This window comes from Gopherus evgoodei, chromosome 2, assembly GCF_007399415.2.
Source record: "Gopherus evgoodei ecotype Sinaloan lineage chromosome 2, rGopEvg1_v1.p, whole genome shotgun sequence".
NCBI lineage: Eukaryota > Metazoa > Chordata > Testudines > Testudinidae > Gopherus > Gopherus evgoodei.
In genome coordinates, this window is record NC_044323.1 from 135,216,599 (window position 1) to 135,277,546 (window position 60,948).

General features: G+C 43.5%; 1 long non-coding RNA gene across 1 annotated transcript; it reads left to right on the forward strand.

Moving 5' to 3' along the window:
• Positions 1–39,578: 39,578 nt before the first annotated feature.
• Positions 39,579–60,736, forward strand: LOC115646168. The gene is made up of 3 exons (XR_003998956.1): positions 39,579–39,657; positions 45,005–45,010; positions 60,726–60,736. It is a non-coding gene; the product is annotated as an uncharacterized LOC115646168 (long non-coding RNA).
• The last annotated feature ends 212 nt before the right edge of the window (positions 60,737–60,948 follow it).

Genomic DNA, 60,948 nt, shown 5'->3' on the forward strand with positions numbered 1-60,948 from the left:
CTCACCCACTGGGAAGCTAATTCCCAAGACTGGAGTTCCATACTATGTGTCCAGCCTCCAGTTCACAAGTGGTTAAACCTGGGAACCATTTTCCAGAATTTCCAAGCCAATCTGAAATGATAATTTATAGTGCATAAAAATACCTTGACCAGGATATTCTTACTTCTGATTTACTCCAGTGTAAGTGACTCCTTTTAAGTGAATGGAATTCCAGAGGTGTAAGTTAGAGGGAAATCAGGACCATTGAATTACATTCAGAAAAAAACACAAGTAAGATTGTAACAGGGTGGTCCTTCCTATTCAAGGGCCAGAAGCCAGTCAGCCCTGTTGCGATATCAGATCCAGCTTGGAAGGGGTCAGATGATCTCCACAGAGAGCTCAGTTGGAGGGAGCTTGGCTCCTATGACTGGCCCTGAAGCAAAGAGAGATGGTGCAGGTTGAAAGGCCTCTAGGGCCCTGCAGCCCATGTTAGTCAGAGGAATAACTGTATTTTGTGTTTCTTTGCAAGCATTTTGTTTGAATTAATGACACATTTGTTACCTGATAATATTCTGTTGGCAGCTTCTCTCTGAATTCATTACTCATGAGCTAATGCCTCTCCTGTGTATTTGGAGTTGGTCTAATGTTGTTGGAGGCTCCAGGACTAAGTTCCACCCTTCTGTTCAGGGTACCGGAAGAGTTCTTCCACAGCTGTAGACACACTCCAGCAACAAATTATCAGCATTAAGACAACTTGACATAATGTCCTAAATTAGCCTTCAGACAATAAATGTCCAAGCCCCCCTTTAATTAATTTTTTCAATGTATATTCTTATTATTCACGAGGCTACCCGTGTGGGTTGAATTCAGAAAGACAATACTAACAGAGAGACAGATATCAGCTAAGAAATTTCTCATTCTGTTACACAGCTTCTCTGCTCATTCATAGGAAGTAGTGAGCGGTGAACCCCAGAAAAGTAGGGAGGGAAAGGATAAGCAGAGCTGAATGTTATAGCAGAATAATAGGAAGGAATGAAAGTTCCCCCCATATAAAGAAAGCTTTATGAACTAAGGAGTTATGTGGAACCAACACAGGAGCACCTTCCTACCAATGGATGCCTGTGCAGAGGAACAGAAGCTTACTTTGCAAATCTCCCTCAGATGAGGCCCATATGCTTTTTCCCCAGTGCATCTAGGGACCTCTATGAATAATTTACCAGATGCCTCCCATGCCAACTGGTGTAAGATTTTTACATCTTGTCTATAGCAACCTTGAGGCTGTAAGGCCTTGGCATTTTGGATAGAATGAGATGAGCAGGTGTATGTATTCTACCTGCTTGAGATACATCTTAAGAGCTCTAGGAATGGTCATTTATGCCACATCTTTCCAATGATGGGCGAGGGCGTGGACTCTTTCCCAGGAACTTACCATGGTGAGAATGGGTTCTGGAACTATCAGAGTAACTTTTTTCTCATAACAAAGGCAGTGTGGTTCTTGTCTGGATACAGGAACTAATTCCAAAACTTGCTGTTCAGAAGTAATAGAGACTAGAAAGTACAACCACAGGCATGCCTAATTTGTCTGGCCAGTCCTTGCTTACGGACAGCACCCAAACCTGAAGCAAATACTCACCAGCAACCACACACCACAGAACAAAAACACTAACCCAGGAACCAATCCTTGCAACAAACTCCACTGCCAACTCTGTCCACATATCTATTCAGGGTATACCAGCATAGGATCTAATTACATCAGCCACACCATCAGGGGCTCATTCACCTGCACATCTACCAATGTGATATATGCCATCATGTGCCAGCACTGCCTCACTGCCATGTACATTGGCCAAACCAGACAGTTTCTACATAAAAGAATAAATGGACACAAATCAGACGTCAAGAATTATAACATTCAAAAACCAGCTGGAGAAAACTTCAGTCTCCCTGGCCACTCGATTACAGACCTAAAAGTTTATTACAACAAAAAAGCTTCAAAAACAGACTCCAACGAGAGACTGCTGAATTGGAATTAATTTGCCAATTGGACACCATCAAATTAGGCTTGAATAAAGACTGGGAGCGGATGGGCTATTACACAAAGTAAAACTATTTCCCCATGCTTATTTCCGCCCCCCCTACAGTTCCTCACATCTCCTTGTCAATTGCTGGAAATGGGCCATTTTCATTATTATTACAAACAGTTCTTTTTCTGTCTTGCTGATAATAGCTCATCTTAACTGATCACTCTCCTTAGAGTGTGTATGGTAACACCCATTGTTTCATGTTCTCTGTGTGTGTGTGTATATATATATATATATATATATATATATATATATATATATCTTCCTACTGCATTTTCCACTACATGCATCCAATGAAGTGGGCTGTAGCCCACGAAAGCTTATGCTCAAATAAATTTGTTAGTGTCTAAGGTGTCACAAGTACTCATGTTCTTTTAATTTGTCAGTGCAATTAAACTTGGCACCTGATACTCAAATGAAGAATCCAATATGCCTCGCTACAAAATGCTGCATACAGCTGGTATCCATAGTTCTGTGGTGCTTGGTTGTAATACCACAGCCAAACTTTTTGGAAAAACTCTAGATGTAGCTGAGATCATCAGACCTTTTGGATTATTTTAATATTTCTTTATGATAGCATTGCAAGGTCAGGGCCTCACTGTGCTGGACACTGCACACAGAGGCAGTCCCTGCCCCAAAGATCTTTCTGTTTCCTCCCATACCACAAATATACATTTGACCAGATCAATGACTGAAATATCCTAATTGAGTTCTGTCTGGATACCCAACTCTGTCAGAGGATAATGGAGAATCCATGCTGAATTACACTTCTCTTTCAGTACCCGGGGTGTTACTGTAGGTGTTCCTGATCTGAATGAAGGAGTCCCTGCTTCAAGAGGTCCAGTGTTTCCTGCAGATACAATGTGGGTACTTGGCTATCTATCAGGTCCAAAGTGCCTTCTGGGCCAATGGAGGACTAGGAGGAGGACTTCAGCTCTTCCTTTTCCTCTTTACTGTAGCCTTCATTTGAACTATCTTGAATTGCTGCAAATTCTTCTCAACCCAGGACATTATTTCCATTGCTTTAGGAAAGCTTTGACCTCTGGTTACTCCCCGATTTCAGAAGGGATATCAACATTCATATCTCAATCATAAGCCAACCCCCAGTGGAAAGTAGGAGAAAACTTCCTCTGCAAGTACCACAATTGCCCTCTGTGTGATTTCTTGCACGGTCCACTGATACAGCTGGTATTGGTCACCATCAAAAACAGGATACTGCGCTCGATGGATCACTGGTCCAGTCCCAGCAGACCAGTGTCAGGGATCAGGGCCTGCAGCAGAATCAGTCTCCTGGCAACCCAACAAGAGCAGCTGGCCTGCAGCAGGCTGCCTGATTGGCTTCACCGCCTGACTGGTCAGGGAGGGTAGCTGGCTGGTTTTTAGCCCAGTAACAGCAACATCCTGACTCCCCAATGCATTCATACATGCAGCTGTGATCCTCCTCTACCTGCTGCTCCTTGCCTTGCTCCTGTCCTGCTCCAGTCCTGCTCCTATCTGAGAAAGATATCTAAGTTTGCATTGCATAAGTGTATGGTTATATGTCCTCAGAAGGAATTTCAGTAGGTGCATTTTGAGAAACCCACTCCAAGGATGAAGCTGATGCATGGCACCAGCAATCCTAACAATTAGAAATAAATAGCTACTGATGGTAGCTACCCTCAGGAAATGATTGCTGAATGAAGTTTTGGATCTTTGCAACTCTTTACCGTTATGGTAAAATTACAGAGAACATGTCTGTTTCAATCTCCGGGTGCGCAATTCTCTGCATTGGGATCAAAAACTCTTCTTGATTAGTGGCTATGAATTCTCTCCAGCAGCACTTCATTTATGAATGTGCCCATTTCTCTGGATAGGGTACTGATTGCATGTTGTCTATCCACAGGTATAGGGGCATAGCATGCAACCTCTGCCTTGCTATGACTACCACCAGCCACTTATGATTCTCAGTTCAGAGAGTGGTTCAGAAGGCAGAGTCTTGCACAGGAATTGTGAGCTCTCATACACAAATGCTCTTTGTCTTTGTTATGCTGAAGATTTTGTTAGTTTGAAGGAAAATTTATCTAGATGACTTTGGAAGCATCTGCTCCTCATTTTCCCTTCTGCCAGGGTAATAGTCCCTTCTTGGATATCCTTGGGGTTTGAAGCCTCCAATGGTTGGCTTTAACAGTGAGGGTTGAGGCCTCTCTTCAATCTCAGCTTGTAATTTCTCTAATGTTTCCACCAATAGCACCTCATCTACAAGTTTTGCATGCACAAGATATCCATTTAATAAACAGTGGATGTTCATGGGTGTAACATGGCTTCCTTATAGCCACCAAGTTGGAATTTGTTGCTTATCAGAAATCATATCAAGGGTTTGATCATGACAGAACTCAAGACATCTCACTACAAGCAGGGATCATACTTCTAGACAATAAGCCACTTGTTTGCCACAGAGTAGGCTTTCATTACTAAATATATGAAAAACCTCTGGTCTGAAAAGCTATAGCAGAGCCTTTGAAATTGCTGTGCGGTGTTTCAGCACTCCTATGGTCTATGTGGTCTTTTGAAAAGGAAGTCCCCTTCTGGAATTGTGATTATGTCTTTCACTGGTGGAACTACTGCTGCGCCAACCTTAGGTTCCCAAAAATTATATTTCTTTGTTTTATATAAACATTTTGGTTTAACATTTTGTGTAATCTGATGTCCTCAAAGGAGGCATCAACAGGAAAGCATGTATCTGATAATACTTGAAGGGGAAGATATTTTATTAATAATAAAGAGTTCCTTGCAAATCTGACTGACAGACACCCTGTCCTGGAAATGTCCTAGAGGACGTGGTGGTTGTTTTGCACATGTGGTACTTTTTCCCCTGACTGTTTATGGGGAGGGAAGTGTAGTACATGATTTATCCTGGTGTGAGGACCACACAACAGGGTTACGGGTACACATACCTCAGTGGTGAAAGTAGCTTGCTAGGTGCCCCTAGGCTGCCTTCTTGCTTCCTCAGACTGCCCAGCACCCATGCAAGTGTTGCAGGAGCAACTTACAACTTGGGGTTTTACTCAGTAAATCAGGATCATTCTGAACATGAAAAGGCATTTCTTATTTACTTCCCTGTAATCCCATGATAATGCAGCTTTGTGAGGAGTGGAATCCTCATGTGTATCTGTTCTGGGTACAGACTTCTTGCAGTGCTCCTAAGGCCTTAACGTGTGACCAGCCTGTGAAGGAGGTGGGGGACCAAGGGAGCAGGGGAAGGTGTTGGAGAGAGAGACCCTTTCCCACCCTTTCTGAGTCTGGAACCAAGCAGGCTCAATTTCTATTAGGCTGCAGACTGAGGCAGGGTTGTGTAGGAGGAATAGGCTTCTCTGCATGCCAAGACATACTGTAGAGTGTGGGAGGAGTGGTGAGCATGATACAGAGCCCTGAGAGAGAGAGAAAGATTTATTCAAAATAAAAAGCCCCAGCAAACACTCCCTCAGAAGGAGACGGCAAAAGTGAAACGACCTCACTTGTTCATTAACAATACTAATCACTGCCTCGCAAAGGACACACTTGCTTTTGCTTTTGGTGGATTTAGGATCTCTGGTATTTGCAGTTCTTACCCCATGTAAGTATCATGAGAATCTCTCAATTCATAGCATGAGGAAAGGGAGCAGTGTAGGAAGCATGCTTCTTTCCCAAGGAGCTGAGAACCCACTTCAGTATCTGGGGATGTGGGGGACTCTGGACCCTTGCCCTCCCCTCCCAGCTCCCCCCCCCCAGCCCATGTGTGTTCTGAAACTTGTGCCCTGAGCTGGCCGGATAGTTTTCTTGTCATCCTTAGAATCTCTCTCCAAACACTCAGAAGTTCCTGAACTGACTTTTCTGTATTGGAGTTGCAGCTCCTTTGGGGCGGGGTAGGAACCCGAGATGCCAGTCTGACTCAGCCTCATGCCCTAGCAGTGCAAGAATCAGCTGACTGCCCTGACTCTGAGCCCAACAATGCAAGGGTTAGCTGGCTGGCAACAGGCTGGGCATTATTTATGCTCTGTACAGCCTGTAAGTGCTACCACACATAGGGAACATTGCTTAGATTTCAGCTAGGTGTTTGCTGGACAGCTCTGCCACACCAGACCTGGGGCAGATGAGTATGGCAGGGAGGCGCTGCAGTTGAAACCACCATAATGCCTTTTACTCAATGCAGGAGGGGGGGGAAGAACATTATAAGTCACAACTTCACAAAAACAAAGAAGAACAAAGGTTATAAAACAAAATGGTTATGAGAAACTGAACTGTCAACTTGTTCCACTGCTGCAGGCAGACAATCTAGTAGCTTGAACTGAAGGGCTGAGCATAGTCCTGGAACCTCCAGCAACAACACTGGAACTCCACCAAATTCCACAGGTGCGGGGCATTGACCAATGACTAATGAATTTGGAGAGAAGCTGCACAACAGAATAAACCTGAGAGAAAGGCCTGAAAGAGACTTGTGTGTGGTGCTGACTTTTTCCTGGACTGGTGAGGGAGCCCATCAGACTACAGTACTCTTTTGGAGCAGAGATGTGCAACTTTTCTTGCCAGGCGTCAATAGCAGCAACAAGGGCTGGATTCAAAATATTTAACCGTCTTTTCTGGCAACTGACTAAAACAAATAGCTCCAGCCTTCACCCAGAGTCTTATTTTATTTCCGCTCTGGGGAAAAAAGTGAAAAAAAACCCTCTCCTTTGTCAGCCTGAGCAGGTGCTTCTTTCCTACTCACAAACACTACTGAATCTATTTTGGAACAGAAAACAAAGAAGTCTTATATTGGGAGAAAAATAACCACAGAAAGGAATTGTGGCTAACTATATGCAAATGAAACTGGCCAGTGCTGACTTTTCCCTTCCTCACCAGAGGGAGCAGAGTTCCAGCCCTTGAAGGCCTCTGATCACGGCACTTGCAAACATAATATACACCATATTCGTGACACAACTGAACAAGGAAGCCTCCATTTTGCACCATATGAATTTTCAAAGTTGTCTTTAAATTGTTCCATGGAGAGACAAATGAGTCCAGTGTGAAGGTAGCAGATGCAGAATTCACTAGGTCTGTATTTCCGAAGCCTCTCCATAACCTCTTTAGCTTGATATATACAGGAAAAGTCACTTAGGTTTACAGCTACTCTCTGAAAAGCTAGGAACCATCAAGAATGCAATGGCCAATCCGATAAATAAATCCCAATAAATAAATACGGGTGTCAGTGGGTGGACATACCCATCCAAGCCCCTTATTTGTCAGGTATTAGGAAAGCAAAGATACAACAACATATGGGTATGATTAAATTAATATGTAGAGCTAGTATAAGCATGCTAATAACAATACAACCCAAAGTATCTCACTGTCTCCAGATGTCTAACATGTATGCTGAACAGAGGAAAGCAGGGAGACAAAAAGTAAAGCTCCAGAATTCCACATGAATATCTGTGGGCAGATGAGCAACTTCCCCATGCTACTCTCCAAGATCTGCCTCAGAACAAAGAGCTATTCAAACACATTTCTATTCTAGCCAAGATCTTCAGATAAGTCAACACTATCATGATCAATGATATCAGAAGTCGCCGATAGATCCACACACCAAAAAATCAGAACGGACTCCTGGGCTTTAGCTGAGGGATACTGTACATTTCTTTGCTATCAGCAGAGGGAGGGCTTCCCTCCTGTTCCTGTCTTGGCTGAATAGCTGTCTCCCACAGCTCTCCTTTCACCTGTGCAGTGAGAAATGTCCATGTTTCAATCCACATTAACTGCTATCTTTGCTAGGAAACCACTAAGAAAGTCAGCACAATCTATCTATCATATCCAGGACTCAAGCAGGATTGACTGAAACCAGAGATGTCTAGAGAAGGCTAGAACTGCTTTGTCATATCCTTTTAATCATTTCCCAAGAGAAGGTTACAGATAAGGCAGTAATAGATTGTCAGCATTAAGAGATAGTTTACTTGGGAAATGGTTCAACAACTGTTCATTTTAATGAGCCCAACATATTTTGCCTTCCCATAGGGAGGCATTGAGAATCTCTGCTAACAATAGTCCCAGTATTATTTACTTGATTCCATTTGCCATGGAGTCACATTGGTCCATCACATGGGTTGTAGACTGCAGTTTTTCAGGCACTTTCAGCAGCTTTGTTTAGTCTCAACTAATTTTTAGTGCAAAAGGCACTGGTCATTAGTAACTGGTTCATGCGCTGGTGGCTACTTAGATATTAATTATGAAGATGATTAGTGAGACACACAGAAACTTTGAGTTTTATTAATATCATGAGAAATATGCAAAATCACATAACAAACCCCCCCCCAAGATAAGTATAACAGCAGAAACTGAATCGTGTGTACTCACAAATCCACCAGGCTGTTGGTTGTCACTACTCTTTTGAGGGTTGAGTTTGATTCCCTTTCATGCACCTATTTCTTACACCTACCTATTTCCAAGACCAGATTTAATTAAGTCTTAGCCACTTAGCCATTTGTCAATCCTGCTATATATTTAGGGGGGGTCCAACAAAAGTCATAAGCATTTGTGCAGTTAGATGGTTCTGTGTACAATGTGATTAAAACAAGTTTGGCTAAATATCGCCTTTGCAGTCTAACTCTATCACATGATACATATTGCTAAATCTTCTGACCCAACGTTACTTACTTATGCTAAACTTAGATTAGGCCAGATAATGGCCTTATGTTAATTATTACTACTACTAGGCCTCTGACCCACTGCAAAGCCCATTTTAAAATAATGGTCACATTTCTTTGCTTTCTCCTACTTGCATTTTAGCTTTAGTTTCATTTGCACTAGGTTAGCAAGTTTCCTGACTCTAAAATATAAATGATTATTTACCTGATCAACAGAGCTCAGGCATGGGTCAAAGATTAACAGTGTAGCCTGCCCAAACACACTCAGGGAAGTTCTCTTTGTAACCCCTTTGCTGCTGGTTATCATCTCCAGCCATTTTGCTGTAGCAGAATAGGGTTGTATTCAATTGACGTTCCACAGAAGTGACAGTTGAACACATTGATGTAGTATTACTGCTTGGTGTATTAGGTGACTGCAGCATCTTGACTTCATAATTTAAGCAAGTTATATTTGTTCAGCATACTTGCCTTTTTTGAATTCCTAATAGTGTAAATGATTTCTACAGGAATAAAAAGGAGTGAAGATGTATGTGGAAGGGAGGAAGTATTGGTACATCGGCTTTTACAGGACTTTTCAGGGCACTATATTTACTGTGGAAAGAAAATCAATCTAGTGGTCACTTACTACATATACAACCAGGGATGTCAGGGCAAATTATGGAGAACTGCTACTACATTCACTTTCTTGTGCTTCATCTTAACTCTACTGAAGCACAAGCTGATCTCTGCCTATCCAGAGGATTTCTAAAAATATTAGTGATACAGAGTCAAACCCAGGGCCATTGTATTTTAACTCTCACTTTGGATCTTATTAACATTTCCTAATCACCTGGGTTTGACTCTATGCATCACTTTTTTGCTTAACCACAGGCCAGAGTTCTGTCTCTTCATGGGTTTTCAGCGAGTTAAGTTGAAGCACAGGAAGGGGAATGTAATATACTTGAAAGTTTTTTATTACACCATGATATTTTATATATATAAATTAATAATGTTCATCAACAGACAGATGTCTTTCCATAGCAGAGATACGCTATGGCAGAGGTACTGATACCCCACCTTCCCATATTTATCTTCAACCCCTTTACCCTCAAATATCTTATATGTTGGTAGGAAGAAGGAAGGCTTTAAAAAAAAACAACCCTGTGTGATTAGCTAACTGCTTTGCCACTGCTTGAGTTACAAGGAACATCAAGCAAGATGCTGGCCTATAGCTGCCAAGTGTACCTGATAAAGGGACATCAAAACGTTCTGTGCCAACAGAACACCAGACCATCAGCTGTAACTCTCCTTGTGCAAGCATCATGTGTGATCTCACATCTGTGCTGCACTCCAACAGCATTTCCCACACTGCTCTTCACTGTGCAAGGATCTACAGGAACAAAGCCTTCATGTATGAGGTGCCTGTTTGACCTAAGGAAAATGAAATTTCTGTTTTGTATTTGATCTTGCACAGCATCAGCATGTTGCACCTAAAAGGGCAAGATAAAAAATTAAGAGGGAATACAGGGGAAACTTTACCCTGCATTACTAGAAGTGCTGTCAGATAGGCTGCATCTTTCTGGTGTGATGTTTAAGACCTACAGGGGTGAATACGCAGACCAGCACCTTGTAAGTGTCATGAGTATCTCAATTAAACCTAGGCCTCTTCAGACATGTCTGTTCTCTGCCTTCAACCTGCCCCTTTTACTACTCTTCCAACTTCACTGTAAAGGAGCAAGTACATATGGGGTTTGAAATTTACTTTTGCTCAATGGGAAAGACAATAGTATAGAAGTACTGGTAATAAACTAGATGTCTCATTCCAAGAGTGAGGGAATACACATATTATGTGACAATGAAAACTAAATCAACACAACTCACATTACAAATTTTGGAATCTCCCCAACTGGCTGCAAACTATCTATGAAGCACAATTATTGGCCAAAAATATTCACTTGATTAATAGTTGTGAACAAAGTCGCAATCTGCTTGCAAACAATCCACAAATGGAAAAGAAGAGAGTTAATCAACTGCATGATTGGTTATAAATTACTTGCTGAGATCTAGACAAAAAGTTCTTCATCCAAAGTTGCAATTATCTAATGGTTCTGGATAGGATGAGATGATGAATTTTACAAAGCAATTCTGTTTTCAAGGACCAATGGAAACAGTGCATGTTATTTGAAGCAAGAAGGCAGCACTGTCTTGTTAACCTTGAATTTATCAGAGTGTTCATGGCCAAATGGATTTTCTTTTCATGACATATTTCTGTCTTTAATGATAATTGTTATGAGAGTTTCCTTTCACTTGTATTTTTTTAACAATTTGCTTTGAGCATTAAAATAATTTGAGAGTTTAATAGAAAGAATCCACTTCCTTCTTTGTAAATTGTTAGTGTTTTTAAAGCATTAGTTGAAAAGAAAGTAACTATAACACTAACATGAAACTATAAAATTTTATTTCATTTCATTTCAGGTATTTCATTAAGCATTTTCTAATTAATCTTGTTGAAGCAAATGAGACAAACTGAACAAAAAAAAATTAGTACTTGGTCAATCCTTACATTGGATTTAAACATCACCATTCTGAAGTTGTGTTTTTTTTCTCTCTTTACGCAAGTGTTGGATAGTACTGCATCCTGGCTGCTGTTTAACTTACTTGAAGAGTTCCTTGAAAGGCTTGTCTTCAAGTACAGTGCTACAGTGACACAGCTGTAGTCCTTTAGCAAAGACACTCTTACACTGAGGGAAGAGTTTTTCCCATTACCATAGTTTATCCACCTCCCCGAGAGGCGGTAGCTATGCCGATGGGAGAAGCCCTCCCATCGACATTGCACTGTCAGACTCTGGGAGGGTAGGTCTGTTTAACTGTGTTGTTTAAACGTGTCCATTCCCACACCTCTGAGCAACGTAGTTATACATTGCAATATAGGTCTGTAGTGTAGAACTGGCCTGTGTGCAAAACACTCCCTACCCCTTTTCCAAAGAGCAAGCAAGTTTCCACGTAGGGATCCACCAGGAGTGGAAGTGTTTGATAAAGAAATATCATCTCTGGAGATGCATTTTCTCTCATGGCAGATGTGAATTACCTGGCTCGGACAATGACCCAAGGTATTTTATGCCCCTATCTCATAGACTTATAGACGTTTAGGTCAGAAGGGACCATTATGATCTCCTCTGTAACTATTATTCTTTTAGAATATAGAAACAAACAGTCTTGCTTGAACTATGGTTTTGATTTAGTGAATATAATATATATTTGGCTGCTGTAAAACAGACCACTACTTTTACTTATACTGTATATCAAGCCCTTCCCTCTTAGAATCAGGTCCAGCTCCAGGCACCAGCCCAGTAAGCAGGTGCTTGGGGTAGCCAAGAGGAAGGGGCGTCATGTTGGGCCTTTTGGCGGCAATTCGGCGGTGGATCTCTCAATCCTCCTTGGAGGGAAGGATCTGCCGCTGAATTGCCACCGAAGAAGAAAATGGCACAGTGGAGCTGCTGCCAATTACGATTGTGGCCTTTCTTTCTTTTTTTCTCCTTGCCACTTGGGGTGGCAAAAGCCCTGAGGGCTGGCCCTGCTTAGAATCACAAATAATTCTCATTACAAGCTTGCTTTGTGGTCTGTATTCCCTTCTCCTTCCTCCCCCCACACACTCATACTGCCCCTCAGAAAGAGAACTTGGGTTTGTTTAACACAGAATGATCTCTTCCTGTGATCCTGACTAACCTTAAGTAAAAATATTCGATGAAAAGAGTGGTTAATTTCTGCTCATCCCTGGTATATATTGCTGGAACCATTATCAGGAAGTCAATACATCTTAATTAACATGTTGACTCTCCTCTACTGTCTGTGAGGCAAACCCAGAGCTGGACCAGGGCTGCTCACTCAGCTACAATGTCTAACCCCTCCAGCAGAGCCTGCAGTCACTTATCTCTGAGGCATACTGCAGCAATACATAATTATGTACAAACTGATAATTTCCATTAGTGTCTAAAAGGGCTTTGGAAGAGATTACTGTCAGTATACCACTATTATGCCTGGTAAAGTACCAGACAATAAAGGTACGTTGCGATGCTACATTTTCCTTTCAATGTAACATCAGTTGAAAATGGTCACATCTTGCTGTCTCAGAGATGCTGCAGTGAAAAACCAGCAGAAAAGTGGAATATTAAGTATTCTTTAATAATCAGGACCACAATATATTTTCTCTGAGAAAGTTTCCCAGGAGTTGGGCAAGGGAGGATGACCAAGTTTCACTCAAAACTTTCAAAAATCATTTGTACATAAACTGAGAACACACCTGCCAAACTTCAGCCCAAAAGCTATGACTGACAAAATTACAAGCAGTTGAAAATGCCTTAGACTGGAAATGATTGTGAAACTTCAACTAAGAGCAGCCACATTGCATCAGACCTGTGACCCACCAAGTTCAATATCTTGCCTTGGACAGTGGCCGTCACAGACACTTCAGAGGAAGATGCAAAAGAACTCCACAGCAATACCTCTGAAGCCACAGAATACCTTCCCATAGGGAAAAACCAATGCTTTCATTAAACTTCAGTACCTGGTAGTATATATAGTTGCCCTGAAGCACAAAGATTCACATTCTAGTCAAGCTTTTTAAAAAAGCCCCCTATCACTCTGGATGTTCTGGCTAGCTATATCCATGTTGAATCCTTTTTTGAGTCCTATTGCTCCTGGCCTCAGTGGTATCTTATGGCAATAAGTTCCTTAGGTTGTGCATAAAATATTTCCCTTTATCCATTTTAAATGTGTTGCCTTTCAGGTTCATTGAAATCACATTTTTCTTGTATTATGTGGGAGGGTCAAGAGAAGTGCTCAATTTATCTACTGTAATACCATTCATTAATTTGTATGTCTAAGTCTCATCCCATTTTATTCACCTCCTCTGTACAATAAGCATCATTCTCATCATGTGGGCACTTTTCAGTGTCTCCAGAGGTGTCATTAAGTGAATTATCTAAAATACTTAAGTAGACAATCCACTAAAATAAAAAAAATTAAGAGTTGCGCATATTCCTAATGCCTACCTTCCCTTTAGCTAATTACAGCAATCAGTTGCTATTCCAGAAACTAACAGTGGCTGAATAACATGTAATACTGATCCTTAGCACTTCTATAGTACTTTTCATCTATAGATCTCAAACCCTTATTATAAGATGGTTATATATATTTCATATACAGAAAAACTAAGACACACAAAAAAAATTCTTGTATAAGGTCAAGCAGAAGAACTCTGAACAGAAACCAGGTTTGTAGAGTCCTACTTGTATGCCATTGACAAGACAGAGTTACGTAGGTGGGAAATAATATTGAAGAGCATCCACAAGTGTATGCTAGTCTGAGGGAATAGTTTATTCAATGATTTGCCCTTTTTGAAGTGTCACTTTTATGACTAAGTAACCTTTCAGGATGAAAGATACAGTTTCATTGTTTGACTTATCTCCTTAGCTGTTGTTATATAGTGTTGGAAGTTACCACTAACTTTTGTCACCACAACACTTACATTAACTCACACTTGGTAAGATTCTGGAACAGTAAAAATTTTAATATGTATATTGTAGTGCTATGTAATGTACTTATTTTTATATAGAAAAAGGTCATTACTGCTCTTCAGGTGCACACACACACACACCTTTTATCCACTGGTAAATAGACAAGCAAGCTTCCAAAAACATTCACGGATGTTATTTATACTGAGCCAGAAAACTTTTGAAGCTTAAGGCCATTAGTAATGGTGCTGATAACGTTTTCAAAAACGAGCACAATTCTAAATCAGAAATTGCTCCTGGGGTTAACTTGTAAAAGCTATTCTGTTCTGAAGTAGCTCATTTGAGACAAGCTACTCAAATAACGCAACCTGGGAATTGAACGGCTCTGGCAACTGGTAATGCAATTTCCATCTCCTTGTCACTAATAAGATACCAGCCCTGGTCCATAAACAAAACTTTTTACTGTAACTCTTCTGCCCATCAGAGTTGGCAGCAACAAGGGCCGGGTTTAGTGTCCAGGGGTTCCATTTCAATAACACAATGCAAAACCGGCTCGAGCCCCACCCAGTGACCTGAGAAATTACATACCACCCCCAGGCGCCTCTAAGAGGCAATACCTCCCCTCTCACAAGCATGGAGTCTGAGTGTAGCAAAATCCTTTCAATAAAGGAGGGAAACAATGCACCATTATGTTGGGGAAACACCACAAACAGGATTCATAACACAAACCATGAGCAAAAAAGTCACCCCGCCCCAGTAAGTTTGGCAGTGTCCTTTTCCCCTCAGGGTCTTAAGTCCAGCAACACAACAGTCACCCCTCCAACAGTTTCTGTCCTTAGTCAGTGCAGCCCCCCAGAGTTCAGAAGTTCATCTGCACAGTTTACCTTCCCCTGGCCTGGGTGGAAGTGAGAGAGGTATGGCCGGGGACATCTTACATGCTCCTCTCCTTGGGTTGACGGCTGATTGCCACACCTCTCCATGGGATTCTGTTGCAGTCTTCACCACCAGTTGCTCCGCTCCACCAGCCACGCCCCTCCACTATCCGCTCCGCCAGCCGCACCTCTCCACTATCCACTCCTCTCTGCTAGCCATCCTGCTAGCCACTCACCAGCTTTTCTTCAGTCCTTGCCCCTCCCTCTCTTCCCCCCCCCCATACACACACTTAACACAGCTCTCAGTGATCTCAGCTCTTCGTTACTTCAGCTCTTTAGTGACTTCAGTTCTCAGTGATTTTAGCTGGTAGTAGGGGAGCTTCAGTGCTGGTGCACCACTAGCCCAAAGTAGGTTGAATGCTTAGACCCAGGTATCTGTGATTTCAGCTCTGTAGCATGTAACAAGATTCCTAATGGAGTCAAAATTAGCTCTGTTGCACAGTGGAGAGAGGAGGGGCAAGAGTGGTATTTAGGGCCTCAGAAGAGGCCCACACTACCAGGTACATATACCTGTCCCCAGCCTCTCTCCATTAACTGGGTTTTGAACCCATGGTTAGAATAGATTGAAAAAGGAGGGGGAGGATTTTGCTGTATGAGCCAAGGCTGCACTGTTGCTGCACATACTGTAGTCATGCTGTGGGTAAATCAGGAGGTTTCAGGATCCAGGCCTGTACCATCTTGGCACCTTTCATAAGATCCTAAAAGTCAGTTTACTCACTGTTAAAGGAGTTTGGCAGGATCCCACCTCTTCTAACATAATCTTGAAAGAATAAAACTGTGTCATAGTGACATCTACCAGGATGCATGCAGATGCATACAGGAAGCAAAGAATCATGAAAGCCCAAGGGTATATAGGCTGAGTCAGTGAGCTGATAGATGGTGACTAGCATGGTGATTTTGAGAGTTAATAGTCACAGGGATGCATTTCTCAGAGGTTTGAAGGTATAGCAGCACAAACTTTGAACGAGAAATGAGAAAGGTCCTGTTGAGGTATAATTGTTTTGCAATTGAGCCTCCTTATAGAAAGGGCCTTGTTAAACAAGGTATTGTAGGAATAGACCCAAAGGATTGACATACCCCATAAGGGCCTCAGAAGGCAAATAGCTAAGACCCATACCCTGGTGGAATGGAGCTTGAAACCTTTGTTGAAATGCACTGGATAAAATGTAGGATGTTCTGAAAGTTATTAAGAGGCAAGGTTCAGTCTGTTTCAGAGAAACCAGTTAGAAAAATCTACAGAGATTTTGGATCAAGTTTAATTGGTTGAGGCTGTCTAGCTGCTTGCCAGGATGACGACAATGTCAGATGAGAAACTTTCTGCTAGGAATCATGACCACACACCCTCCAGGCCATGAGGTTCAGCAAGACTGAGTTGTGGAAGGAAATGAGGCCTAACAATAGCCACGTGGATGGAGAAGGAGGAACCATTTAGAACTGAATGAGTAAATGATTTTTGATATGGTGGTTAAACAAAAAAAAAAGTGGGGGGAAAAAGGTTCATTTTGAACTAAAGCTGATTTTTTCCCCTCACCAAATAAAAAAATGAGATAATTTGATTTGGGTCAAATGAAACATTTCAAATGTAATTTCAAAACAAAATTGTTCATTTTAAAAATCTCAGAACAAATCATTTTTACTTATTTGAAATTTTTCCCCCTCATTTTTTATTCAGCTGAAACTATTAGTGAAATTTAAGCAGAGAACATCAGTAGAAAACTTTGTGTTGCACCTGGAAGCAAAGCAGTCCAGTGAATGTGTGTTCCACTGATGACAGAGGGACATGAAGATATCTTGGAAAAAGAAACATTCCCCTGAAAATCAGGATTGTTGATTCAAGTCAACCCACTGGCTCAGACTGTCTGGTCCTTTGAGGTATAGGGCTCAGAGGAGACCAAATGAGTTTCCACCAAAGAGCAATAGCCCAAATGTTCCAATGGTTGATACAATAAGATCCCAACTCAACAGGCTGGCATCTGAGCTAACTAGAGGGTTACCTTCTTTCCACTAATGGGAAGATTTTGGCACTATCTCTGATAATATCTCAGAGAGTCAGTGTGGCTTTTGTGCAGGAGGCAAAACAAGGGATATGATTTTTGCTGCTCACTCAAATACAGGAAATGTGCCAATAAAAAAAACCCATGACCTCTATATAGTGTTTGTACACCTCACAAAGGCCATCAACACTGTTAGTCATGAGGGTCTTTGGTGGATTTTGCACAAAGTTTGGTATCTGCACAAATTCATCACCATCCTGTGCTCATTCTACAATGGCATGCTGGCTAAAGTGATAGAAAATGGTGTTTCATCAGAGCCTTTCTTTGTCATGAGCGGTGTTCAGCAGGGCTGTGTGCTCATACTAGGGTGACCAGACATCCCGATTTTATCAGGACTATCCTGATATTTGCTTGTTTGTCCCACGTCCCAACCAGACACTGGACAAACAAGTAATTTTGTCCTCCGCTCTGGTGCACAGGTGGAGCCTGGTGGGGATCTTGCCCCACCTCACCCTCCTTCCCCCATTGGCTCCCTCCTCAAATCCTGTCCTTGCCCTGCCCCTAGCCCTGCCCCCTCATTGCCCCATTGGATCTCTTCCCAAATCCCCTCCCTGGCCCCACCTCTTCCCCAAGCACGCGGCATTCCTCCTCCCTCCCAGGTTTGCACATGGGCCATGGCCGGGGTCGGCAGCGCAGCGCAGAGGCTGATCCAGCCCTGCAGCCCGTGGAGCAGTGTGGTGGGGCTGGGAGAAGTGCGGTGGGGCTGGGGGCAGTGCGGAGAGGGCAGGGGGTGGACACAAGCGTGGGGCTGACACGATCCTGCCGGGAAGGGCTGGGTCTGTCTTCCTGGTTCGCCCCCTGCCCAGGTGGGTCCCCGAGCTCCCCGTGGCTGGAGTGGGACTGCGGGGGTGAGTGTCCCAGGCGAGGCAGAGCACAGCAGCCCCAGCTGTGGGGCCGGATTGAGCAACAGAGCCCAGGAGCAGCTGGGCCGGGAGCTGGAGGAGGGGACCAGAGCGTGGCTTGGTTGCAGAGCTCGGAGCCCAGGTTGGGCCAGGGAGTGAGGGGATGGGGGACTATCGGGGGTCGGAGCTGAGAGTTGGGTGGAGACAGGGCTGTGCGGGGGGCTTTTTTTTTTGCTCCAACACACACACCCCCGCCCACGTCCCAATATTTCATCTTTGTCATCTGGTCACCCTAGCTCACACCTATATTATTTACCATTTTCTTTAGTGTTTTGTTGCTAGATTCTTTTAAAGACTGCATCTGGGGTATTTGCATGCAATTCCACGCAGATGGCAGCATCTTCAACCTCCAGCATCTTCATGCTCACTCTAAAATGGTTGACTTGCTCGTCAGGGAGCTCCTCTTTGCTGATGACTGTGCACTTATAGCACATACCACTGAAGGCATTCATTGACTGCTTTTTTAGATCAGCAAAGCTATTTGGACTATCTATCCACCTCAACAAAAGCAAAGTGCTTCACCAGTTTGCTCCAGGAAAAATATCCCTGAAACTTCAGTTGATGACACACTGCTTAATTCAGAAGAAACGTTTTGCTATCTATATCAATAATGCCATGGTTGACTATGAAATCACACTGCACGTTTCTAAAGTCAGTTCTACCTAATATTCACTTTGTCACCACCTGTGGAATATGACAGGCATTCAACTTCAGACCAAGATTGGCATCTATTATGCAATCATGTTAAGTGCTCTTCTCTATTGCTGCGAAACATGAACATTTTATAGCAGATACTTGAAGCAATTAGACTTTTTCACATGCGCTGTCTGCATCTCAGCTGTAACATCAAGTGGTTGGACAGGATACCGAACAACAAAGTCCTGGAGCAGTGCTGCACAACTAGTGTGGAATACCTAATCATACAGGCCCAACTTTGCCAGGCTGGTCACCTCATGTGTATGGATGATATCCAACAACCCAAAGCCATATTTTAAGTACAATTAAAGCCATCAAGCCAAAGAGTATGAGTGAAGAAATCAGGCTGTGGCAAAAACGTGCAACTACATCTGTCTAATGTGTGTTGGCATCTGCGGATCCCTCATCAGTTTACATTCCCACACTGAAACAAACTGGCTCATATGTAGGTAACTCCAACAATGACTTTAACATCTGAATTCCGAAATGGTCATCTGACCACCCTACTGCCTCCCAGAAGAAAAGGTTGTTTATGTACTATTAGTGACCATCCTTGTTCAAGGACTGGTGTAGCTAGTAGAAACCAACTAGCTCTGCTAAGAAAACGCCGTTACTCAGTGTCACTGATTTCATCCTTAGTGGGAAACAGACTTGCAAGACCTCCAAAAGCTGCCGCCACTTGGCAGAGGGGAGATAATAGCTACGATCTTAGAAATGAGACTTTAACAGGAAGTCAAAACTGGCAAATAACTCCCCACACTTAATTTGTGAAGGGTGGGGGGAGTTTTTAACAAGATTAACTACTCCGTGTCCCTCTGACAGCTCAACATGTCTTCCCAATGCCCAAATGTAGTATTTTCTGCAACTATATGATACTGGGTAATCCATTAAAAAAAAAAAAGACATCTATCAATTTCAAGTAATAATACTTTGCCCTAATATAAAACCTTCCTTCTGAGCATTTTAAACACTTTAAAAGAGTTAATTAAGCAAGCCCAAGTGGTAAGGGAATAGTATTCTTATTTTGGATGGGTAAACTGAGACAAAAAGTGATTTGTGCAAAGACACAGTATCAGTGACAAAGCCTTGAATAGACACAAACACTTGATTATCAATCTTGTGCTACAGTCACTTGACCCTTTTATTATGTTAGCATGCAGACACTTTCAGGGAGATAAGCAATTATAATTTGCTTTCTATACCAACATTCATGAAAATATGCCCATTTCTTTTCAAGTACAGTACTTGTGTGATATGTATTATAAAATCAGTGATTATTTGTAACTACAAAGCCTCAATTCATATCCTAATCATAAACCAAGTATGCAAATCTATCTGTGACAGGTAGGTTAAAGGACAAACAGGCACAGCTAGTGAAATGCAGCCAGAATTTGTGGGGTTCATGCCAGTGACAACCAACTAAATTATGTCTCCTTCATCCGATATAATGGGATAAAATAGCAGTCATTCTATGCACCTCCCATAATAACACTCATCTCTTAGAAGAGGTCATGCTGTCTATACATTGCCTTCCTAATGACTGAACTATAGTAGGTACAAATTAATCTGGAGTTTCATTGTATTCGGGTCTGCATGCCTTAACACCACTGCTGAGCAGGCATATTAGATGTTAAGCATCAACAAGTGCCAGAGAGGGAAGAGGAAGCATACAGATACTGTAGCAGAAATGAAACATGAAGTGGTTCACCATGTGAGCAAAGCTCAAGTGATTTCACATGTCAGACGGGTCTTGAAGTTACACATACAGCCTTATCTATTTTTCATGCATTATATTTTATAATTTTAACAGCTATCCAACAATCAACTTTGACACGTGCCGCAGACACAAATAGGATGTTCTGCATGATTACTCTTAGTTAGATTTAGTTTATCAGGGAAACAAATTAGCACAGAAGAAAAGTTGCAGAAAAATATTCTGATTTCAAAACAGCCGTGAACGGCATAATGGTAGGTAAAAGGGACTGGGATATCTCAAGCATTTCAGCCAATTTCTATACAGCTGACTGTTCCATTTATTTTTTAGACTCATTTATTTACATATCACATCATCAGTTTTAATGCAGTAAAGTGTTGTGTTGGATTTTTCTTATGCTCAGGCATATTTACAGTTAGGGATAGCTAATATGTTTTGGCTAATTTTGAACCTGATCCAACACAGTTTCAATAAAGGTTTAAAGAAACACAAGATACAGGCAGAAGGTAACACAACCCACTGACATAGGCAAAAGATGGAGAAGTAGAGGTTTCACTAAAAGCACAAGATTCAATATTTTTATGTTAGTTGTAATAAAGTTGAATACTAAATAGCCTATGTAATCACTTGTCATTTTTCCTTCCCTTTTTCTCTCCTACGGTTTTAACACCCCCTCATTGCATCTTGTTTTAAATTAATTATAAGAACTTTCAAGCAAAGACCAAATCTTACTAACTGTCTGCACAATGCTTAGCACAATGGGGCCTGCTCCCAATGGCTGCCTTTGCACAGTGTACTGTGGTCATATAGAAAGTAAGCCCCAACCTAAAACAAAACACAACCCCACAACAACTTAAAACTTTTAAGCCAAGGTGATCAAAAAAGGGGAGAAGTTTGTGACAATATGACATTTTTTCCAACAAATTTTGTTTAAAAATTGATTCAATTTCACCTAGATTTTTGGGGAGGGGAAATGGACCAATCTGTTAGGAACTCATGTTTTGCCAGTTACTCTTTATTGCTGTCAGCAGCAGCAAGCAGCCTGGGCCATATGCATTTCTAGCTAACCAGAGCAGCCTGCCTTTTATCTAATATAAGGTATTTATGGAGTAGCAGTAATGGGCTAAGACTGAGCCTTGATCTTCAGCCGTACATAGGGAGTGGCATATGGCTTTACTGACCCAGGAGAGTTTTGTTTAACTCACAATTACGCCTTTTCCCCTGAAACAGGGGGTGGGGATGGGAGAGGTAACTTTCTTTATCCATTATAATAGTGCAGCATGTTTCCCCTTTGCACCTGGCCAACAATGCTAGCCAACAGGTAGGGAGGCAAAGGCACAGCTCCGTGCATTCCCCAGTCACTTGCTTGTGGCAGGGGAGTCAAAACATGCAGCTCATGTAGGGTGACCAGATGTCCCAATTTTATAGGGATAGTCCCAATTGTTGGGTCTTTTTCTTATCTAGGCTCCTATTACCCTCCCATCCCCTGTCCCGATTTTTCACATTTCTTGTCTGGTCATCCTTAGCTAGTGCATTTCCTCCAGGCCTCAAAAGTGAAATATAGACAACTAACGTGGAGAGAAGGGGGAGGAGGGAGTCCTTTCTCTTCTTTACACAGCTTTGTGGCTGCTTATGGGGTGGAGCAATCAAGCACTATATAATCTATAGCTTAAGATAGATCAGATGTAGCAAAACCCCCAAACTTTATTCAAAAATGTACTCTGCTCTTGCCATCAGCAGGTTTGCTAGCTTTTATCTGAAGTTTTCTCTCCCTCTTCCAGCTTTTGTTATTGTGATATGGCTTTATGGGAAATGTGGGCTTCACTGCATGCTTGCCTCTCTCCTCCAGGAGGGTGCTCCACAGCCAGGAAGTACATATAATACCCACAACCCATTGCCTGAAGGCTCTAAGATGTTCAGAAGCATTGTTTGTTCCCATTGAGCATGGCTGTCTCAGAAGATTGTAAATGAGTAGGTAGTCTCTGAGGTAGCTGGTTCCAGCCTTTTGAGGGCTTTAACTTTTACAACCAGGACCTTGAACTAGACCTGGAAGTGATGAGGGATACTGGGGTGAAGTCCTCAATTTTTTTAGACCTGCTCAATATGAGTCTGAGCCACATATGACTTCTACTGATGTCTGAGTGGCCTTGACCATTAGCTCTGCTGGCAGAGCATTACAGGAATAGAGTCTTGAGGAGAGAAATGTGTGAATTGTAGTTACTAAGTCCTCAGTCAAGAGGGAAGTGTGTTGAATCCTGTCAAAGTGGAGACTGTATAAGAGGATCCTCATGACAGTTGTTACCTGGTGGTGCTCACTTAAGGAAAAATGATTAACATTAAGACACTGAGTCTTCATGTTATTTTGCATTGAAGAGCGGATGCTTTTGATCAGGGTTTCAGCTAATTTCCCAATATGTTTCACTTTCCTATGAGCATCACTTCCCCCTTTCTTGGGTTAATCTTCTTCTAGCTGTTCTTCATCCAAGTACTTGTACTGTGACATCTTTGTTATGACATTGTCTGCCAGGTAACAAAAAAGGGATAAAACTGGGTGGCATCAACAGATGGGTGTCAGTGGAGCCCAGCAATGCTCTCTGGTCTATTTTTTTATTTTAGATAAATGATTGGAGGATTTCACACTGTGTTGTCACCACCCCTATTCAGGTCCCAAGTAAGAATCGATAACCCCATGGGGCCAATCACTTCCAACAGTTAGATAGAAGAAACTATCCCTCCTGACTTCACTTTGGCCCCATTTCTATTCTTTTTTTTACTTTAACTTGCTTATTGCTCACAAAAAGAGAAAATGTCAAAACATACAGAGAGCAGAGCATCTGCCTAGGAGCTCTGGAATTGTTCAGGACAAAGAGATAGCCTTTATGGACAGCACTGCCAAATCCCTGAATATTCTTGTTATTAGGAAAAACACACTAGTAAGAATAGTTACACACACACACACACACACACACACACACACACACACACACACCACAATGGACCACTGACAGCCTGGTGGTAACCATGGATACCACAGGACCATGTCAGCAGCTTCCTCAATATGGCATTTGGTGCACTTTCAAATTGAACAGGAATACAAGTCTGCACCATGAATTCTGTAGCCTGGAATGAAGATCAGGTATTAATTCAAAAATCAAACTAAACACAGCATTTCCTAAACTGCCCATTCATGACTAATCTTTAACAACCAAAAGAAAAAGAGCACCATGGCTTGATTGATAAGGGTAAAGAAACAGACCTTTTGCTCCACAATCTCATCTAACAGAGTGAGTCCAGGAAGGCTGGGTTCACACATTAGTCCTGTCAGCAATGCAAGTCAGCACTCTGTATCAACACTGAACATTGATATTGTACTTCTGGTGAGGATGCAAGGAAAATTAGCATTCGAGTGTCACTGGAATATAGGGGATAGAGAAGCAGCACAGCTCCTCACCTATCAAGAGCACAAGAGCTCCCCTAGCTTGGGTAATGCAGACTCCACCCCCAAACTCTCCATTCTCCTTGGCTTGTACAGCAAAACCTTCCCCCTCCTTTTTCAATCTATTCTAACCATGGCTGGCATGGGGAATCTCTTATTACTTGCAGCCTAGAGTAATGCTTTTGGAAAGAACAGGCTTGTTACCCTCAGGTAGCAAGTGGCCTCAGAAACAACAGAAGTATTTCAGCAAGTAACCCCTCTGTTAGGAAGTGCTTTGTGGGGGAATTCAGAGCATTACTTGCCATACCACTGATCTGGTGTGACCATATCAAATTACAGCTTCTCTGTGCAGAAGTTTGCTCACCTGCATAATGGACATACGACTACTTACTTACCAAATCATATTTCTCCATCCTAACAAAGAAAAGTACTGGAACTCTCCCTGAACTATCAAGCCGTAGTCCACACAAAATGGATTGATGATGAGAGGGTACAAAGGGGTTTTGCTAGAAGTTTAGTATTTGGTTTTTGTCACCCAGGTACCTCTTTGTGCCAACTGGATCCTTCACCACTGAGCCAAGCTGGCAGTGCTGCTGTCTCATGAGAAGAAGGTCACAGCCAGCCCAGCTGTAAAGCACTGGAGACCAATACTTTATTAGACATGAAAGTATGTTAATGAAATCTAGGCTCTAGAGTGTGTTACGGTTTTGTCTTGTATGTAACCACTTCTACTTGCTACCGTTTGAGTCTCTATGCTTTGTTAAATAACTTGATTTCACTATAAACATATTAAGCAGAGCTGTGTCATGTGTTAAGCAGAGTGGTGATCTGAGGTGGAACCAGTAAACTGGGGTGTATTGCTTTTTTGGAAGCAGCAAATCTGTGAATACTGCAAGGGAAATGATTGCATGGCTTGGAGGCTGGAGTGTGCCTATGACTAACCTGTAGAGAGACAGCGGGGCCTGCACAGGCCTGTAGCTGGTGGAGTTGGGGAACTGACCCCTGGTAGGCACAGACAAGGCTTCCTCACACTAAGGGCAGGCAGGTGCAAGGTACCTCACAACTCTGGGTACTCCCAGGATGTGTCACAGCTCTCACAATATTATTCAGAACAGCTGTATCAACTTCTGGTCCTTGCAAAACAAGAATATATCAGTTGTTCCAGGGAGTGAGAGTGGAAAACTAACATTTATCTAAATTATTATGGAAGAATGCAGGGGACGGGGGATGAAAATCATGTTCATTACCCATCCATGTTCAATAATTCCTGTCTCTTTCCTGTATCCTGTTACACTTCATATACAGTCACTTTAACAGTCTTATGAATTCACAAGAATCCAAGATGGCAGTCATAGGGAGCAGGTACACACGTGAGACACTGAGTCAGCCATGCTGATGGCAGTGATGGCACCACATGCATCAGAAAGTACCCCTGTAGTTAAAGACTCCACATGAATAATTGGATTATTGTAGATTAAACTCAAATTTCTCATTTCTCACACAAATTATTTAACATTTCCTCTCTATAGAAGGAAATGAAGGATTATAGAAGTCTTTTAACTCATACTCAATTCTTTTTTTTCTTATTTCTGTTGGGGAGGAAAGCATTCAAATTTATTTTAGGAAAGAAATTAAACATCTATTATATCCCATCCATCTACGGATGGTTAGACAATACTGCACAATGAGATGTTTTGAGCATGCATGCATCAGATAATATCAGCATCCAGCACTTTAATATATAAAGAATTTCATAACCCCAGAGTTCAGCTACTGCAATATGTAGCCCTTTCCTGCAGTGTCTTACTGCTGGGACCAGATGTTAACTTGATATTAATACACAAACTGCTCAGCTTCAACACTGAGGCTCAGCAGCAGATTTATAAGAAATAGACGCTAAGTTCATGCAAGGTCTGAGTAGAATCTAAACTTATTTTTCTTTTCCCTGAAAGTTCCTTCCTACCTAAGCTCCCCAACTTAATTCTATATTTGTCATCATACTTTCCTTTCACGTAGCACTTTTTCATCTGAAAAATCTCAACTCTTTTTTTACAAATGTTAATAACTTGACCCTTGCAACGCCCCTGTGAGGTATGTAAAGATTAGCCCTCTTTTATTGATTGGGAAACTAAGGCCCAGAAGTTCAGTAACTAATACAACGTCCTGCAAAAAGTCCATGTAACCACCAAGAGTGAATTTTAGATCCTTTGACTTCCAATTTTGTACCTTGATCAGAAAACTGTCTTTCTTCTCCAGCGCAGGTTCAACATTGTGTCATATTCCCATCAACAAAAAGAGGGCTTGACAAAGTTCCCTATAGACTGTGTTAATAACTGGCTATGTGCCCATCAGATGGACTAAGTAAATAGCCACAGAAGATTCCAGTCTCCCTTATTCCCAAGTGATTCAATACCTCACACTACCAATCTCCAATCTCCCATGTTGGAACCCTTAATTATTATAGAACCTAAATAAAGCCAGCTCATCTTTATTATCCTGACCAAGACACTGCTACAGTATTTCCACAAGGTCTTGACTTTAGCTCACAGTGAAAGGTTTTCTACTAACCTCACTTTAGTTTCTGTGCTATGAACTGATTCCTTTAAATGGCTCATTTATTTCTGTTCTTTTCAAGTGATATTCCTGAGAGTCATTTTTATCCAAGTAGTATATAGTTTTGGCAGTGGTTCCAGTTTCCCTGATTAAGCTATTTTATCTGAGAACCCCTCATAGCTAATGTGTGTATATTCCTTTTAACACTGCATCCAACCAATCTGGTGGTAACATATGGTTAGTTTCTTTTTTTAAATTGGACTTTTAGTTATGCTACATCTGCAAAGATTCTTTAACTTTATACTCAAATGTTTGCCATCCTCAGGCAAACTGTTTTGCTATGTCTGTGTTTATTGTTCCCCATACGACTGTCACATGTTTTGTGCTAGTTTCTGGCAGAAGCTTTGCTAAATGCCATCATGTGTTACCTCTCCTTCATATGCATTTCCTTCTCACCTCTGACTGTTTCTTGGGTTGCAGTTAAAATGAAGCATCATGAATCATGGGGCAACAAGCTACCTTTTAAATTAGTGCAGTGTGACCTTTTGATTTTTAGCCCAACGCAAACAGGAAGCCATAGAAAAAGCAGATACAATGATGGTGTGAAAAGTAACTGTTCACCTTGGTGAATCATTTAGAGATCATCAGATGAAAGGTGCTATATTAGTTTTAGGTGTTATTTCCATGTCATGGGTGGTTCACTGTGCGTTTGATGCCAGAGACTGCTCTGGCAAGTTCAACAGCATGGAGCAATTGTTTTCATTTCTTTGGTTTCCAGGCCTTTACAGCTTTGTTATTTCTGCTGTATGTGGTGATCTGCATGAAGCCTTTGGCTTTAACTCTGAAGACTAAGCACTGTTTTCTCTAATAACCTTTCTGTAGTGGGACACCTGCTATGTGACAAAACTTGAGTGGATATGTCCATTGTGTAAAATGTATTTGTTTCCCTTCAGTTTTTACAGTTCCATCAGTAAAGTATTACCTGTTTTTTTTATTTTAGTACAGTATTTCACAGTGGGGTTACTTTGCAGATTTAGGTTTAGAGAGCCACATGTAACCTTGAAGAGCCATCCTGTAAAATCTTGATTGAGAAGTGTGCATTCGAGCTAATAGGAGCAGATCGGTGGGATACCTGAACCGAAGACAAGCGGATTAGCCACTTCTGTATGAGTCCCTATTTAGTATGATGAAGTCAGCAGCAGAATGAGTTGACAATCCCAGTTAACCCCCTAGTTGAAAGTGCCTTCTTCTAGACATTCCTTCATACATCTCCTACTGAGCTGCTCTGTCTGAATGCCCTTCAGCTTCTGTCTTCCTCTACCAGCATTACATCCAGTGGGAGAAAAGGGAGTCTATTACTGCAACTTACTCAATGACAGCTGTTAGTTTTAAGCACAAATCAGTATCCCACTGGTCTGGGAGCTCACCAGCCTGTCGAGATGATGTCTGGGCACAATATTAAACATGCTTGTGGAAGCATGTAAGATATGCGAGGGACTTTACAAAATGAGATAGACAGTCCCTGCTGCCAAGAGTGAGCGGTCTCAAAAGACAAAAATGAAGGTTGGAGGAAACGAGGTGTAACACACCCATTTTTGCACCAGCCACATGCTTTGTTTCTCTGTGCCTCATATCTGTCAGAAGCACCAGATGTTCAAAGACAATACACTGTTTCTGTCAATGTTCATTAAAGAAATGCCCCAAGAGCTAGAGTCACACAGCTGTGTTCCTTTCATGCACAACCTGCACCCTCTTTTTCATGTCCCCTGGGAGGAATACCTGCTGAGAATGTAACACAAAATTCCAAGGGCTATCCCCATTCAGCTCACAATAGAATACTACTTATCTGTCTAGATGCACAGTATATGATTAAAATTATTGACTAAGAAAATCTTATTGTAATGCTCTACACATTTTATATTTATACACGTGAATACACACACAAGTAATTTTGTAAAGCTAAAGTTGGTAACAAATGCTATATTATACGGTGCTGGTTTTTCTTTTTCTTTTGTAAATGTAAACCACATTACCTCATCATAATTTACTCTGCCTTGTTTAGTTAGTTACTCTTGATGAGGTCACAGCCAGAGAGATGTTTTAAAACAGGAAGAAAAGTACTTCAGAAAAAACTCCCAGTCGAAAAATTGTCACTACCCATAGTTTTCAACAGACCGCATAAGCATGTTGACTTAACCAGTTGTGTTTTGGCAAATGCTCTCACAAAGAGGAAATCTCCATAGCAACAATGACTACTCCATGGAAACTGCAACTATGGAACAAAAGAAATTAAAGAACTACTCTAAAACGTACAAACACATGCAAACACTTTTTTTTTTTAGTTATTTCATTGCGTTGCTTTGTCACAAATCTTAGTACCTGAGAAAAATCCCTAGGAAAAATAGAGAGCTCACTGAAACTGTGTGTAATATGTTCAAAACACTTGTTTAAAAAAAAATCAAGATTGCTAAATCAAACACTCCAAAGTTACAAAGTGCCAAAATTAAGGTTGTCTGTGTAACCTTAATCTGGCCTCCTTGTGCATATGCATTATGACAGTCTAGACTCTGGTTAGATGATTACATAATATTTTTCCACAAGACTCCTGCCTAACTCAGTGCATAAGGTGCACAGTGCTCATTATACAGGTAGCTTTTCAATATTTCTTTTTATTCTCTTAAGTCTGTGGTGGCAGAATTTGCTGCATATTGTGCAAACCCTCCACAAATACAGAATTTTTCATTTCTTCATGGGTTTTTCTATGATGCTCTCATCAGGCTATCTTACTTCTTTACAAAGATCACTTTAACTTCACAACACTCCTGTGAGGTGAGGTGATATTTGTGGCACTCTGTACCTCTAAGCAACATCTTGGAACCTCATATTCACCAATGTCATATGATTATGATATGTTTCATACAAAACATACCATGTAAGGTATCATATGAAAGGTTATGATCTGCTGAAACCCATTGCTCTGTCCAAATATGTATAACTTTAGTGTGTATAAGGTTATGAGATGTTGCTGTGTGGTTGTTACTGAAATATGCTGTAAGTTTGCTCAGGACAACCAATGGACCCCCACCCAGAAGGGTACTCAATGACCATTACTCAGCAGGAGACTTGTAAACAAGGATTTACAATTCAAGGACAGTTGCACAAGCATCACACAATGGGTCTGCTTGACCCCATGGGCTAGCTGCACAAGACCACACCAAGGGGATTGCTCAACCAAGTGACTGAGTGAAGCCCCCCAAGCTAGTGTCTTGCAGGCATGTGAACCCTGGATATAAAAGAGAAGAGGAAAATTTCATCTGAGGTACTGATCCAGGCTTCAGGGGGAAGTCTGTGTATTAAGGACTGTAATATCCAATGGAATGAGAAAATTGCTTGTTCTAAATATTGCCTAGTGTAATAGGGTTTAAAATTTAGATTGGGCACTTATTTTTATTTTCTTTGGTAACCGTCTCTATCCTTTTATGCCTACCACTTATAATTACTTAAAATCTATCTTTCTGTAGTTAATAAACCTGTTTTATGTTTTACCTAAAACAGTGTATTTTCCTTGAAGTGCTTGGGAAACCTCAGCTCAGGTACAATGGCTTGTGCATAGCCTCTCCCTATTGAGGGAGGGGCAGAGAGAGTTATAAACTTATACTGGTCAGGTTTTTGACCGGGGAAGACCCATGAGCTCAAGGGTACTAGGCAGAGGACTTGGAGGGAATTGGCTGGAGCCTCTTCATTTTTAGTTCTTAGATGGCCAGGAGAAGCATTCATGTAACCCGGCTGGGTGTGTCCCTGCCTGTAGATGTCTGTGTAAGTGCAGTATCTGCCAGAAGTTTTAAGATTTTAACAGCACCACAGAGTGAAAAGGAGCCAGAAGCTGGGAATGGGTGACTGGGGATGGATCACTTGATGATTACCTGTTCTGTTCATTCCCTCTGGGGCACCTGGTATTGGCCAATATCAGAAAACAGGATGCTGGCCTAGAAGGACCTTTGGTCTGACCCCTTATGGTCGTTCTTATGATCGTATGTGATCTAAGAAGACCCCAGAGTACACCAGGTATTCACAGTGCTCAAATTTTTTACCCCAACAGTATGTGGAGTTTTTGCTAGGCCTGGTGGTGTTTCATGTGGAAGGTGCACACTTGTGTCTTGCTAGGAATTCAGGAATGTTGTGTAATAGAATTTTCAAAGTACACTCAGGGAACCAGTTGGAATGTGCTCAGTGTCCTCAAATCTTTCCGAGTGGATAGCAATGTAAAGATCACCTGCACACCTCAGAGAATTCTGGTTGCTCATTTGTGTAGACAGTAAACAGCAAGGGTGATCGCAATGAACCTTGGGGAAACCCATTTGTGATGGAGTTTACAAACCCCACAGTGGGAAACAAGGGATTAAGGGATTATTTTGAGCTCAGACAGCCCCATGCTAACACACCTGCAGCAAACGCTCTAGCTGTTGGAGGAATTAAGAGCCAGGGAATTAGTTTATTTGGATGGCAGATTTGGAGATGAGCAGACCTGCAGCCCACAGCTCCAGAAGCGCACAGCAGAGGGAAACCTAAAGTCTCTGACACAGCTGCCCAAAGGGGCGCTCCCTGAGGCAAGGGAGGACCAACCCCAGAGACAACCAGAGAGAAAAGTATTCTGTGGACCTTGGTAACTAGTCTACCCTCTAATTTTTTCCTACACATGTGAGGAATGAATTTTATCATATGCACCAACATGAAGTGATGTGTGACACATCACCTTCATATTGGTGCACATAACAAAATTCATGTGGTGGTGGTGGAGCCAAGGGGTTTGGAGTGTGGGAGGGGGCTCAGGATGGAGGCAGAGGGTTGGAGTGCAGGGGGGTGAAGGCTTCAACTGAGGGTGCAGGCTCTGGGGTGGGGCCAGGGATCAGGGGCTCAGGGCTGGGGCAGAGGGTTGGTGTACAGGTGTGTGACAGCTCTGGTTCGAGGTGTGGGCTCTGGGGCTACAGTGGAGAGAGAGAAGACTCCCCCTCAGCTATCTCTCCCCATAGCAGCACCTCAACTGCGGGAGAAGCACCTCTCCCCACCACAGTCCGTCCCGGGGTGGGGGGAGGCGCTGAGTTGGGGCCAGGGAAGAGGAGGGGTGCCCCAGCCACAGCAGATCTGGTCTGGGTTCTGGCTGCCCCTTTCTCAGCCACAATCTGGGGTGGGGTGCCCCCCCGATCAAAATTAGCCACAGCCAAGCTCCCCCAGCCCTTCATCACCTCGCACCTGCCGAGGGCCCTGCTTACCAACTCCTCTCCCTCCACGCCAGTGCCTCCTGTCTACCATGAACAGGTGTTTCATAGCATGTAGGAAGCTCCAGGAGGAAGAAAGAGGAGTGGGGATGGAGTGTGCTTGGGGGAGGAGGCAGGGAAGAGGCTGGGACTTGGGGAGAAGGAGTCAAGCACCCCCACCTAGAGAGAAAGTTGGTGCCTATAGGCGCCCCTCCCCTGACTGCAGCAGGTTGGAGCTGGGGCTGGGCAGGTTCCCTGAGCACCACAAGCTTACAGGGAACTTAGTTGGTAACCCCCTTTTACTTATTTTGGTTTGGATTTCCCCACTAGGAGAAAGCCTTAGACTAAGCTGACTTTGGGGGAAGGGGGCATCGGATGAGAGGAAGAGGCCCAGGTAGGACATCCTTAACAAGCCTTGGTGGCCAGACTACAGGGGGTTGCGACCATGACCACTAGACCAGAGTCCCCAACCAGACCCTGAGTGAGGACCATTCCAATAAATAAGCTATTGACTTCTAGTCATCTTCAGTACAAAGAAACATCAGTTCCTGAGAAGGGAGGAGATGACTTGGACTGTCTTACTGTTTCTCATAATTCTTGCCAATTGCAAAAGACAGTTGTGATAGTTCACAGTGTCCTAAGCAGCCTCTGTGTCAAAAATACACTCCCTGTAATTTTGTATTTTTCAAGCCATCTTCGATGTATGGACTTGGATTTGCAGCTTGGCCACTACATGAACTTTCTGGGTGGAAATCGGCTTGGTTAGACAGTCAGCTGCCTTTCCACTGCTGGTGCTGTTCAACCTACTATCATCCACTCACATCGCTTATATGTTGAGAAAAGGATATTGGGCAGTAATTCTTTGTAGAATTAGAGTATTCATGTAATTTGAGTAGTACAGCCATTTTGGACTGTGTCCACAGCCTACATATCTGATTTGTCCATGCTAGAGTTAAGAAGTAACCCAACTTCTTCTGTGGTTTCATCCCAAAAAGTGTAGTAATAGTTCTTGAGATTACCATTGAGTCCAGCTGCCTTCCCACATTTCAGTGTTTTCATGGCTGTTGTCTGCTTCTCAGTGCTGAATTATTCATTGTGGACTTTGTTTCTGAGATTGAGCAAAGTTGGGCCAAAGTATAAGCAACTAAAACAGGGTCTTATAATGGGAAGTCTCATACTACTTTAACTATAGACAGCACTACCTGTGACTTCTATAATATGACAACTTCAATTTGAAAGGAAGCATGTATGGTAGTAAAAGCACTGGAGGCAAAGTGGTCTATGTTTTATTCCTAGATTTGCTTCATACTTGCTGGTTAACATGTGACAGGCTTCAACTTGTGTGCCTCAATTCCCCCTATCTTTACAATGTGTTATAGTATAATAGTTACAAATTACAAAATGGAATATAATTTGTTCATGTTTGTAAAGTGATTGAGCCTCAAATATAGAAATGCCAACAAAATGCAAAGCACTAAATCTTCTTTTAGGAAAATGCACTTTTATTTTAAAGTAATTGTGGCTTCTGGTATATAAACTCTTCAGTTATTTGCTTACTATTAGACCAGGAGCAGCTCCAGGCACCAGCACAGCAAGCTGTGAGGGTGGCAGTCAGGCAGCCTTCGGCAGCATGCCTGCAGGAGGTCCGCCAGTCCTGTAGCTTTGGTAGCAATTTGTCGGCGGGTACTCTGAAGGCGTGGGACTGGCAGATCACCTGCAGAAATGCCACTGCACCCACATGACCAGCAGACCGCCCACAGGCATGCCACCAAAGGCTGCCTAACTGCCATGCTTGGGGCAGCAAAAAACAGAGCCACCCCTGTGTTGGACTAGTATATACATTAACGATAACTGACCCTAAGTAGTTGGATAGTGACGATTTTGCATTGTTTTAACACTTTTGTTTTCATTAGTAACAACTCATGAATAAGTCTGTAATATTAAGGTTAGGAATGGCAAAGTGACAACCAGTAGGTAATGAAGGTTCAAAGTATTAGTTTAATACAGCATCTCTCTTGTAGGTAAGCTGCAGCCAAACTGTAGATTAAGTAGCTTTAGAACTTCTCAGCAGATTCTATTGTCCTTTACCCATTACAATATTTTCTTTATATGAACTTCTAGCATTTTGCCATTGCAAAGAGATCCATTGCTACATTAAACGCACTTTTGCCCTGTTTATTTGGCTTTACAGAACACAGTCTGTCACGCCAAACAATAATGAACCTGCAGACGTTTGAACTTTGTTCCTCATTTACCTCAATAAAAAGTTATGAGCAGACATAGGCATGAAGCACAAGCATAGAGAGAATTTATTCTAACACTGCCACAAGCACACTGCCAGATGACTTACCAAACTCTCCAATTTCCTTTCACTTGTTGGAAAAAACCAGAGTTCTCATTCTCAGGTTGGATGCAGCTAGTCAGAAACTTTATTTTCTCTAGCAATTGCGTGGAGGGAGAGAGCAAAACAGGTCTCACAGGCAAACAATTACAGCAAGCATTTATACCTTTTGTTACATACAATAATGGGTGACAGCTGCATTTTTTTTTATACACATCATCCTGATATCTTTATTTTCCTCCATAATTTAGACTCTAGTCTACACTCCATACTTATCTAACACAAGGTCACAATAACTTCTCACACAGTTCTTTCCCACTCGCCTCACACAATCCTCGTGTCAACAAATCTCGCATTATTAGGGTTTCAGCTAGCCTGACTCTTCCTCACATAAGGAGACTCTGTGGATTTGAAATTCCCTTGAAATCCCTGTCAGTTTTCTCTACTTCCACACATTGTTGTAGGCACTTGCTGACAATGAAAGAAAGCAAACCCAGCACACACACTCAACTGGCATTGAGCAGCTTACAGAAAACAAGTCAAGAAAATCTTAATACTTCTCATTGCTCTCAGTTTATCCAGGAGGGACTCTTTTGTCCCATCTTTCCTTCCCACCCAGCAACAGACCAGTCATGCTACACACAGAAACCTAAGCCAGAACAGTCCCTATGTTCTCATCTACTTAAAGAAAGTAGGCAGAAGGGGAAAGTTACTCATCTAAAATACCAAAGATCTGTTTTGCATGGGATGATGCACCAAGTCATATGTTCTACAGCCAAGGGGTCAATGGCTACACAGAACAAGTAAGTCACATGTCAAAACCAGCACACAGACTGAAGTATAAAATATCAAACATCTGAATTCCAATGAAACTCTTCCTCTACTCAGAATTATGACTATCTTCGCATGCATGGGACTCCTCCCACTATCATGGCTGGCTCCAGCAACAAATACTGCCATTGCCTCTCTCTGCTGCATGCACTGATGTTACCTCTCTGGCTCTTTATCTACAGTAAGAGAATGGTGCTCAGAACAATCTTGTTTTTCTAGTGTTAGTACAACTTCCTTCAGTGGCCCTCATGCTGAGTTAACATGCTGTTCCAACTTCTCACCCCTTCTGGTGTGCCAAGCCCCATAGATTTGGGCTGTGTAACATTGCCTCATAGTAGTAGTTGGCAGCTGCTCAATGGTTATTAGGCAACAGCTTTTCCACTCCAAGCACTTCCCCAAACTCCACATTTCCATTGTGCAGATGTTTTCTGTACTGTGTAACAGAGGGAATCATAGGGCCAAAAAATATTTGGGGTTTTTCCTTCTCCATCATTCTCCTCATCTTGACATTTAGGTTACTGATATTCCTTCCCTTGCAGCAACTGCAATACAGCAAGTTGTCTTCAGTCTAGAGTGTGGTCTAGTATTCTCTTGAGTAGCTACTGGTGCAAGCTGTGGTACATACATTTAACAAAGGGGTGCTGGAGAGCGATAAAGCATGCTCCTTAGATTTAGGGATACAGCATACATTGTAGTAATATCCAGAATCTTCAAAGATAGGAATTGGATCCTCCCAAGTCAACGGGAACTGTAGATACTTAGCTCCTCCGAGAAACTACTGATTTAGATAACCAGTTATGAATTCAGGAGTCTAAACTGAAGTGCTGTAAAATGAACATAAGTAAGCATCTGCTAGTGCTGTAAGTTAAGATTTAATGTCTGAAATGCTTAAAACAGGAAAGCTCTGCTTAAATGCCCAGAATTAATAATGAAAGAAACAGTATTGTCTTGAGGAAGAACATTGGGATCCACTTGTTTTCATATTGAATACTCTCATATTTGAATATTTCAGACTGGAAGGAACACACTTTGTATATCCCAGAAGAAAATGTTGTCCCAATGTTTGGGCTGTGATCAAAATCTCTCAGCAGAGTTAATATGTAATATTGTTGCTGTGATGCACTCCATATGATATTATGAAAAGATGTTAATGAGTGTAAATATAATATAACTGGAATATTCTTCATGCAAAAGGTCTCTTGTAAAGTATCATTACAAAGCTTATAATCTACTGAGTGTTCATCCTATTTATATAAATTTATCATTTTTGTATCTGAAACTGGAAATATGAAATATAACTGAAAGCCTTTTTAACTATGCAAAGTGTGGGCCATTAATGGTGGCTTGGAATCTTGATGGCTCCCATTAATCAGGACAATTGGGTGTAAATGGCTCTGTTAACTTGTAAGTCTTCCTGTATAGGTGTGTGCTGGCAAGAGGGTAATGAAGTCTTACAGTGACATGTGATCATGTTACCTGAACCAGAATCCATCTTAAACCTGGTGCTTTTCCATTTAGAAGAAGGGGTGGGAAAATCAGAGAGGGATAAGGATTCCTGCCTTGTGCAAAAGATATATAAAGGGGTGGAACAGAACAAAGGGGGCTGCAGTCATAAGACATTCCCTAGCTACCACCTGAGCTGGAATAAGGACTGTACCAGGGGAAAGGATTGGGCCCAGACTAGAAGGAGGCTAGAATATCCGAGGGTGAGATTTACCTGCATTGTTTCCTACTGTACTTAGACTTGGTGTTTTATTTGGTAATTTACTTTGTTGTGTCTGTTATTACTTGGACCCACTTAAATCTTTTTTGTATTTAATAAAGTCACTTTCTACTTAATACCTGAGGGGACAAACAGCTGTGCATCTTGATCAGTGTTATAAAGGATGAACAATTTATGAGTTTCTCCTGTATAAGCTTTATACAGGGTAAAACAGATTTATTCGGGGTTTGGACGCCACTGAGAGCTGGGTATCTGAGTGCTGGAGACAGGAGCACTACTTAAGCTGTTTTCAGTTAAGTCTGCAGCTTTTGGGGGTCATGGTTCAGACTTGTGTTTGCAGCAGGCAAGTGTGTCTGGCTCAAATAAGGCCAGGTACTGGAGTCCCAAGCTGGCAGGGAAAAACTAGCTCAGGGGCAGTCCCAAAGGGGTTTCTGTGACCCAACCCGGCACAGTTGCTACTGTGGTTATCTAAAGGTATTTCTTTGTATTCTGCTTCCTCTCATTTGAGCATGAAAAGAACAACGTTTAATTTTGTTCCCACTTCAACATGAATTAGTGTCACTAACACCAGCACCACTCTGACAGATCAGAATTGAGACATTTCAAATTCCAGTGAAAAAAATCCAGTATCTAATTATATTATGAACAATGCTCATGTGGCTTGAAATCTAGATCTCATCATATAGGGAAGCACTAGTCTAGATCAACACTACTGCTGCCTATTCTACTGTTGAGAGTTCAGTGAACATGCCTGCTAAGAAATATGGTTACTGATGCCCCTCCTTCAAAGCAGTAGAGAATAACCTGATGGGGCAAGAAAGCATGTACATATGCATGATGAAAGGCTCAAGTCCTGGAATGTGCTTTGTTTTGATTAAGTTAATTGAGCAAAACCCATGTACATCATTGCAATGCTACAGAATAGTATTTTCACCAAAAGCAAAGGTGCCCTGAAAGTTGTGTCCTGGTAATGACCATTGTGTCCTAGCTGCTGAATGTGCACTGTCTGTTATGGATCTGAGTACATTTAAACACAATTTTACAGGGCTGAGGTAGAGCTTGCCCCTTATCATTAGGTTACTATGTGCAGTTAAACCAGGAAATCAAGTTAATGATGGTTGCTGTAGTCTGGTGACTCCAGCATCCGTAGGTTCAGTGACAGCTTAAATCCTGTTGGAGATTTTTTCGGCACCTTTGCCTCTGAAGTGCAAGCTATGTTTACACGTCCAACTTTGTTGTCCCAAAAGATAAGCCATTGTGAATGAAAGCTTAATTTCTAAACAACTATTTCTTGCTTTTGCAAAGGTTTGAAAATAAAACCCTCTTCTTGAAAAGCAAGGGACTTAAGTTACAATGATAATTTAAGTCCATTAGGGAAACATGCCCACAAGTTTACCTATTGTGATGCCCCAAGAGAAAAATCTCTACCCTGGGCTTCAATAGCCCTGGCTCAGTTTCTGAAAAATATTCCTGAGGCAACAAGCAGCTCATAAAATTTGATCACCACCTTCAGTGCTCTGACCTCACAGATACCTTTGAAAGGGCTCAGTTGTCTCAAAGGCAGCAAGGTCTTGACATTGAGATGGTCTTGGAGGACTTACAATGTCAAATTTTAAAGTGTCTTTAAAAATAAATTCAAAACTTCAAAAAAATTGGATATCTGAGGGTCATAATAGCAAACTGGTGCTCTGTATGAAATACAATCTTATGATGAATACTTTGTCTCAGCTTGGCCTGAATACTACTCCTTCAACAGCCCATATTTAGTGCTTCACCATAAATGGAGGCCAACCTGTTTTCTCTGGAACTCTTCTGCCTGGATCCCCCAAGGTTATTTCCTTTTATATACTTCAGCCTTTATCAGATTCCAATAAAATAGATCAGCCAGAATACGTTTCCCACCCCTTACAAAACCTGATGGACATCAACACTTCATCAGAAACAGACTAATCATCAGTTCCATAAGCAGCTAAACCTCACTTTTCTGTAAGCATTGTCAAAACAATTCCCAAAGACACTCAGCGATTGCTTCCACAGTCTTACTATATGGGTATCTAGATAGTTTGATGCAAAATTAAGGGAATTTGAAATACTCCAACAGATTATTTCCCCAAAATCTTGAAAACATATTTATTGATATAAGCAGAGTTAAACAAGGTGTCAAATATGGTGATCAACTCAGGTTGCATTTTCATAGAATCATAGAGAATGACGTCATAGTAATGGAAGTGCCTTGTTGACCAAATGGTAATTTCCTGAAACTTTGATGGATTAATATATGTATATTGCACACAGACAACATTTGTACCTTAATGCAAAAAAAAGTGAGACAGACCCTTCTCATGTACTGTACAGCAAGATAAGACAGTGTAGGCAGGTTGGTTACACATATCTAGTTATACAACTCTAGCATATATCAAGTGCTGTTTGAAATTCCAGTTCAAGTGGTAGTCTAGCTGGGGTCATTGTAGAAAGGCTTTTCTGACATTTAGTTTTTGAAGGAGGGATAGATTTAAAGGAAATGGAGATTGTCTGGTGCCGGACCAGGGGTGCACTTCTGAAATTAGGGGGTGAGCTGGAGGAAGGTACATAGATGAAAGTGGGAAAGTAGTAGAGTTGAGAGCACCAGGAAATTATGTTCAGAGGAAACGGAGGACCAGAGATGTAAGGCTGTAAAAAAAGGTGTGTGGGGCTGTGGCCAGAGGGAAGCAATGAAGGGATGTGAGGAGAGGAATAACATCTGAGTGGGAGGAAAGCACAATGGCTTTACCTGCAATTGAAGATACAGTGTATGTCTGATAGAAGCCTACTGTGATTTGTAAGATTCTGTTCTCACAACATTCAACAACCAAAGCTCTTCAGGTCTGGGAAAGGTATTCAGAGTATCACAGTTAAAAACAATCTTCCATTGTTGTTTGCAGCATTATTGTAGCTGTGTTGGTTCCAGGACCTGAAGGAGGACTCTGTATAGCTCCAAAGCTTGACACTTTCACCAACAGAAGTTGGTCCAATAAAAGATATTACCTCACCCACCTTGTCTTGAATACAGGGAGAAAGCAGCTGAGCTAGAAACAAAGCTGATATAAATGTAGGAAGCCCAGTAGCACTACCTTTTTTATTCAGGCTAAATTGAGCCAAACAACCTACTCTGCTGAAATGTGTTATCTGAAAGCGGTAACCGTGAGTTACTTTGATAGTCTTCCAACATTTCTAGATTACTTGGCTGCCACCAAGTGGGCTTTAATGTAAGATTTTATTTAAACCACATTTTAGAGAGTCTGGAAAATGAGAGGCTGTTATTGAGATATTCTTTTTACTTCCACTACTAATGCACAGTTTTAAGAAGTCAGTGTTTGTGACTTGCATGTGGCTCTGCTTACAATTCCTGTGGCTTCTCTCCAGTTCCCTGCTTGCCTTGTGGCTGCTATGTCAGCTTCCCTGCAGCTCCTAGCTAGCCACATGGCCAGCACTCCCAAACAGCCCAATCATTCCTTACTTCGGACCCTTTCTCCTTACCTGGCCTGGGGAAAGGGAAATGTAATGGGCAGGGAGCTGCTGGGAGTTATAATTCCCTACTTCACAGATGCATCACATTAGAAAAGTAGTATTAATTTCACGGCCAACTCCAGGCCCCAGCATGCCAAGCGGCATGCCGCAGGGGGCTCTCTGCCGGTTGCCGGGAGGGCAGCAGGTGGCTCCGGTGGAGCATCTGCAGGAGATCCACAGGAGCCGTGGGACCGGCAAGTGGCACAGCGCCCCCCATGGAGTGCTGCCATGCTTGGGGCGGTGAAATGGCTAGAGCTGGCCCTGATTAATTTTTACTTTAAAGTAAAAAATTAAAATGTGATGAAGGAAATTCATGCCACTAACGTGCACTGTGGGTCATATTCAGTCTTCTACAAATCATAAGCACTGACTCTTTAAAGCTGTGCATTAGTAGTGGAAGTAAAAAGAATATCTCAATAACAGCCTCTCATTTTCCAGACTCTCTAAAATGTGGTTTAAATAAAATCTTACATTAAAGCCCACTTGGTGGCAGCCAAGTGACAGCTGGGTACCACTCTGTGTGGGCTTATAGGGGAGCAGCAGCAGCTGGGCAGGGAACTAGTTGCAGGGGCCCCAGTGAGACACATTAACAGTCTGGCTTTGAAAATTGCAAGATCCTATTTGCTAGAATAAAGACTGGACTGGAGAGGACATCCCAAACACTAGGCCTGAAGAGCCTTGCCTCTCAGCTGGACAGCCCTGAGGGAACTATTATAACTCACTTTGAACTGTAACTGCTGAGGTCTCTGATTTAAAGTATCTGCATTCTTTCCTTTTCCTGCCAGCCCTAATAAAATATCCTTTCACTTAGCTATGTATCTGAGTGCTTTTTGTGACCCACCAGGGCTAGCACTTACAAGGCCTAGCAGCTGAAGAACCTACAGTGCTTGCAACCAAACCGTGGTATGCACAGCATATCACTGGCACCCTAGAGGTTTGGTGTACTGGGCAGCCTCAATAATTACATTAATATACAGATGTGCTAATGTCAACCTCCAGAGTGGAGTGACTAGAGGGAAAGGGGTAATAAGGTGTGCAAGAGAGGTGGAAGAAGAAACACTGAAAGTTGGGTTTTTGAAAACTTTTCACACAGTTCTCTCCCTCAAGGAACCGTACCACAGGCTCTGAGTTTCAACCTTTTCATTTCATATTTCAAAAGCTTAACTGGGAGCTCTTGGATCTCATAAAACTTACAGTTAAAGTTTAATATACAGTGAAAGTTAAAAGTAGCTCCTTGTTACTACTCCACACTTTCTTTCAATCCACTACTAGTGAAATACAGCATTGTATTCTTTGTTTGCTTTGGGGTCATGCCAATCTTGCTATATATTCTGGGCCAGATTTTCAGCTGCTGTAAACTGTGATAACACTGGCTAGGAACCAGGCCTTGTAGCTTTTAGAGGGCAGAGTGTTTTCAGGTCTTCTGCAGATTACAATGTGTGCGCGCAAGTAAATAGTCTAAGAACGGTCACCGTCACTGCTGAAAATGGAAGTTAAGGGCTTTTACCAAAGATGTGCCAGCTATCAGAGACACCTGCAGTGAGTAAGTTAACATCTCATCCCTTTAGAAATGGTTCCCACAGGTTAAGGCTATGCATGGTAGTGCGACACTGTGGGGAAACAGACTGCCTCCAGCTGTTATGTATCCCATAGTTGCCAGTTTGGTATTGTTCACAGCACTACATGCACTTACAACTTATCCTTTTAAAGAGATATATTTAAATACATCCAATGTACAAAATGTTTTGTTACAGAAACAGCACAGGCAAAGCAGAGTTCCTCTAAAATTTGTGTCAATTTTCAACTTAAGTCAATAGAGCTAAGTGTCATCAGTTAAGCAGAAAGAAGACATAGTAAAGCAATAAAACTTTCTCCAGTTTGTACACAGAGTATGAAAGGTAAGGAGATATGTCAGCCAAGTACAAGAAACTGACAAACTAGTGAATGGTGAATGTTGTCACTGATTAAAGTAAACTGAAGGTTTTGCAAAACTCCTTTTCATTTTAGAAATGATGGCAACAGCACTGCACCTGTCTTCTCTCCTATGAGTTCTACTAGATTATGTGCCCACAATGTTTCAATACCAACACTTCTCCCTCCCATTCACTTTGCTTCTACCCCTCAGGACTATAGCCTGTACTACTTTGCTACTTCACTTGTCCACCATTTCTTTCCACTACAGAATGAGAGAGGTCCATCCACTTAATTTAACTTATATCTGTCTCACGGAAAACAAAAAGAAGTTAAATATCTAGTTATGCAATGAGTGACTTTATTTCAAGGCGTCAGCTGACTTATTCTACATTGGAATTTTAGCCCAAACTTTGGACATTAATTCTCCCTCTCCATATATAAGCACAATTCAATCCTTAGCCAGAGGCTGAGGGCGTGGAGAAGGAGTTGGATTGAAAGAGGCCTAGTCCTTAGATGAAGCATAACCAATACACACAGGGCCACACAGACTGACAATCTGACAGAATAAGTTGTAAATCAGGCCCTGAGGACTTCAAGTATCTGATGACTATGGGGGCATATCAAAAGTCACCTCAAGTGGAAGCAAAATTATATTGATCCTCAAAAAAAACCACCCTCCCGCATCAGAAAATTGTCTTCTGCTCAGAAATCCAAACATCAATACCCACATTCTTCTCCAGGACGTCTGACAAACAAGCTGGCCATATACAAAATACTTGTAATTATGATTGTAATTGATTGTTTTTGTGTGTAAGCTTGACAGGCACCACTGAGAAGTTAACTTGTTCAGCTGAAGTATGGGCTTCAAGCATCATTTAACACTGCAACTATATTAGAAACTAGTAGCTGAAAGCCTGTGCTGTTGCACAGATGTAATTCATAGAGTCAGATGTGTAAAAAAGCTCAAAGTGGCTAAGAACTTAAAAATTGGATAGTAAACTGCAAATCCCAGGGATGATTCAACCTGGTGATATGCTGAGCATAAAGAGCTCTCAGCCGTGCTTTCAGCTCTTTGCCATTGCTTCAGACTCACTCGGACATTCTAGCTTTCAGAGTGACAAACCTGGATACGTATTATATCATGTGGCAAATTGCCAGCACTACTATGATGGGTCTTGTGATCTCTTCTTGGGGGGGGGGGGCGTCAGAGCACTGATTCTTGCCCCGAACTCGGATATTAACTGCCCCACTAGTGTCCTAGAGGAGGGGAGTGGAGAAGGAGGGAACTGGGCCTGCCCTCTACTCTGGGTCCCAGCCCAGGGGCCCTCGGGATAGCAGGAAACAACTTGAACAGCGGTTCCTTCCCCTGGGCTACTTCCCTCTCCTGCTTCAGCTTGTGGGGCTTCCTGCCCTCCCTCTGCACAAGCCAGGTGTTCCTTTACCTAGGGTCTTGGTCTTTTTAGCCCACCACAGCACTTCTCCAAACTTTCCTCTGCTTCTTTACTCTGCTCCAACACCTCCACTTGTCAGATTGAAGCAGGGGGTGTTTAAATCAGGTGACTGACTTCAGGTACTTTAATCTATAGCAAACTTTCTTCCCTCTACAGGAAATAAGGCTCCCTTCTAACCCTCTCCTGCTGCCCTCTGGCCATGCTGTATCACAATAGATAACACATTTGTGCTTTCAAACTCACTCGTCTCAAAAACTGAACATTTAAATAGCTTTCTGAAGGACAAGGTTCGAATCATGTTTACAGCTATGATGTGGATTGTTGCCATTATTTGCTTATCCTTTTGAAATCATGATTTGGCTTTAACTTGATTTATTCTTTTTTTCTAGTTACCATAACCTCCATATGAGATGACTGGTTCCAGTAAGTGTCCATGAAATCCAATGTGATTCTTGTTCAACATTATAACTGGATGATTCTTCCCCTCACCCTCCATATGGACATTTGAGAAAAAACGTTATCAAAAACAGGCATCAAGTCTTCTGGGGTCTCTTGGTTTTGGGTTTTGTTAACAAAACCCCCTTTCAGAACCAAAAAAGTGAGTTTATTTGGAAATGTTGCATGGGAAATGAATTTATTTCCCAAGCAGCTCGACTGAACATTACTCCTGGGGGAATTCTGCACACAATATTTTAAAAAATTCTGCAAATTTTGTCAAACACACTACATAATCATGCCAGTTTCAATTATTTTTGGTAACCTTTCAAAATATCCATCAGCAGGTATGTCTCCAACAACACAGACACATACAAAAATTCCCCTAGGAGTAGAGAGTTAAACAAAACCCCTATGACAACTCAATTCCTGTTTCTCTGCCCCCACACACCCCTAGAGCCCAGTCAGGGGGACAGACACCCACAACCCCTCCCCCAAATCCAGTCACAAGGCCCCTCCAGTCAATATACCTGAACCCCCTCTCCCCTGATCCCAGCCATAGGGGCCCTGTTGTGGCCCCCCATCCCATGCACCCATCCTCCTCCCTCCCAGAGCCCAGACGCCCCCCCCCCCAACCAGCCCAGACATCCTCCCCTCCCTCCCAGAGCCCAGCTGGGCCCCTTCCCACACCAGCCCAGACATCACCAGTCTCCCTCCAAGGGATCCAGAAGGAGAAGAAGCCTGTTGCTCTGTCCTAGCCAAGCTTGTGTGGAGTTTTGTTCCCTCAAGGCATCTGGGGAACTGCAGCTGCTAGGAACTTTCCCCTACCCCACCTTGTAGTGTCTTTTATGTGCAACCTGGGCTCTGCTGGGTCCAGCAGCCCCTAGTAGTGGCCAGCAGCACTACAGCTCATTTCTTTTGGGGAAAGGAAATCATGCACAAAACCCATTAACTTCTGCAAAGTCTGCATTGTGCAATGGTGCATAATTCCCCTAGGAGTAGAACATGCAGTATATCCATTATCCTGTATTTTAAAGGTCTCTGTGTATTAGAGATACCTGTGGGTTTTTCCCCAACCATTGTTCCAAATACATAAAAAAAGACCCTCTCAAAAGCATTTCTCTGCTTTTTCAATTTTGTGCATTTGATAGCACTTTGGGTAGACTCAGTTCAGTATTTTTTAAATGTTTCACATATAATCAGTCAATTTCTCCTTTTGTCTGTGCAGTTCTTTCAACCAGTAAGTGAAAAAAAAATTGAAAAAATTAACAAAGTGGGATTTCAAAGCTAAGTATAGAGGAACTCAATGGCATGTATAGTACCTCAAACAACAGCTAAACTAGTTTTTTTAATTGATTACATTTCAGATTGATTTCCTTTTAATAGTCTGCACTTTTTAAAATTAACTTTAGTAAAGTAATTGTATATTGTGACAAAGTTCCTCCTCTACCTTGGTGGGTCCTGTGCTTATTGGCAGATTTGCTTGCTTCACAGATTCACCCTGTGGGTTGGGAAACAGCCCAGAGACCTTCCCCTCTGGTAGAAGCCACAGGCCAGGTCAGTTCCTCCTGTGTTTGATCAGGAGTTGGGAGGTTTGGAGGGAAACCCAGCCCAGCCCAGCCCAGCCCACCCTCTACTCCAGATTCCAGCCCAGAGCCCTGTGGACTGCAGCTGTCTAGAGTGCCTCCTGATACAGTTGCGTGACAGCTACAACTCCCTGGGCTACTTCCCCATGGCATCCTCCCAACACCTTCTTTGTCCTCACCGCCAGACCTTCCTCCTGATGTCTGACAACACTTGTATTTCTCAGTCCTCCAGCAGTATACCTACTCACTCTCAGCTTCTTGCACACCTCTTGCTCCCAGTTCCTCGCATACACTTCCTCTCCTCTGGCTCCCTTTAGCCTGACTGGAGTGATCCCTTTTATAGCATCAGAGGGGCCTTAATTAGAGTCAGGTGCTTAATGGCCTCACTTGACTCTTAGCAGGTTAACTGGAGTCAAGTGTTCTCATTAGCCAGGATCAGCCCCTGTTCTGGTCACTCAGGGAACAGAAAACTGCTTATCCAGTGGCCAGTATATCTCCCTTCTAATACTCTGCTGTTCCCAACTGGTCTGGCTCTATCATAATATATTAAAAGTAGCATGTGTGAAAATGTGTGCAAATACTGGTCATTTCCCACTCAGCACATAAAGAGATCAAATCTAATGGAATCCTCAAATCAGCTGAAATTTATAACGTTGGGATTTCACATGGAGCACAGGCCGTGTGGAGCCTCTTGCAGTTCCACTCCAGCAGGAAAGGGGTTACTCACTGTTCCAGCCGCAGTAGTCCTACTCAGGATGCAGAGGAAGGCAGGTAAGGATTCTGGGACCCTTCTTCCAAGGGCTGAAGGTTTCCCTGGTGTGGTGGGGTCTCTGTCTGGATGCTGGGATCATACCCCTCCCCCCCTTCTTGATGTGGGGAAGGCTGGGGGACCACATGGGGAAGCTGATGAGACCACTGGGTCTCAGGTGCAGGTGGCTGTTCTCCCTCCCCCAGCTTGGAGGGGGAGGGAAGAGTCTTGGCAGTCATGTGGTGCCATTAGGGTGACTGGGATGGGCCCAGGATCCCTGGGCAGCCCTGTTGGGTCTGTTATGGTGACCCCTCACTCAGCCCCTGTTCACAGGGAGGCTGAGGGTGTGCGCTGCTCCCCACTCCTATTTCTGCTTTGGGTTGGGGGAGGGAGGGAAGCAACTCATGGGGCTTCAGCCAAGGGTGAGGCTGATTGGCCTACAGATGCCTGCTCCATGATCTGTTCTGATGGGCGGGAAGAACACAGTCCCTTCTCCCTTCCCTTAGGACAAGGTGCCAGGAGTCTGAAACGATCTAAACTTTGTGTAGTGGTTGGTAGTGCCCTGCTGGGCATTCTGTGCTCATCTGATGTTGGCCACCACTGGAGTGTGAAAAACCTCACCACTTTATCGGAATGCCAGTGGAAATGAATGAAGATTTATAAGCATGGGAAAGATTTCTGGATGAGCTTATAGGCCTTTTCAATGGCATTCATACTGATTTCTCAAGACAAAGTTGCAGGTACAGTCTGATGCCTCAGGAGACCAGGGCTTTGGTGTTTACTTCCATGGCGAGGGCATGCTCAGAGGTGGCCAGAAAGTTGGGTGGTTCAGATCATTATAGGGACATAACCTTTCTAGAGGTTTTTCCCCCCCTTTACTGGTGCAGTAACACTTTTGGGGGGACAACTTTTAGAGCAAGCAAGTCAGTTTCCGGTGCAACAACAAATCCATGCTCTGTACTATAAATAGTCAGCTGAGACTGCTCAGGTTCTGAGGCGGGTGAGGGACTTGGTTTTATGCTGCCTGTCATTTAACATCCTTTTTCATGCTGTGCATGTCCTAGGACTGCATAACAGTGTTGCCAATGCTTTATCTAAGGTGACAGATTTTGGGCACTCACCTCTCTTGCCAGCCAGGATCTGCATGTGATGCCTTTGGAAATTTGCCTTATGACAGCTGTAGGACAAGTTGAGGATTCGGCTTCCCCATGGACTCTGAGAGCCTATCAGGCCATCCTTAAGAGTTCATGGAGTTCAGGGCACAGGAAGGACTTTATCATGAGCAGCACATAACATCAGATGACATGATACATGGTGTCTTTGGCTTACCATAGGTTGGCTCCCTCCTCTATATCATACTCCTGGCTAATGGGTCCTTTCTGCTGGTGTAGGCTGTCAAGTTTCACAGACCCACGTGAGCACTTCTTAGGGCAGAAGCAGGAAAGGCAGGTGCAGGAGGGACGACAGGTTACACATAACAGTGGAGACCCTGACAGGACGATTAGAAACAGGACCATGGGGTATGCAGCTGTGGGAGGCAGCCACTTTATTTAGTGTGGCATTTGTTGTTGGCTTCTTTAGCACTGTTAGAGTCAGTGAGCTGATGCTTTTGGGAACTATGGCAGGTCCCAGTGGGCATAGAACTTAACCAGTGTACAATTATGTACAGGAGCAGTGTCCCTATATGTTACATAAGGTACTCCGAAATGGACCAGACGGGAATGGGACTTATATGGTGTTGAAGGAATGCAAGAGTGAATTCCTATGCCCTGTCAAGGCAGTAAAAGTCTTACCAGAAATCCAGGGCCAGGAGCCAGGCTAGCTGCTCATACGTGGTGATGGCAGCTTCCTGACAAAGCACCAATTCAACTCGACACAGAGAAAATCCTTGTGCTATTGCAATCATGACCCATGTAAATTAGGTACTCATTCTTTCAGGATTGGGGCAGCGATATCAGCAACTGCAGGGGGGTTTGGCCAACAGAGGGTGGAGGCAATAGGACACTGGAAATCAAGATGTTATAGCATGTATGCCAAATCAACAAAAAGATGGCAGTGAACAGTAAAAGGTAGCTAACTAGATCTATTTTTTTGCTTCAGAGGGTATTGAGAGAATATTCAGTATTTGGATTTGCAGGCACTCTGTAGTGCATGAGGGTGGGCAGAACTGCAAGCAGATCCCAGCTGGGCTTTAAGGCTGAAGCTCTTTGCATCCACTGGAGGCATGTAGTGGTATTAGCCTGCACAGCTTTTATACTCCTTGACAAACAGTCTGGATCCGCTTCATGTCCTGGTTATTCACCTGAGGGAGAATGATCTCAGGGGCTGCATGGGAGTTTATTCAAGGGACAGAACCCAGAGAGATGTTAGCTTGATGAGTCATGGCTAGAGGTTAGATTAGTATGGTCAGAAATGTTTGCAAGGTGGGGAGCCCACATGGACAAGGCTTGGAAGAAAGTGAATTGGGAGGTTACTAGGATATTCCTGGAGACAGGAGGTTCAGTGGTACAGCATAGGGACATTGGTTACAATTGCCCTGAATTTCGTCCGTGATGATGGTGTGCATTTGTCAAAGGGAGGCACAGAATGTGAGGGAATGGATGGTGCAGGAGTTGTGATACTAGGCAGAGTGGTTGTAGAGAACATCCAAGCTGGTTACTGCCCCCCCAGCTGGTTGCCAGTGTGGTTAGAAGGATAACGTGAACAGCTCCCAGACATAAAAGACCTGGGATTTTGCTGATGGGCCTTGGGCTCAAGGGATAGGTGGAGAACTTGTGGGCCAAAACCCCAACCCTTCTGCACCCTCCATCCACTTCGTGGGGAGGTAATGGTGATAGGACTCAGAGTGAGTTCAGTCCTGGGGGGTAGGCTGAAGACAGCCTACCCCAAATTACAGGTGATATGGTAGGACCTTGTAACTTTCACACTGGGGCAACTTCAAAGCCTACTCTAGGAGAGTATGGGTGATGGGTAGGTAGCAACCCCTCCCCTGTGTTTAAGTTAATAAAAGTTGCTGCCTGCTGTTTAAAATCCATCCATATGTCTGTCTTCATTTTGCCACTGTGTCCAGATCAACCGAGGCATATGAAATAGCTGGAGCTGGGAAATTCTGGCCAATCAGCACCCAGTCCTCCTCCCCCCCTCCCCAGCTAGCCAATGGGTGCCAAAGTTGGGGAGGAGCTATCTGGTACCCCTCATCAAACATCTCCTTCCCTGGCTGTGAGGCTGTTCGCCCTCACTGCCAGCCCAATCAACTCCCCTCACCCATTGAGGTGGGTGTGTGGCATCTATGGTATACCCAGTCGGACATACCTTAAATGCTCCTGATTTTCCCAAGGGGGTTCTTAGGAATTTCTGAAAATCAGGCACCTGTAAAGTGTCTCAAAATTGCACACCCAAGAACTGAGGTATCCAAAGTCACTAATCACTCATGAAAATCATGGCTGTAACATTGTTTTCTCAGTGCATGATCATAGTTTCTATTAACATTAATAGGGACTCTGTATGATTGTTAGCAGAATCTCTCTCTACTGGGGCAAGTGGAGCGAACAGGAGAAATGGATGTATTTTAACAGAGTAGTGCAATAAAGGAGTTTCTTTCGAATTAAAATCCTCCATTGTCTAGGCCCAGCACTGTTTAGATAAGTGGCTGATAATACACTGTTTTCCAGCACACATTTTAATTGACTTGATTCCTCTCCACATCTTTCTTATCTCAACTTAATTCAGATAGCAATTCCCATACAAGAATAAGCACAAAGATGGTTTTTACTGATTGCCCAATTGCTACACCTTGCCTTGTATAAAATAGCCCAGATAAAAGATAATACAACAATATTGACAAGGTGGGCTCTGAACTGTCCAATAGAGACATTTGTACTATTTTAAGGATTTTCATCTTCAAAGCTCTTTGCAAACACTAACCATTTATTCCTTGGAACATGTCTTTGAGGTCAGAATCCCCACGGAACAGAAATTAAAGGGGAAGCTAAAACAGAGATTAAGTCTGTGACAGGTATTGCAACCCCATAGAGTGTCTGGTGGGGGGCATTGTATTAAACGTTATGAATGGTTTATGGCTGATTTGTTCTACTCCATGGGGTGGGGGGGTTACTGCAACTCCTACACAAATTAAAAACAGTGGGCGGGGATTAAGGTGAATCACAGACTAAATCCTAGAGAGAGGTAACATCCCCAGAGTGGAAGGGCTTGTGGTGTAAAAGGATGAGCCTGCACTAACATGGGCCTCTTTCTGCTCCAGCAAACGAACAGTACCTTCCGTTCAAAAGGGGCCCAACCCACCCTTGTGGATGTGTTGGAAAAAACTTTGGCCTACTTGGGCCCCATAGGCATGAGGGTGACTCCTTGCATGTTTAGTGTGTTTTAGTGTTTGGGTTTTGTATTATATTTTCTGTGTAATACTTTCACCTTAAGAATAAATGAGAAGAAGCTGTGGGGTTACATGTGACTACTGGCAATCCACTGTTCATAGCCCTTTGAAAGAAAGCAAAGTGCAAGTGCTGGCCTTTAGACAGACTAGCGTGCTGGGGACATGACAGTGTAAGGCAGGGAGCTGGGCAGCCTTAAACCCCCCACTCAGAAGGGAATGGGGAAAAGGGTCCCTGACCAAACACAGGTGACAACTGGAGAGCTGATCACTCCTGGAGTTGACCAGGGGGCCAGGGGAGGGTGAATATAACAGCCAAATATCATTAGGTACAAATAATTTCTTAAAAGATTCTACATTATCATTTTTTAAAAAACATTTTCTGGGGTACTTAAAATTAGAACGTGACCAGCCTGCCCTGCTATTACTGGACTGAGGCAACAGATGCAAGCACTTGGGCAGATCAGTTGCCTTTTGCTGCATTTAAGCAACTGCTTCTGGCAAAAGCTCAGAGCACATGAATTGAAATTAAGGAGGAAGTTCCTTATCACTGTGGGATACACTTGAATGACCTCCTCTGACCTCCTTGTTACATGCCCAGAGATAAGCGTCAATTTGTGCCATATCAGTTAATTGTAATTTTGCCATGACAACCTACCATTCACACAGAAATTAACAAAGCTGTCGGGCATTTCCCAGAAAAGACGACAATACAATGTACAATAAAAATCAGTTTATCTAATATTAGTTCTATGTGTATCATGTCTTCTTTATTACCTTCTTAGAATTCTGTTGTCTCCACTGTCTTTCTTACTGTTCAGATTCTGCTTTCTTCTCCTCAGAGCTAGGCATCCCATTGGACATGCCCTAAAGGAAACATATGGGCCTTGCTCAAAACACACTTTCCTTAAGATATGTAACTAAGAAGCACTTCAAGCTCTGAAGCAGTGCTAATCTGGCTCCATTTTGAGGGAGTCAAGTCCAGCCTTCCCTCGGTTGAGGGGTGGGGATTACTGACACATGGCGATTTGGAGGCTGGTGTGGGGAGGAGGCAAGGAAAAGGCTGTATGGGAAGGGCTGCACAATCAAGTTTTATATTTTTATACATTTCTATATAATGTAAAACAGCTTTTACACCAAAAGGAAAGTGCTGAATACTCACCATGTCATTGTCTCTGTCATATGAGTTAAACTTCATCTGCAAGACTCAAATGCCAAGTTTACTTTCACGTTTTTTTATTCTGTGCTTCAGTGAGCATATTAGATATAACAGAGAAATGAAAAGGGCAGTTAAAATTCAGGCTTGAACAACTAGACATTGTCCTTCTAATATGCACAATTTTTGTGTTTTCATTGGAATGGATTCATTTAAAATTCTTAGTTATAATGGATGTATTTTGATAACACTGGTACAAAATGGGCAAAAATGTTGCAATGAATAAGTATCAGTATACATGAATAAAACCATATTTCAAAACAAAGTAATGCTAAATTGCTGCAAATGAAGACTCGGACAAGAGTTGCTCTGAATAGGTCTTTATTCAGCAAAAGAATCCTAGATCTGCCTCACTCAGACACGTACTTCCCTCTAGCAAGAACAGTGGCTACAAATCACTCATCAAGTCAAACACACTGGTTAAGTCAGTCAGCATATTTGCTATTGCAAAAACATATTGATCAAGTCACCAGAAAAACAGTCAAATGTTCAGTAGAGCTCCTCACATTCAGAGTGCATTTTACAAAGAGGCATGGGATATCACTGCTGAAGCAAGTATGTAGCTGTGGAAAGTAGTATAGTTGCAAAGTACTGAGAAGCAGGAGGGTTTTGTGTTACAAGAGAGTAAGTATCAGTATCAGTTTACAGCAAGAAATACTCCAATTTAAATTTTCTAACTTAAAAAGGGACATCTTTTGTCTCCAAGTTATATACATTGCTTTTATATTTGGCAGTGGTGTTTGTGGATATATAATGATAAACTATGAATCTTTTTAATCTTTCATAGTCTGGAGATTTATTTATAATTAACAGCCACCACCTCATGTTAAACTTGACTCAACCATGTGTGTGAAGCTTTTTCCCCAAACTGTAGTTCTCTAACTTTTTTTCTGTGCAAATGCTTTTGTCCTTTAATGGAAACTTTCAAGATGCAATAATTTTTTTCAACTGCAGTCAAACATCTGTTTATTTTCAATGTCCTTGCCAAAGCCGGATATATAGTACCTTCAGATAATAAAAATAGAAATTGAGACATCTACTTCAGTTGAGTGATCACAACAGGAATAATGCTCTGATTGATAAATTAAGGTGTGAATATCTGCTTCAAATATTAGCTCTAAATGGAAAAAATATTACATATGCTTATTGAGAGTCCTGCTGATGGGAACAGCAGGAGCTGCAGCTCTCCTTTGAAATTGACCCTCAAATGAGCTCTAGTCTGAATGGCTGAGATGAAACAACCCCAGGAAAATGCTTCTTTTAAACTAAAAAGTTGGGGTGGGAGCTTTAGGTCTTCAACATTTGTAAGTGTTTTCATCCCTTCATCTCCTCCTCAAGAATATTTACAGCAAGGAATGCAGCTCTAAACTGTCAAATGGGTAGCATCCGTCAGCTGACAGAGTATCTTTTAGGTTTAATTCTACCACTTCTGTTAACCAGAAACCTCTAAGACCCTGTAGATAACCCAAGGCTCTTCTCCTAGTTATCTACCCCACCCTCCCACTTCCATTCCAATACCAAGTCTCTCTCTAATAGAGAGGGCTGGATGTAGCTCCCTCCAGAGCTCATCAGCACTATTTCTTAAGTGGGTGTTATAGATTGAGCTCCCCTGCATCGTGAGGTGTTAGGTGAGCTCCTTCACAGCATGTTGCCATCGTGCTAGCCAGGTGGCTTACATCCCATACTCAGACTCTGAGTTGAGACGAATATTAATTTAAAGTATTTAGTATTAAACAACAAACTTGTTTCTGATTAATCATGACATTTCTGGAGAGTGAATGTGTTTGCCTGGGAATTCTGGAATTCTCAACACATTTTTAAAGTTATCTGTCAAAGGCAACAGCACTTAAGTTTCATTATTTAATCAGTGGGTGCATCTATCTTCTTAAAGATCAAAACTTCTCAAAACTGAAGAGTTAATAAAAATTATTTAATCCTAAATACACTTAAACATTCATCACCTGATTTCACTGATATCACCATAGTGAAGGGCGATAGTTACCTAAATTATTTGTTTCTTCACTAACAGGCTTTTTTCTATTTTGTTAAAATGCTTGTATTTAAATGAAAGCTCAGAATAGACAGAGAAATTAAATAACTACTTGCATGTTGCTTGAATGCAAGCAAAAGATTTTTTGACTTTAGCCTTTTTTAAAGTCAAAGTTCCAGTTCAGGAAAGCACTGGAAATTAAGCACTTACTACTTAACTGCTTTGCTTAATCAGAACCTAAGCCATGGTCTATGGCCTACATTTTCATAATGTAAGTTATCGACCTGACTCCCATTCATATTCATGGGAATACACTATTTTGAGAAAGCAGAATACAGTAATGTTTGGAGTTTTGTTTTAGCTCTAGGACAAACCCTGATGTCCTTGCTCAGTTTTTAGTCAAAATATTTAAAGTCATTAACAAGTAACATGCCTTGAAGCATAGTTTCTCCTCAGTTCAGAGGTCTGTAATACAATATTTCAAATATAATAAGATTTAATCTGCTAAAATGTTTTAAGCAAGTGAAGATGACTGAAAATGCAGCTATGTTAATAAATCCTCAATACGAGTGCTCACAAACACTGGAAGAAAACTAGGATGCATTACGAATTCAAATATTGCTGTTAACTAGACATCAGGTGCCCAATGAAATTATACATCATCAGCTTTAAAAATGGAGGGGTGGTTCTGGCCACCCAGCACTGTAGTCAGGTGTTTGCCCTTGTCTTTAGGACACATTCAGCAAGTGAGGAAGTTTTAAGTGTGAACATCACAACTCTGCATGACCTGAAGCTCAGCAGCAAATTGGAAAAAGGGTGTCAGAAGTAGAAGAGACTTTCAATCTCTGTCAGAATACAGGGTTTTCTTTACAAAAGTTCTCTTTTTCCTCTTTGACAAGTGCCCCTAGGCCTCAATGTACTGAGCGATGTTTGAAAAGGGTATTATACCTGTGACAGGGGAAATCTCTTCAACTATTCTGAGTGTTTCATTTACTAGGCCGGCCTGTTTGAGGCTTCATAAGACAACCAAATACAATCAACTGCAAGTTAGGAAACTAACTGAAGAATTTTAATACTATAATTACACAAGGCTACTACAAACTAACATCAAGGCCATTCAGGGTTCACAGCGAAATTAATTTGGCTGAAGAGGCTTTAAATAAAAAATGAACAAATCTGATGTTCAGTTGGAAATCACTAGATGCAGAGGATAAAAGTAGAGGAGTGGTCCTTAATCTGTTATACCTGACCATATATGCTCCTACAAATAATCCTGAGTCCCACCAAACGGGCAGCCAAGTTTGACAGTGCAGTCTGAACCCCTTCCTGGACAACTCAGCGTCGCCTGAAATCTGAGTTAGGGATAACTAAGGTTGCCACTGATTCAACACATCCCAATTTTACAGTGCTATGTAACTAGCTTGCATGGCACCTAAAGATCACAAAGAACTGAACATTTGACATTTGTATCCATGCACCCCCATTTTCCAACTCCAGCATTGGGAACATGTTAGGAGTGTGATTGAGGGAAGTGCCATGGCAGGAGATCTGCTGCACAGCAGACACACCCCTGGCTGGAGTAGTTCAGTTTAGACCTGACGCCACTTGAAGTTGTGCCTCTTATCCACCCCCAGGATCAGTAAGAGCAAAGGTAGTGTAAAGCCACATTGTTCTTCCCACCATAGGCTCCATGCTAGCGGTGCGACAGACCACAGGATTGGAGCAAATAATTTTGTCACACAGAATATTACGCCTTCAGGTACACAGCTACTCAGAACAGGATCCAAAGCCTCTTTAGGTGATCAACTGCCACTATTATTTCCCCTTTGCAAGCAAAAGAGGCAGTTACTTACCTGTAACTGGAGGTTCTTTGAGATGTGTGGTCCCTATCTGTATTCCACTGACAGTTTACGCATATGGACCATGCACCTAAAAATGGAGAATTTGAAAGTAGTATCCTTTGGTCTGTGCCTGCACCCTCATTCACCTTGTACTTCCATCCAAAGTAATAAAGGGCAGGGAGGACCGACTACATCTGCAGTTCCTTCTCCACTGCAAATCTGACAGATCCAGAGCAGAGGAAAAGGACGGTGGGGAGTGGGGAATACAGACGGGGACCATACATCTCAAAGAAACTCCAGTTACAGGTATGTAACCTCTTCTTCTGAGTGGTGGTCCCTATTGTATTCCACTGATGGTGACTAACGAACAGTACCAAAGTCAGAGGAGGGTCCGAGGATGATGATGGAGTAGTAGTGTGGAGGACTGCCATGCCAAAGAAGGCATCCACCACTGAGTCCTGTACAAAGGCATAGTGCAGTGTAGTGGTGTGTACAGAACTCCACATGGCCTCTCTACATAGGTCAGTGAGTGGCATATTCTGAACGGAGTCCGAGGTTGAAGCCTGACCCCCAGTGAAGTGAGCTTGTGCTCCTGTGGGAGAAGGTATGCCCAACCATGGGTGGCAAGTTCTATGGGCCCATGGTTCCCAGGCACCATGAATATTCCTGGTTCCCAGGCACGACGAGCCCGGCTCCAGCACTGGTCTCTCCCTCGGCCCCACCTTCTGCCCCTGGGCATGATCCCTCCCCCTGGTGTCCCCATGGCCATTTCAAACAGCCCAGGGCCCCCACTCACCACCAGCAGTGCAGTGGAGCTGAGTGGCTGCCTGCCTGCTTGCTCCACATGGCTGCTGGCCCCTCCCTGTGGCCCCTGGGCAGCGTGGGCTGTGTCCTGCCCCAAGTGCCCCTGTAGCCAATAGGAAGCTGCGGGGGCAGTGCCTGGGGGTAGCACCACATGGGGGCAGTGCCTGTGGGTAGCAGCACACGGGTGCCCATTGAGGTGCTATAGGTTGGATAGGTGGAAAAGTTCTGATGAGCCCCTTCCAGAACCTAGTCAATGGGTTTGTGAAGATAGAGAAACCTTCCACAGGAGGGTGGAACATGCTGATTGCTGCCAGGTTTACTTTCAAGGAGCTGAGGGTGATACAAGATGAATTTAGCAACAGAATGTAGTCCAGTATGAGGAGGATCCCCACTGATTCTGATGAAGCACCTTTTTGTTGAGCCCATGATGAAAAAATCTCCATTTGGCCCAGTATCAATTTCTGGTGGAGTCCTTCAAGCTACTGGAAAGGATGTTCTGAACTGCTGAAGAGTATATTTGTTCTAAGGCAGATGCCCATCCAAATATCACATTCTGCGGTGTAGTGCATGTGGATTGGGATATCTGATTTTGTCTTTGCATTGGGTCAGCAGATCTGGGCAGATGTTAATGGGAATCGATGGGCATGATTACATGTGGAGAAAGTTGGGGAACAAGAATTGTCTGTGCCAGTGAGGGGCAATCAGAATCACCACTGCTCTGTTTCATCAAGTCTTGTGTAGTATCCGAGATAAATGCAGTAGTGGAGGAAAAGCATAGCTGAATTGGTCTGACCAGGGGAATACGAGGGTGTCACCCTGGGAGCGAGCAGTGGCCAATGGCTTCCCTAGAGCAGTATGTTGAGCATTTGCTGTTCACCTGTGACGTGAGCAAGTCTCTGGTTGGGGTCCCCCATTGACTGAAGATGTAATGTACTATTGAAGCAAAGTTCCCAATCATGGTCGATTTGCAAAATGTCTGCTGAGCGAGTCTCAGAGTACATTCTCCGCCCCGGGAAGATAGGCTGCAGATAAGAGGATCTGATGGTTGATGCACCAATTCCAAAGATTGACTGTCTCTGTGCATAGCATGGGGTATCTTGTGCCACTCTATTTGTTGACGTAAGAAACAATGTTGGTGTTGTCTGACATGATGAGAACATTATGGGAGCAGATGAAAGGAAGGAAGGATTGTCATGCTCCCCTCATCACTCTGAGCTCCAGGGTGCATCCTAGATTCCCTGGGAGTCCATGTTCCTTGAGCCATGTGGTCGTCAAGATGTGTTCCCCAGCCAATCAGAGATAAGTCGGTGATAATAATCTTGTCTGGGGAGGAGGGAAGAAAGGGAACTCTCACACAAATGCAACGTGGCTCTGTCCACCACTGGAGGGATGATAGTACCACAGCAGGAACTGTCAGCATGGAATTCATGGAGTAGCAGTTTGGTGAGTAAACAGACTGGAGCCTTGTCAGAAGGCAGTGAAGGTGGAGACGTGTGAAGAGGGTCACGTATGCTATGTGGGCTAAAAGGGATAGGCAAGTCCTGGCTAGTACATATGGATTGTTCATGATATGGGTTATGATGTTGATCATTGCCTGGAACCTGTTTGCTGGTAAGTAGGATCGTGCTGTGACTGAACTTACCATAGCCCACATGAAGTCCAGAGACTGTGTGGGGTCTAGAATAAATTTCTCGTCATTGACGCTGACTCCAAAGGATGAAAAAAGGTTGAGCGACATAGAGGCTGATGTGTGGGCTTCTTGCCTGGACTGTGTGGCTAGAAGCCAGTCATCAAGATATGGAAATATGAGGATACAATAATGTTTGACACAGGCCGTTGCAACAGGAAAAACTTGAAGATTCTGGGAATGGTGGCTATCCTGAAGAGGAGCACTCTGTACTGGAAATGATGGGTGTCCACTGTGAATCTTAGGAAACATCTGTGGGCTAGATGGATATTGATGTTAAAATGAGTCCTTCATATCGAGATTCACAAACCACATGCCTTTCTCTAAAGATGGGATAATCGCTGCTAGCATGATCATACAAAACTGGAGTTTCTGGATGAAGCAGTTGAGATGCTGGAGATCAAGAATTTCTTCTAAGGTACCAGAAAGTAAATTAAGTAAAACCCCTGATATTCCAGAGGGATGCATTCTACCACTCCTCGTTGTAATAAGGAGTTCTTCTTCGAGTGATTGCTCATATCCATTCCAGGTAGGTGTACGCGCCGCGCGTGCACGTCTGCCAGAAACTTTTTACCCTAGCAACTCCAGTGGGCCGGCAGGTCGCCCCCTAGAGTGGCGCCTCTATGGCACTAGATATATACCCCTGCCGGCCCGCCCGCTCCTCAGTTCCTTCTTACCGCCGTGTCGGTTGCTGGAACTGTGGAGTGCGGCTTGCTGTCCTCCACATACCTAGCTCTCCGGTACTTTGTTCGTAGTTATAGTTGTAAATAGTTCATAGATAGTTTGATAGTATATTAGTTAGTTGTGTATTGTATATAGTTGTTTAACTTGCTCGCGGGTGGGCCGTTGCCCTCCCCGGCGCCCGGCGCCGGGCTCATGCCTGGCTCGCCGGGCTTCAGGCAGTGCTCGGCATGCAAGAAGCCGATGCCTACTAGCGATCCCCACGACGCGTGCCTTAAGTGCCTGGGGGAATCGCACATAAGTGACAAGTGCCGTATTTGCAAGGCCTTTAGCCTCGCACGAAGAAGGAGAGGGATCAAAGACTCTGCGCTCTCCTCATGGAAGCGGCACTGACTCCGGCACCGGCGGCGCAGTCGGCCAATTCTACTCCGGCACCCAACCGCGCCGGCACCAGCAAGACTCCCCGGCACCGAGAGCAGATCCACGACCCTCGGCGTCTGCAACACCATCGAGGCAGGCCTGAGTGGAGCGCCCGGCACCTACCTTGGCCGCGGCACCGCCTGCAGGGCTGCTGTCGACTCCGGGCCCGGAAGGTCCGTCGAGTCCGCCCCTCCTAGCTCCCCCTAAGATCAGGGGTCGAGCTGCTAGTACCATCCACGCCGGAGACATTTGCCTCGGCACGGGACTTGATCGCGCTGATGGAGCCATCGCAGCCTCAGACAGCACCCCCGGGACGGGTAACCTCCAGGGGCAAGCCGATGCTACGAGCGCTGTCTCCAGAGTCCCGGCACCGATCACCCCGGAGACGTGAACGCTCACGCTCGGGGCGCCGTTCGCAGTCCCGGCACCGTTCTCCCAGACGGTACCGGTCGTACTTGCGGCAACCGGTCGGTATCTGCATGATCCCGGTCTGGCTCTCTCACCGCTGGCACAGAGACTCTAGGAGCCGTTCGGCTCCTCAGTCGACCTCCCGGCACCGAGCCGGTGGTAGGTCCTGATCCCGGTCGACCTCCCAGCACCGCGCCGGTGGCAGGTCCCGGTCCCCACTGCCATCCCGGCACCGCGCTGATCGAAGGTCGCGGTCCCGCTCCCAGCACTGACATCGCTCTAGATCCCGCTCCAGAGCCCTTCAACCGGCTACCATGCCGTTCCCGATCCCGATCCCGGCACCGATACGGTCGCGGCACCGACCCTCGGCACCGAGGGAGCGTCGGAGTCGGCGCACAGAGACGCCTACCAAACAGGCTCAGCGCCTCCGGGCCTTCTAGGGAACCATCAGGTATCTTCTCAGGCTGACAGCGCCTATGCCTTGGCCAGGACAGACACTCGGCCCTGTTCCAGACCTTCCACCACAGGACGAGGGCCTCAACAGTGGGGGTTTTGGACCCCTGGGCGTATTGCCCAAGCCCAGGGTCCACAACACATTACCCCCGCCCTACGGGGGAACGCAGGCCACCGGAGCGACTGTGTCTAGACCCCCTCCCTCCCCACAAGCAGACGGCAGGTCCAGCCACCAGGACCCAGAGCTCCCTCCAGTGACGGAGGTGCAGCCCCAGATGGAACCCCCCGTGGACACTCTGTTGCCGGGGGTTTCCTCGTCGTCTTCACCGGATGAGGCAGTGGCGGGTACCTCGTCCTCCAACCCTCCCCCGCTGGATCTTAGGGCACACCAGGACCTCCTCCGACGTGTGGCACAGAACCTAGACTTGCAAGCAGAGGAGGTATCTGAAATCGAGGACCCGGTGGTGAGCATCCTCTCCGCCAATGCGCCCACCAGAGTGGCCCTGCCCTTTATAAAAACAATCCAGGCCAACGCAGCTAATATCTGGCAGTCACCGGCCTCCATCCCTCCGACCGCCTCAAGGGGTGGAAAGGAGTACATGGCCCCTCGAAGGGCTATGAATACCTGTATGTTCACCCCGACACCCTGCTCACTGGTGGTCCAGTCGGTGAACGACAGGGAGAGCCACGGTCAGAGGCCCCAGCACCCAAGTCGAAGGAGGCGAGACGAATGGACCTCCTGGGCCGCAAGGTCTATTCG